At 44.0% G+C, this 66184-nt stretch overlaps 3 protein-coding genes across 4 annotated transcripts; 1 reads left to right on the forward strand and 2 right to left on the reverse strand.

Moving 5' to 3' along the window:
* Positions 1-13857: 13857 nt before the first annotated feature.
* Positions 13858-14681, forward strand: zgc:153044 (uncharacterized protein LOC751678 homolog). Its single transcript, XM_041937724.1, has one exon. The coding sequence runs from the start codon at positions 13908-13910 to the stop codon at positions 14451-14453; it is 546 nt and encodes a 181-aa protein (XP_041793658.1). The 5' UTR covers positions 13858-13907; the 3' UTR covers positions 14454-14681.
* Positions 14682-14813: 132 nt separating this feature from the next.
* On the reverse strand, positions 14814-22843 carry tgoln2 (trans-golgi network protein 2). Its single transcript, XM_041937130.1, has 4 exons — positions 22669-22843; positions 17573-18906; positions 16834-16917; positions 14814-16728 (listed from the first exon to the last, which is right to left on the reverse strand). Exons 1-4 carry the CDS (start codon positions 22793-22795, stop codon positions 16723-16725), a joined length of 1551 nt encoding a protein of 516 aa, XP_041793064.1. The 5' UTR covers positions 22796-22843; the 3' UTR covers positions 14814-16722.
* Positions 22844-27372: 4529 nt separating this feature from the next.
* On the reverse strand, positions 27373-58912 carry tcf7l1b (transcription factor 7 like 1b). Of its 2 annotated transcripts, none has more exons than XM_041936742.1 (12): positions 58011-58912; positions 57797-57869; positions 57578-57705; positions 39992-40075; positions 32831-32966; positions 32187-32289; positions 31637-31720; positions 29663-29806; positions 29383-29545; positions 29173-29280; positions 28971-29022; positions 27373-28415 (listed from the first exon to the last, which is right to left on the reverse strand). In XM_041936742.1, exons 1-12 carry the CDS (start codon positions 58185-58187, stop codon positions 27940-27942), a joined length of 1728 nt encoding a protein of 575 aa, XP_041792676.1. In that variant the 5' UTR covers positions 58188-58912; the 3' UTR covers positions 27373-27939. The 2 variants fall into 2 exon arrangements, with proteins under 2 accessions (XP_041792676.1, XP_041792677.1); XM_041936743.1 differs by having other exon boundaries at positions 27376-28415; positions 29383-29542.
* Between the last annotated feature and the right edge of the window lie 7272 nt (positions 58913-66184).

A 66184-nucleotide genomic window follows, 5' to 3' on the forward strand; every position in this document is an offset into this window, starting at 1 on the left:
TGTTTGCACTCTGGGCCCTCTCACTATGTCTGCGGTCCCCCATCGCTCGGCTTGCCAAAAGCATTGACTGGAGGAGGGTGGAATTCCTCCAGGCGAGCTGCAGATTTGAGAGGGAGATCGAATGAAATAAAAGAGAAGAAGAAGAGAAGAGAAAGAACTGTAATAAATGTAAATGATGTTACAGTCTGTATGGCAATCACGGCGTAGCTGTAGTATCTCATGTCAGCTGTGTGGTTAGAATTCTGAATTGAGTCACCGTCATGGCCATCAGGGAGTTATATAGATAAAGGGAAATGATGATACAGAAAGAGAGAAAGAAAGAAAGAAAGAAAGAAAGAAAGAAAGAAAGAAAGAAAGAAAGGAAGATATTTGACATCTGTTATGCAGCTGGGAGTATTTCTAAGGGACGCCAGGAGAAAAAGGAATTAAACACATGGAGGAGGAGCTGGAGAAGGCTGGGAGAGAAGAGAAACACGGGATCCAAAATGGCTGGACTGGATTAAAATGGCAGGAGTAAAGGAACACCTTTCTATTTATCACATTAGATCCACGCCAAACCTATCAGATTAACTCCGGATGTCTTGAGGTGACAACCAGACTTGCGCGTTGACCTTTATGGCAAAACCCCCTCTTCCCGATACAGGTGAGGCCATTCGCACCTTGAGTAAAGTTTCACCTAATAAGCAGTAAATTTACAGCACGTCAGGGTTCACGTAACACCGATCTGCATTCTCTGAGCGCAAAGTCCTCATCCGCTTCCTGATTACAGCTTCCAAACAGCTGTGAAGTGGCAGTGAAAGTAGGGCCACACACACACACACACACACACACACACACACACTCAGACCCGAGCTTGGCCGAGCTGCATCGCTCCTACAGGCCCTGACAGTAATCAGGAGGAGAAGTGAATGCTGAGGAAGTGTCAACAGAAACAAACCCTGTGCTTCGTTTAGGCCAGATTGAACTGATAGCTCATTGCCGGTGACATAATTTAGATGAATGGTGGGTGCAATCCATCAGAAGAGTATCAGCGGTGTGAGTGTGGGGAAGAGGAGGGGTGCGACCCTCTCTGTGCCTGGCTGCCAGTAGGGATCCCATTACCCTACACCTGTTAACAACACCAATCCCCTTGTATAAACAGTAAAGTGATCCTTTTATCGAAGGCAGGGGGACGGAAAGAGACAGACGGAGAGACAGAAAGAGAACGCGGAGAGGAAAGAGGAAAGAGATGAAGCAGACGAATAAAGAAATGTTTTCTTGTTTGGTTTTAGAGAGACTAGCACCCCTGGACATGATGGATGAACCCAGGGTCTGGAGAGACGAGTCATGGACAGATGGCTCAGATACACACTCCAATCACAACACAGCAGCCTCCAGACTAAAGCAAGAGGGACATCTAGTGGTGGAGAGTTGAACTGCACCGCATGTATGTGCCTGAACTGGTGGGATTTTAATCGAGCAAATGTTTTAAATGTCAAGTCACAAACCTGTAAAATGTAGAAACTGGTAGAAATTACCATGTGATGAAGAGATATCAATTAAACTCTTCAGATAAGAAAACATCTCACTTTTAAAGATGTTGGCACAATAACAAATGTCTGCTGAATTCAGACAATACACATAACACTGTAACACACTGTGTGACAACTATCACAACATCTGAATTATGGAGATCTTTGGCTGATTTTGCTCTTATCTTATATGAAGCTGACTGGAAAAAGTGTGGCTGGCTGTTGGAAGGGTGCAGTGTTTATGTAATTGTCTTTGGCTTAGGCACTTGTGAGCGATTATTCGCAGCAATGTGTTAACTCTTATAATTAGAGAGCCAAATATGCTCTATGTGATCGCTGTACAGTGGGCTTCGTTTGCTGGAATCAGTCCTCGGTGTTATCGACGCGAGAGGAGGACGTGAACCAACGACACTGAAAAACAGCAACATGTGAAACTTTTGTGTGGAGAGGATTTAAATGCACATTTCATTAAACGGCTCGGGGTGTTAAAGAGATATTTACATTTTTGGACAATGCCAAAATATTTTGAACTTGCCAAAATATATGCAACATCTTCAGTAATTATCTTCCATTCTTTTCTTCAAATTTGAATAATTTTATAGTGAAATGTGACACCAGCCAATCGCATTCCTCTAGACAGCTTATCTGCTTATACTCTCACTTCTATGCAGCAAAGATGACCAATCTGCAATGAGACATGCTGCTTTTCTGTGGGATTTAAAGGACAAGCGTTATAGCAAGTGGCCATTATTATCTGCCACTGGAAGGCAATTTTAATGTTTTTAGGTAGAGTTTTTTTTTTTTTTAGTTGTTGAGGGGGTGTACATTATTATCCCTTGATGAATGGCTCGTGCAGAAAAATGAAAAGAACAACTATTGGGTGAAAGCAATTGCATCAAGCAGTCGGCTAATTGCCCTCTTTCAGACAGTGAAAATAATAGGCCAAAATTCAAAAGCCGTCCAAAATGTGAGTAAATTACCCTCCTATAGCTGGAGAGAGGGTCTATCTTCATCTCTGAAGAATAAGAGGAGCGCAGAGCAGTGACCCGGCAGGTTTTAAGGCTTTAAGAAAGTAGCTATCTGGATGCTTTTGTCATCATTGTTCAGTTTTCACTGTCAGCTTGATTTATTTTTCAGGAAGCAAATAAGGCTGTTTTCATGGGGGATGGCTGTTTTTCAGCTTCTCCTCCAGCTACAGTTTTACACCACCTCCTGCTACAGGTGAGGAGAGTTGCAACAGCACATCAAGGCTTTGGGACTGAGGTGCAGACAGAGAGGAAGCCATGTCTACTTCCCATCTGTCGAACTCATCCTGTTGTGAGAGATTTCAATTCAAAGCCCCAATATTGTGTTCCACAAGCTGCAAATACATCTGGAAAAGCTTGCTAGAATTCTAACAACTTCCTATCAAACTCTGACCCCAGAGTGAGAAAAGACAACCCGAGAAATGACATCTATATAAAAATAATTTGCATTACGTTGCGCTGACAAACAGCCTGGATTATGTTCAGAGTTAACATACGAAGTGCAGCACTGTGGTTAAGATGAGGCAAAGATTGTGATTGCTGCTGGATTTTTCTGTATTAAAACAGACGTTAGCCAAGTTCTGCCAGTGCTGAAACATAGCCATAAAAAAGTTTTCAAAGTTTTCCCGACTTGCCGGCTACGTTGATTAACAACATTTACTCATTATGTTAATAGAAAGTATAATGCGGTTGGTATTACGTTTTCCTCAAAATACATTTGTTGTTGCAAAGTATATGAATGTAATTTCTAGGAGCTACCACCAGGAGATGTTAACTTTAGCTTAGCTTAGCATAAAAGGGGCGAAACAGCTAGCCTGCTTTGTAGCTCACTAAATAGCCTGGTGTATTTCTTTGCTTTAATACAAAACTTTCGGTGTAAAAACAAGAAGTCATGGTTTTATGTGAGGCTCTTGCTGGGCTATTTCTTGTCCAGGAGCGGCGACTTCCTGGACGCTGTTGTGACGATAAGACTCCTGTTTTTTGTGCGGACTGAACAGACAAGACTTTGGACGTCCTGTCAGGTGGATTTTGTTACGTTTTCGGCCAGCTGCTTATCCTTACTCCGGCTAAGCTAACCGGCTACTCGCTGTAGCATTCCTGTAGCAATCCAACTCTCTGCAAGAAAGCTAAAAGTGTTGGCTATTTCCCAAATGTCATACTGTTCCTTTAAGTATCAAATAAATGGACTTAAAGCCTTAATGGAAGTGCAGGATGACAGCAGTTCCCACAGGCCTGAGGAAGTGAGTAGTTCTGAAACTAAATATCACATTCATTAGCAAAGCCATCAGAAAATGTGAATGCTATGATGTGATGCATGTGTAATAGCCTATTAGCGTTAAATGCAAACCTGTGGGAACTATACAAGTGTTAAACTATGTGAACCTGTGTAGAAACTCATTCAGGAGTGTTTTAGTTCCTAAATGAAGTATTTCATATTTCCACAGTGCTAATGACAGTGCAACTAATTCTCTCCGTTTCCATCTCATCAGTTCACAGTATCACTTATCAATGAGTTTGTGTAAATTGCAGTGTGTGGGAGCAAAAGTGGTGCAGCCCAACGAACAGCATTCATCCTCAGTGGAGTTTCTCCCGCCCCCCCTCCTCTCTCCCCCTCTCCTTTCACTCTCATATTGTGTCTCTAACGAGTCACGTCCATCTAGCAATTATTATGAAATTAAAGCTATTTTCCATGGCCGATGTTTGCCCCGGTAATAACCACACCGAGATAGGCTTCATTCATTTAGCATTTTAGTTCAGCTCAATTCCTGTCGCATTAGCAAGAGGAGCAAAATCAGAGTGTCACTCAGATATTCTGCTTAATGGTTTGGCGATGGCCTGGCCTTTTTTTTCTCCGTTTCCTTTCGCGATCCTCCTAACCCTATCTCCCTGCCAATTACGCTGTTTAATCTATATGTAGATAATGGTGTCCAGGACCTCCCTGTTGAAATGTCAGGTGTGAAGAGGTTATTAGCTAACTTTTAATTACTGTCCATCATTCAGCAGCCAGCAGGACAGATTGGCCCTCTCCAACTGTCCACTTATCTAGTCTCTGAATGTTGGCTGCAGGCAGGGAAAAGAAAGACATTTAGGAAGCACCAGGTCTCCGACTTAATATCACCATTTTCACACTATTAACAGGACGTAGTGTTTGGAAGAAAGGAAGGGAGGGAGGAGGAAATGGTGTGACCATGCGGATCGTGTGTCAAATAGTTTAATGGAAGCAGATCATGTGTCCAATAGCTTAATGGAGGATGATTTAAAAGTTTAGAGGCGGAAAGAGGAGGACATGGAGCGAGAATCAGCACAGACGAAAGTGGTTGTGGGAGAAGAGCGCAGAAAACTCTGCTACAAGAATGCAAGTAATTTTGCATCAACATAAACCAGAACAAGAATCTGTGCTCTCAGATTTTCCAAAATACTCGAACCGCATTATGTTCTGTGGTTCTCAGTCATGTCAGTCCTTGGATGTTTTGTTGATCTGAAGAACCTGCAGCCACGTCCAAACAGAGATTGGCCTGTTCATAGAGATTAGCTGGATTTTCCTCTTCTTCAAATGTTTTAAAAGTCTGCAAACCATTTTCATGAACTCCCCCTGCCCTTGTGTTAAAGCCCCTATTGTACATTTAAAGACCCGCAACCCCTGACCCAAATTCTGCTGCTCTCCACTTCCATTCCTGCTCTCTAATACTTGTGTTGGGGCCCAAAATAATATGAGTGCCGGCCATGAGCTCTACTGTCTGTCTGTGTTTGCTATGTGGCAGATTGCAAGGGCTAACTTTATGATACATGAAGAAATATGCAACTGTCAGAAACAAGAAAAAAGCAAATAAAATTTTGCTTGTTTGCACATTTGGATTTTGGAAATGGAGCATAAAAACTTTATGTTTTGCATTGTCACCCCTGCAAAAGTCCACAAGAGAGGACTTAGAGCTTTTAGTAAAAAGCATGCTTTGTAAAATGCATCTCTGGCAATGAGACAAACCTACTTAAGCTCTTATTTAAGGGCTTTTTTCAACTGAGTTTGGTGCTGGCAGTTGACATTTTGCATAGAGGTGTTTGTATGATTTGTCTGTTGCTCACCATCTCCAGTAGAAATAAAGGATCTCACCACTAAATTGCACTGGTTCGTGCGCATTTGCAAACATACACCTGCATGGGCACGATGGGCCGTTCAAGCTTGTAAAACACATTTAACAACTGTAAATATAGAGCAGGCCTAAGCAAGACCCCCAAAAAAACATTCTAACCAGATTCGCATGTCTTCATTCGAACGACAAGCAGAGACACACATACATACAAACACACATACCTGCAGGGAGAGCAATCTATATTCAGCCCTTGAACTGTCTTTGAGCGGATTTACTATTTTAAACTCCGCAGGGCCGAGCGCTGCTGATTACCGCGCCACAGAGAGAAATATTTCCCAAGCACACTTTTTCTTCTTCTCCCTCGCCATCTTTTACAGCTCACAGACAAATTCCGTTGGAGGCAGTGAGCTGTTATTTCAGCAGACATCCTCCCTGTGATGGAGGCTCTGGTTACAGAGAGCCGCTTCTGGATCACACACATAAACACAGACACACACACACACATGCACACACACGCACTGTGCACAGACATTCCTCATTTTACTCAAGGAAACAGTCAAACGGAAATAGATAATCAGTAAAACCCTCAGAAATTCTGAAACGATGAGATAATTCAGGAATAATTTTTTACCAGCTGGCACCACTTCTTCTCCACGGCTGTCTCTGGGCCACAGATGCCTCTGTGGCATCCGAGTCCCTGTAAACTGGAGCATTAGTGCGTTTTCAAAGACTGGCAAAAGTAACCATTCGCTGGAGAACATCATTAAGCCGATTAATGTTTTTCATCCCAACGTACCTGCCTTTGAACTGGAGTTTGTGTGATATTTAAGACTTTAAGTGGAGCCTCACTGTTCTGTGAGGGGTTTTGTGTGTGTTAAGACTCTGCTCTCTGAGCTCTGTGGTGAATTACAGCTGACCCATGAAGACCCCGGGCCCCGCTGCTCCTACCTTTGGAAACCCCCGTCATCTGGATCACATCGGACTCAAATGGGGGGCAGCGCGCAGCCCCTTCTGTCTGACACAAGCAAAGGAGGAGGGCGATGGAAGGAAGGTCCACTGAGGTGTGTGTGCGTTTCAGTTTGTAACACAACCCCCCGTCGTTCTCTCCTGCCTGCATCACACACACGGGCCTGTGTGACATTTAGTTGTTGCAGAACATATCCAGAATAATGAGGGGTGTTTGTTGGGAATAGGTCAAGCTACATAAGTTCAGTATAGAGAGGGGCGACCTTTGACCTTTGCATCTTGATCAACAAGGGATGGAAATGAGCAGAATTTGACAATTTCTGACTTCCGCAGCATGCAGTGGAAAAGCAGTCTGCTAACAGTCACATTACAAACATCTACCATGTTCTCGACATGTTCCTTCAGTCCAGATGACACATTTATAAAACTGTGCATGTCCAGTCCAGACACCTGAAGAATTTATTGTGCATATTTTACAAGAAAAGACACTTTTACAATTAGAAATGTCGACGTTACCAATCTTACCATTGCCAAGCGAGTGCGTCTCACCTTAACATTGAAGCACAGCTATTGTAATTCTTATTAAATATGTTGTTTTAACCACAATAAGGTAATTATGCAGAGTGCATCATCCAAATAAATAGTAAAGATTGTGAAATCATTGCACCATTGCAAACACTTGTCCAGTAACATCCAATAAGCTGCTGGAGGGGCTGCTCACTGCACCAAAAAACACCAAATCCCCAAACCTGATGAGTTGCTGCCCCCTGCTGTAACACTGCAAACATGAAAATCTTGAAATCCTCCCACCAATGTGTGGCAGCATGCAGCAGGAAAGCAGTAGAGCTGATGATGATATGATTGTATCACCAATGAATATGAATAAGTCTTAATTACAGAAAAACCCAAACTCTTTCAGCTTTAAACCAAAAAAACTCAAATAACTTCTCTTTTATTGATGAGTTACACAGATTTTCTGGATTCTTAAATGAAGGATTTTTTTAATAAAATGGACACTGTGTGGCTCTGCATGTGTTGAACATGCTGCGACGGTAATTGTGCCTCAGCATGATTACAGCAGTCAAGGGAACAAAGATGTTATTTCGGATAATGGCACACCTGGAGCTGTCTCGCAATATCGCCACAGACATAAAAAATGTATAATAATTTCCAGGATGGGTGCAGAAAACATGCTCCCGGACTGGACTCTATAGCTTGAATGCTTGCCTGGAGGGTATCTTTTGTAAATGACTCCACAGGTTGATTTTTTAAAATAGTTGAGAAACGAGACAATGCATTAAAAAGAATTTATTTGTGTGCAAAAAATGTGTATTACAAAAGTATGTAGAAAAGACAGCTGATAAAATTGGTAATAAAGTACAAAAAGAGTTGCGTACATTAAATTTCCCTTTACATGCATGACACTTCCACGCAGTGCACTGTCTGAGAGGTTTGCGGCTGATAGCTGAGGTTTCTAAGTATGCTGGTGCTCCGCTAGGCTGAAAGAGTGATTATAGATACATTTGGCTATACCTGCTCCGATTAATATGATCTGCAGTGATGTTAAATTATTGTCTGAGAGAACAAAATCAGGCGCTCGCTCATCCAGTCTGGAATTTACTTATATTTGCACGCATATACACATTCTGCACACACACACACACACACACACACACATCAAATCTGTAACTCTTCACAACTTAATCCTGTTAGTACATTCAAAAACTGATGCAACTCCTCAAAAATCCGGGTGCTTCATTAACTCTGCCACTCAGCACAGTGTTAGTGATTTCAGTTAGTTTTTGTTAGATTATTAGTTTATTAGTAGGTTAGTTTGTTAGTTTGCAGAGAGCCAATGAAAGCTCTTCGGTTAGTTCCTGTTAATTTAACTTTAGGAGATGTTAGTAGCGTGCTGTGGGAACAAAACTGCTTATTTATAAGGACTCATGTTAGCTGGAGCGTATAAGAGCTTATGCTGAGCATGTTGCTGACACACTTACAGCTGGTAGGACTGCCCATTGTTTAAAAAGCATGTACGTACGGCACTAGAGGATGTTTAGGGTGAAAGCTTCCATGTAATGTCACTTAATAAGCATTACTAGTAGCACCAGGCATGCTTCGATTTACATAACGATTAACCAAGAGACGGAAATATTTGATTTCAGCCAGACCGGAGATGTTAGTAAGAGCAGCAGGTGGACCTTTGCAGCCTCACCACTGTTAGTATCAGCATCATAGTTAGTTAGTAGTGGAGTTGAGGTTTGCTTGGCTTGTGTGCATCACTTGCGGTGACAACAAGCCAGGCACTCACCTGCGAAGGTTGACCACACAGTACGCAGGCAGAGACAGACAGATGGTCTCAAGACGTGAATTTGGCCTGTGAAGCGAGACACAGTCTGGGAATATGATTTGGAATCAGATCATAATAGATTTTTTAAGGATTCTTCCAACGTATGTGGTCAACCCAGTTTGGTATCAGCAGCTGTTTTCTGCTCCTCTTTTCATCTAGTGGTTAATAACATTTCCCTTCCCCGGTCCTGAAACCCTTCTTGACTTGCTCACTTTAACGGTTTTCATTGACTTTCCTCTTTATTAATCAGTCCGAAGTTGGTCATTTCAAGAAGAAGGATTGCAGGATCATGAGAGAGGAGTGTGTGCATCAGACTGCGGGCATAAAGCAGAGGGTTAGTCAGTGGGTTAGAGAGAACAAGGCCAGCCATCAGCATTCAGAGTACAGGTTAGTAATCATCCGACTGTTAGCAAACATTAGTATTGTTAGATATTAGTGAGATACTGTTAGTAGAATCCAGACCTGGGTAAAAAGCTATTTGCACATAATTATTAGCATTTGCTGTAATTTGCTTAAGTATCAGATGGTGGGGCTGTAGGCACCACGACAGTTTAATTAATGCCAGCAGGCATCATTTAGAAAACTACACACCATTAATTTTCAGCGACATTCTTGTGATTATCTAAATCACAAGAATCCCCACCTAACTGGTACTTCAATGAAAGCTGAAACAAATGCTAAGAATCATTTGTAAATATCTCTCATCCCTCCTCTGGTACATCCAGTGGCTAAAAGAAGAGCTTCAGGCATTTTTTTTTTTTTTAAACTTTGCAGTTATGAGAAAATTGCTGTAAAGCGGCTAGCAGCCTCAGGACCACTACAAATGTCTGTGTTATGAGACAGACATGACACACGTGCACAAACACAGGAACAAACACACACACAAATAGAGCACATGCACACAAACACATGCACTCACACGGACACACGCGCGCGCACGCCCACACACTACAGTTAAAATACACGGGAAAAAATAGTAGGTATCACCTCCAAATGAGGAGGTTTCAAGACAAACAAAGAACATACTGTGTGAATTACACATCGTCACAATGTGAGAAAACTAGTCATTCTCACACCCTTTAAGCAGATTTTTTTTCACATTATGGGATTAAAATATCAGAGCTTTCCAGTTCTGGATCTGGCATAGATACCTGCAAGCTCTGGTGAGAAGCTACCTCACAGGACAGCATCGTTCGAACGCCACTTCTGCTGAATTTAAAGTGTCTTATACAGCGAAAAGTGACTAAATGATGAGATTAACCAAGGCAACAGAGAGAGGAGGTCACTGCACACAGCCGCTGAAATAAACAGGCGTGAGAGGTGTTCGATGGCTGCCGTGTCAGTGTTTTTGATCAGCCAAAAAAAAAAGAAAAAAAAAATGAGTGTGGGTGGATGAAGCTGTATTAATATTACTCACAGCCAGGAAAATAACACATTTAAGAAGACAGGAGAGAACACTGCAGCAAATTATTTAGGACTCAAAACAGCGCCCATGAAATACCTCCCTGCTAAATCTGATCATGCTGACAGTGACTGCACAGCTGTGGTGGCATTTTTAACTCTCCAAAGCCATTTTCACACAGAAGAAGCAGAAGAGGTCTCTCAGCGGGGAAACGCTCGGACGTGGGTCGTGTCCTCCTGGAGGCTGCAGCGACGACACCATGCGTCCATCGCTGCAGGAGGAATGACATGACAGAGAAAAAGTGAATGATTTTCTGCTTCCTGACACTTCCTCAACACCTTCCTGTTGGCCTACTTTGCATGGCATACTTTTAACGCACACATTTTTGTCCTGGTCTAACAATTTTTTTTTTTCAGGCTAATCCTGCATAATGTTGAATAATGAATCATGAATATATGCTAATCTGATTTGGTCCTGGTCTCCACTTTCAGGTCGGTTTATCTCCTCTCTTAACCATAATCCTGGAAAGGGTAGTAAGCATATAGCGAAAAATATGCCAGCGCTTTAACACATAACTAATCTCCCCATTCATCTGCACTCTCAGCCAGCACAGAGGCTTAGCACACATCCTGCATGTGGGCAGAAGCAAAACAGAAACATGGGCTCTGCAGTTTAGATGCAGCTGGACCTTTATAACAAGTCACAGTGAAAAGGATGGAAATGAAATTCACCGTGGTGTAGATCTACTGGCAGATCCTGTATCTGTCTGTGAGGCGGCACACTAGAGGGCAGTGGAGCGATGGCACTGGTGAGGTCTGGTGTGAGCCCCGATCTGGTTTCCCATCAGTGTAACTGGATAGGAGCACACAACACAAAGCAGCAGAAAAGTGGGACGGGACCAAATTGTCCACCCAAGACACCCCAGGGATTACATGTTCTTTGGTTTTATGGTTTCTCCTTACTGCTTTTAATTTAGACTCAAATGAGCATGAAACACACCCACTGGTAGATGACACAAGTCACTTGAGAGAGGAGTCACAGGTATCTGTGTTAAAATTAAATTCTCCATATTGTATCTCAGTGAAAATGATTTTAATAGAGATAATCCAGCCTGTACACATAACCTGTCCTGCTGCTGCCTCCTTTGTGGATCCTCCCAGTGTCCTGACTGGTCACATGTCAGCAGCTCTGTCCAGGACTCCAGTGCAAAGTCCAACGCAACACTGACCACAAGGTTACCTACAAAATAAAAGCATAGCCAATAAGGGTGTGGGAGACTTTGCAGCTGATCAGAAATGTGGTTGACGTTGCAGTAGAGGATTCACTGTGTTCAGTGCTCCATTTTGCCTTAAATTTACCTAAAAACGAATACAGTCAGAACTTTAGATTAGAGCTGAAAGGCTTGAGTTAGATTAGTTTGATATTTCTTTGGGCCCGGCAGTGCAAACACACGGTACAGTGGCTGCAGCTCATCACAGGAACACCATGCAGGCTCTGCTTTATAAACTGTGGCTACAGCAAGACCGAGATTATTCCAATCAGGCGTGTGTCCACCAGAAATAGGTTTTCTATAAATAATTCGATTTTAATATTCATAAACCCTGCAAGGATGTCAGCTTGAGGACAGTATCCACAGACTAGGCCCTCCTCTGCAGGAAATTAAATGTGTCAGTGTTTTTATCTAATGGCACAAAAAAACCCGATGTAACCAGTTTGATTAGCGCAATAAATACGCTGAATGTGAAAGAAGAGCGAAAAACGGGAGCTACAGGGTCGTTTTTCCTACCGTTGATCTCCAGGATCCACACGCACCTGTCCCGCAGCATCAAACGGTGCGCAAACATCACATCTTCCTCCTCCTCTTCTTCTTATTTCCATGCTGAGGGCAAGATACGAAACCTGCAAACACACGCCGTGTGCGCGCACTGATTACACCTGCAGTAAAAGCCTGGTCCTGGTCGGCTCCTGGACCTCCACGGTGCGCACGAACACGAGCCGCGGCGGAGCGGCGTTTATGGCTGCCGAGCTGAGACGAGCAGATGTGGGAGTGCCGACAACAGCTGCGCACTGACGGGAGTCCAGTCCAGCCAGAGACGGGATAAAGTGGAGACGGAAGCCCCGGGACAAAGGAAATGGATGGGAGGTATTCAAGAGAACAGCGTCGTCTTTGACCAGGCTGGACTGCACAGACCTGAATTAATCAGTGGTCTCGGTCTCCAGCTGCTGCCACAGGTTTATGGTCTTTAGTATGCGCGCCCTTCATCCACCATCTGTGTTTCCTGGGCAACCGAGGACTGCCTGCAGGCAACACACAGCAAACCACCTCAGACCAGAAACACTACAGTACTCTGCTTTACTGACACTTAAAGGGACATACTGTAACATCACTGAGGCTTTCTGTGAAGGTTCAGCTCAGTGATTAACAGAAATCTCCTCGTGCACACGGATAAACACACACTCAGCACACGAGAACAAACAATAAGACTGATGAGCACTTTGTCTGCTCTGATGATGAGATGCTGAGAAGCCTGATCATTCATATTGTAAAGTATGTTAATTAATTTTAGTATTTAAGGCTTTTTTATTGATATCCATGTGGTATTTCTGTGTGATTCCATGTCTGTTTTATGGGATTTTATGTGACTTAATTAACTTTATGTGAAGAAGCTGTTTTTCAAAGATATTTATACAAATAATACTTGAGAAAGACACAAGATAAAGTGATGCTAATAATTAGAAATCTGTTACCGGTACTTCTATCACACAGCATCTGATGAGGTTGCAATGATCATGTGAAAGCTAAAATGTTTAAAAGGGTTGTTTTTTTTTTGTTTGTTTGTTTTTTCCAGTGAGTTTGACGCTGTGCAGAGATTTGGATGGTGCACCTCTGGGCCTGAGGGTGGTGCTAGAGGAAGGGCCACTACAGTGACATACTCCTGATATTTTATTCAAAACTGGACTGAACAGCTGAATTGAAGCTGTTTGTGACACACACACAGCACCATGAACTGGAGCGTAATGAGCTGATTGTGGCATCGACATTTTACTTTCATTTCATTTCCCAAACACTGAAGCTGTTTGTTATTAAGCAAGTAAATGTTGGTGCTGTACTAATGTGACATGTCAGCATGTTTCTAATGAGCACTCATGACCCCCGTACTTATACCTATACTTATATAGGTAAATATAAATATTTGTGTACATATTTTCATTCCTATTTCATTTTATTGTTGAAATGATAATATTACCAATGTGTACTTTCAGTAAAGCTCTGAAACGCTTTTTGCTACAATTTGCTAAACATAACACAGAAATTAAGCAAAATGGCACATTAAACATGTAAAGATGGAAAGTAGGCTTAAATACAATATGAGGATTTTTGTATTTTTGTTTTTGTCTCTTTATAAATAAAAATAAATGAGAAATTAAAATAAAGTGTCAGTGAGAACTCCGTCCAGCTGGGGGCGACAGCGTGCGCGCTCGCACATATTTGGTCTTCCTGTCTGGTGCGTGAGCCAGGCTGCTGCTAACTTCTTGGTGGACCCGCTTTGTGCCGCGCTGTTCATGCATCGGTCGGGTCTTGCAGGTCTCTCAGGTCTTTGCCGAGTCACCGACCATCTGTATCTCAGTAACGGCAGAGCGGCCAATGATTCCTCTCAGCTGACTCGGTGTCAGATCACCTGCATCGTGAACGTTAGTGAGACCAAGAGACGCTGCCCTCCTCCGCCCGAGGTGGAATACATCCACATCCCGGTCCCTGACACCCCGGGGTCTCCCCTCAGCGACCACTTTGACGAGGTGGCAGATAAGATCCAGCTCGCTGCGGAGCGCGGCGGCCGCACTCTGGTGCACTGTAACGCCGGTGTGAGCCGCTCCGCCACCCTGTGCATGGCCTACCTGATGAAGCACTGCGGCGTCACGCTGCTGGAGGCCCACAGGTGGGTGAGGACCTGTCGCCCCGTGGTGAGGCCGAATGACGGCTTCTGGAAGCAGCTCGTCCGGTATGAGATGGAGCTTCGTGGGTGCAACTCTGTCCGAATGGTTCCCTCCTCCATGGGAGAGATACCGGACATTTATGAGGAGGAGGCCAGAAATATGATGCCGCTGTGAGGGGGCGAGGGGACATTTATACATTCTGTGTCACATTCACCCACAGTGTTAAAATACCATCATGTGAAGAAGCATAAAGGCTGAAGGTGAAAATGCTGCATAGAAATAGTTCCATCAGTATAAAGTATTGTATTATTAACTATTATGTAATGTCATATATGACAACTATATATGGTTGCCAATTTTCTACTTTTAATACTTTGATCCATTTTGATGATAATACTTTGATTAAAGGACTTTTTTTACCTTGTGGTTGTACTTTTACTGAAGGATTTAAGCACTTCTTCTACTACCGATCACAGAATATGAATTTGACCTGAATCACTGCAGCTGCGACAGTCAATCAAACTCATTTGAGACTAGAAAGTACAAAAAGCTTTTATTTTATAAGCAATACTCCTCTTGTTTCACTACACACACTTTTATGCAATCATACATTTCATGGGCAGCAGGATGTTTTTTTTTTTTCTCAACAGCCAAAAAGTGAAATAAATATCTAACAGTTATTTAGCAATATGGTCTCTAAATAGCTTGAAAACATGCTCATTAAATGCTAATTCCACTGTATGAATGATGTTTTCTGACTACTTCTGGTGCTGATATCACTCATGGAAGGAGCAATGTGGTGTAAACTAATTTGCTTATAAATGTGTTTTTTAAAACATAATATGGATTTTGATTCTGCCAAGAAAATTAGGATTATATTTCTTTTTACAGAAAGTGCTTTCCATATATTATGACCACCGCCCATTAGAAATATACTGTTAATTCAAGACACAGGCACAACACAAGAATCACACATTGCATCACAGTAATATCGTTCACAATTTGGCACAAGTTTGTCATGTCTGAACATAAACACACACACCAACTGTAGAGGAAAGATTTTATCTAATGTAGTGCAGCAGTGGTCAGTTTTCCAATAGTGCAGTCCCAACAGTCAAGACAATGCAGCTGTTGACCAGTTTCCTCTTACACAACAATCAACATTTCAGACCAGAGTTTCAATGCAAAGTGGCACAAGTTAGAAACGTTTAACTGCAAGAGGGTCACTGTCACTGGCCACAGAGGTGCTGGACAGCCACACAGTAACCAGACTGACAGCATCCAAATAACCAAACCAGTCACACCACACAAATTGTTTGTCATTGACATTCAATCTGGATCAATAAAGAGGCTTTTTCAACGTGAACCCAACTCCCTGACGGCAGCTACTCAGTTATTCAGTTGTATTTCGGGTTCAACATTTGGGAAATTTGCTTGCTCCTTTTGTTTGGCGAGAGTTAGATGAGATGATTGACGCCTCTCATGCTTGTACGCAAAATATGAAGCTACAGTCATCAGCCGGTTAGCTTAGCATAGCATAAAATGTTCCAACTCATAATATTGTGCCAAAAAGCAACATATCATTTTTACACTTGAATTGACAAGAGATATAAAGGTGCTGACCAGAGAGCCAGGCTAGCCATTTCTCTGTTTGTGGTCCTTATGCTAGGCTAGGCTAACCAGCAGCTTAATGTTACATTCACCAGGAATAAATGAAGGTGATCTTAAGCTTCTCATCTAACTCTCAGCAAGAAAGCAAATAATCATTTTCCCAAATATCAAACTATTGCTTTAAGAAGAAACTTCATCTGTTGAGCCTGTTGAAGTCTCAGTCTTTAACAAGTTTAGTGTGTGAGCACTGTGCTAACATCTCATTTGGATCATAAAGGTTGCCATTACATTCATCTGACCAGCGCCGCGTGGTTATGAACACAAGAAGAAATCCCACTGGGATAACTTTGTGCATATAAATGATCTTTTAATACGTTTGATCTATTAGACATTTAAAACCTCAAAGAAATTGTACACAAAGATTCAGATGGCTTTTTTTTTTTTTTAGGTACACAGTGCAATCACTAATGCACTGCAAGCAAGTCTGGAATCCAAACAGCTAATATTTTAATCTGCTACTGAAATATCCTGAGTCAGGACCTTAGTCAGGTCAAAGTACAAGATTGATTTAAAAGTGGAATAATGACACAAGTGCAAAAACAGCATGCTTATTTTACCTTCGCTGCATTTCACTAATTCCCTAAATAAGGCAACAGTGTCATCTGCATAGTCACACAATAAGCATCTCAAGGTAAATCGAAGACGAATGTCCATTTAACACAAGGTGAAATCAATGCAGAGTACACAGAAAAACATGTAACGCCAGTATCCTTTCGCCCACTTCTCACACAACCCCCAGTGTATTCAACTGCTCGAGGCAATGGCTTCAAGATCACATCTGAAAGGAAACAGACAGAATTCAAAACTCACTAAATATTTAAGGAGACTATTTTAATTAGAATAAAGGGAGGGTGTGTGTCACTTCTTGACATCAACAACTCACTTGCTGTTCCAGCTTCCGGTAGTCTGTGGATTTAGGTCGGCGTGTGGATCTGGATTTCTTTCCTTCCAAAACAAAGGCAATTATCTGTGGAAAAAAGACGAAGAATATTGGCATCTGACTTAGCCTGTTGCATGAAGCCTGAGCCACAAAAACACAAACCTTTTCCCACGTTTCTAGGCTGTGATAAGCAAAGGAAACCAGCTGCTGCTTTCTCCGTACAATCACCAAAGTGGTATCAATCTTCTCTTCTTACGGTTGCTAACAAACAAATCATTTCTTAAAATGCCGAACTGTTCCTTTACGACTGCTCCTTTCAGTTAGTCAGGTCATCTGCCTCTTTGGGCAAAGAAATGTATCAGCCATTCACAAGCTGGCCACAAGCACCAAATATTCAGCTGTAAGCAAATGATGTGGAGTGAGAATCGTTTTCAACACTGCCAAGAGTACCAGCAGCAAAGTGCACAACATATTTCTGCACTGTGTTAGTCTGATGCAAATTAGATCAAGGTGAGTTAAACTAAGGTGTAATTATTCCATTGCATATAGTGGGGACCTGACTAAATATAAAACAAAGGTCTGCAATGGAACTACCTGAGTAATTTCTGGGTTTCAAAATATTCCATTTACATCTTGATTTGTTGCAACATGAATGCGCAGACCACATTTGCGACTCAAATCTGGGTCAGTGGAAACACAGGTCATTTACTTCAGAGAGGTCTGAGAGGAAAAAAAAAGGTACCTTGCGCTTATTGTGGTAAGTGATGTAGAGCACCGCCACCAGCACCGCTGTAGAGACAAGGTAGGCAAAGAAATGACTGCTTTCTGCCTCATCCAAATTGGCCTCCTCCAGTTCTTTTTCTTCCTCATGGGCATCCTTTCCTCCTGACTTTTCCTCATGGGCATCCTTTCCTCCTGATTTTTCCTCATGGGCATCCTTTCCTCCTGACTTTTCCTCATGGGCATCCTTTCCTTCTGACTTTTCCTCATGGGCATCCTTTCCTCCTGACTTTTCCTCATGGGCATCCTTTCCTTCTGACTTTTCCCCATTGGCTTCCTTTCCTTCTGACTTTTCCCCATTGGCTTCCTTTCCTTCTGACTTTTCCCCTTTGCCTTCCTTTCCTTCTGACTTTTCCCCTTTGGCTCCCCTTCCTTCTGACTTTTCCCCATTGGCTTCCCTTCCTTCTGACTTCTCCCCATCGGCTTCCTTTCCTCCTGACTTTTCCCCATTGGCTTCCCTTCCTTCTGACTTTTCCCCATTGGCTTCCCTTCCTTCTGACTTTTCCCCATTGGCTTCCTTTCCTTCTGACTTTTCCTGATTGGCATTATTTCCTTCTGACTTTTCCCCATTGGCTTCCTTTCCTTCTGACTTTTCCTGATTGGCATTATTTCCTTCTGACTTTTCCTCATGGGCTTCCTTTCCTTCTGACTTTTCCTCATGGGCTTCCTTTCCTTCTGACTTTTCCCCATTGGCTTCCTTTCCTTGTGCCATTTCCTCATTGCCGTTCTTTACTTTTGGCGTTTCCTCATTGCCATTTATTCCAGCTGACTTGTCCTCATTGGCCTTCTTTTCCTCCTTGTCTTCCTCTCCTGACACTGCAGGTTTCCCTCCATTGTTATCTGGAGTCTGCGCTCCTGCATCTGGCTCTGCTGTGTCAGTTGTCAGTATGTTTGCGGGCGTCTGATCACTGGTTTTCTGATGTATGTCAGCCTCATCCTCCTGACCTTGCTGATTCACTCTGTTGCTGTTATCAACTGTATGCTTCTCTTCCTGCATATGTGTCTTATCTTGTTTGGGCTTACTGTCTTTCAATTCTTTGTTTGCTTTGCCTCCTTGTAATGTTTCATCCACTCCCACCTGAGTCCCCTTGGTCTTGAGCTGTTCATCATTAGTTTCATCAGTTCTCACTGGTTCTTGATTCTGTCCTGCTTTGTCAGTCACGTGTCTGGCTTCCTCAGCAACAGATACGTGTTGTGCACCTGGTGGTAACATTTCGGATGGATTGTCATTTCCATTTTGCTGATCTGTTGTACTTTGTTCTCCAGTCAGCCCCGGAGGATTTTGTACTGGAGCCCCTGTAAAAAGGAAAGAAACAACTGAAAATGTAGAGTTTTAACCAGCAGAACACAGGGTGCGGTGTAGGGATGCACCAATCTGATACTCGTAACAGATATCAGTCTGACACTGACCCAAAGAGCTGGATCAGGTATCGGTGACAATGGGGTCAATCTATGGGCCGGTCTATTGATTTCAGTTAAATGTTTACATCTAAGTGTGCACACTACATCATGCATCAGCAGTGCACTGTTAGTATTTTTTGCCAAAATACAGCTGGGGTAAAAAAAGACACCTCACTAATGGTTAAAACTGTAGATTAGCCCAACAATGACCACATAAACAACCATAAACCAGCTGTGTTTATGCCCCCTAACGATACTGTAGTGAGTCTGGTCTAACTATAATGCTGTGTTATATAGAAGAGAGCAACAACATCACACTGCGCTATGTTGGCTAAGTATTCTGGAGCTCCAGTGTTTATATTGAGGGATTGAACAGTTGCAGACTGGACAGTGTTCTGCTGTCATTTCAACAGCGTGGACATTCCAGCCTGAGGGGAAAACATCTTAGATTTGTGCTGTGGTAGCATTACTATAGCATTTTGTGCTTGCTCATACGAAATGGTGATCTCCATGGCTGAAAAATTAGGCCATGGAGGAATGGCCAAAAATTGTAGTTCCTTGAATGGCCAGTTGAGGCTGGCTCCAAGAGTGAGTGAAACCTCATAGACCCCCATATTAAAACGGCCAACTTTACAACAGAAATAAACATGTTTGCAGCCTGGTACAAAAAGCAGTTTTGGCCTCTATAGCCAATTTCCCCGTTTATGACAAATGCGACGGGGAAACTTGTATCTGCAAATATTCAAAGTAAGACATCGGGTGTGAACTAAGAAAAGTGGACTGTGCATCCCCAGTATGGTGACAACAGACACAGAGAATAAAATGCTACGTAATAATAAATGCTGCTATTGTGAATTCTGCATTGCTGACTTTGACACATCTGACTGCTTGTCTACATTACTTTTTCTGCAGATTTTTGGATACTAGTTTGCACTTATTGTCAGTTCTGTCCCACCTTGCTGGTTGAAATTAGCTGAGAACATTTCATTAGATGATTAGATTACTATGTTGTAAAAAGCACACCTTAAAGGCATAACATTAAGGGTGAGGAAGCAGCCTTCACACACTTGAAAACGACTTGGAAATATGAGATCTAATTTGGTGTACAGGATGTACAACAGCAAATTAAATAAAACTCATTGTAATTACTGTTATTTCTGATGTCTTTCATTAAAACCATATGAGTGATACACCTTATTTTGGAATCTTAAGTCACTAAATTATTTTATTTTGACAACATCTTGATTTTTTTAAATTCATGTGGCCAAACCTCTGGATATTAGATATTAGTGTACAATATAATGCAATTCAATACAACCATTCTGCCATAAAGTCTACCTTTCCAAAGCTTCTAATTATCATTTTTTGTGATGGTAGTGTTACATTGGACTGAATTATTTTGAGGTATTTTTTATGGCTTTAGTGTACAGCAACAGTAGAGCAATGACAGGTAATGAGACGAGAGAGAAAGAGATTGGTTGCATGTCATTCCCAAGGTCCTTGTCTGGACATGAACTGGAGACGTTGCAGTTCATGGCTGTTTCATGGTGCGTCTAATGTTCTGTGCACCCCATTTACATGCATGAGGAGGTCATAGCAGCACAGCACACGTGGAACTAAATGATGACTCCATTTAAGTGTCTTTGTAAGTGGGCATGAACAACACCTTGACCCTAGTTCAACCATGTGAACTAGCCCATCTAAATGGAATACAGCCATTATTAATGTTAATTTCCCCTGTGCTTTTCCTGATGTGTCAAATATCTGTTTTGAAAATGGCCTTCATTAGAAACTCCCTGAAAGAAAATTGAATCCAGTACAACAATGTCACTAACTGCAGTCTTTGTAAATATACATACAGTTAAATTATAATAACTAACAATTTTAACAAAAAACGAAAATGATCAGCTTCATATATGTGTTTCAGTTGAGGCAGAGCTGCTGTATTGGATTGCATTAGATTGCACATTTGTGGCCACTGAGAACATCCTGGGTCGCCCCATGTGACACACTGAGACCCATAACTAAGATTCATACACCTGCAACACCAGGCAAAGCAGGAAACTGCCACGTGGGCCTCAGAGGCCCCAGGTCACTGCATCGTGGCTGGTTTGTTGGGAAAGTAGAGTAGTAGTAGCAAAATTAAGGCGGTTCATGCATTACTAGCCAATCTTGTGGAGGGGCTCTGTGCCAAATTCTAGTTTTAAAAGATGTATAGTTTTAGTTCATATTGTGCTCACGTGGCCCATATTACTCACTAACATTGTTACAAACTGATTGACACATAAAAAAAAACTGAGGGAGAATTTCAGGATAAGAGTTCCGGTTGCCTGAGTGTTTAATTAAGCTGCTTTATAAAGTCTGCTGTGTACACTGTGACTTGGAGGCAGCAGTGTGTGTGTGTGTGTGTGTGTGTGTGTGTGCGTTGGGAGGCAATCTGTTTTGTTCTGTCGAATCTGCTTTTATGTCTCTATTTATTTCTCCTACATATTGTACCTCTGCCTTGCTCTACGATTTTATTAGTAATTTTTCTTCTATGTATTATTCCATCAACCTGCCCAGGGACTACAGGTGGAAATTAGCAAGTTGCTATAACCTGGCACAATGTATATTCTCTTGTTGTACAGGATTAATGTCTTATTGTGCGCTGTCCCTGTTGAAATAAATAAATTACATTATATTACATTACAGAGTTCATGAAGAACAGAAGCAGGGGATTTGGGGTGGGGTTGTGGCATCATTAGAGTCTCGAGTCCACTAATGATGCAATATACTGCAAGCTGAACTGTGATAGATCCAAGTCCGTATTCCTGACCTCCAGTCTAGATGCTTCCCAGTGAAGCTGCTCAGGAAACCGTGGACACCTGCAGCAAACTGGTGTTTGTATGTCAAGTCTCTGAACTTCACATGCATATCAGCATACTTGGAAGGACATGGAAGACTAGAACCACAGGCTAGCGAATACCTCGATCAGGCACAAATCAACTGAATAGGGATCAGTGTTTTGAGGCTTTGGGGCATGGATGGGCTGTGGGGCTTACTTTTAGAGTCATTTCTAACAATCGGTTGCAAAAATGACAAATAAATCCTGATTTATTCGTCTTAAAAACTATATTTAAAAAACACATGCATTCCATAATAAAAATATGAGGATAAATTGGCAGCAAACAGTGTGTAATGATGTCGGTATCATGGCGTGATGGCCCTTCCCTTGAGTTTTCTTGGTCAGAGGTCGTTTTTTTTCCGGTAAATACAGATAAATCCGAGCACTCCACAAACACATCAGCCAGCACAGGAGTCACTATTTGTTTCGTACTACCCGCTTTTAATGATGTTTAACATTATAATTCAATTTGTTTATGTATTTTTGTTACTAAACCTAATAAAACCTAAAAATAAATCTTTTTCACAAGGTGTATTTCTGCTCAGTTTAAACAGCCTGGACATGTGAAATGCACTGATTTGATCTGGTTTTCATTGAACCTGACACTGAAACAGACCTCTGTCATTACTGCTTCCTGTCTCGGTGAAGAGAAGAGGCACTCTAATATAAGAGCATCACTGTGTTAAATAGCTACCAGGGATTATGGAGGAGTCAAACATTTCTGTGAAGGAGGCATAACGTTACACAGCAAAACGACACAAAGCTGAACTCACCTCTGACCGAGCAGCAACACAGAAATACTGCGACTATCAGAGAGCTCGTCCTCATGGTGTCCACACGACAACGAAAACACGACGCAAATCTTTTTAATCTGACTCTCGTCACAATCCGCGTTGACATGTACAGGTCGACAGGTTGGAGGGTTTGATGGTAAATCCCGTTCCTGCTTCCGTGTACAAACCAACCTGCTCTTCTTCTGTGGTGGGAAACGCGTGGAGGGCGTGGGATTTACTGCCGCCTAAAGGCTGAAAGCTGACATGACGGGGTTGTTTCCCCACAACAGAGATGTGCGCTGGCTCAGGCTGAAAGATCATTCGGTTTGTTTGTATTTACCAGCAGTGCTGGAAAGTAACTAAGTACTTTTACTCAAGTACAGTACTTAAGTACAGCTTGGAGATATTTGTACTTTACTTGAATGTTTCCTTTTCGTGCTACTTTATACTTCAACTCCACCACATTTCAGATGGAAATAGTGTACTTTTTTACTCCATTAATGTTTTTACTGCAATAGTAAATAGTAATATAATAAGATTTTACATTAAAAAAACTTATGATGATTTTAATTAATGCACTTTGTTAGAGTACATTGTACATTGTATCAGACGTCTGTTAGTTGTTGATAGGACTTTACTGGATGGTTTCATTTAAATAAGTATTCACATCCCGAAGAGATCACATTATCTAATGTTTAACTGAAAATTAGTGAAGATTAGAGAAACGTCCTAAATATCAACATAAATTTGTTATTTCTGGCCTCATTAATCACCTCACGAGGCTTCAGATTTAGTTTGTGACCCTCTGGAGGGGCTTGACCCGTATGTTGGAAACCACTGAACTATACCAATTGTGTAAGGTAGTTAAAACTAGCTCCACTGACCACCACTTGTGCACTAATTCATCGGCATTAATAATCTAATAGTGTGAAATAGAATTTGCAGAACAGGTTCTATTAATTTTCATACTTGAATTACATTTTGATTATAATACCACTGTACTTTTACTTGTAATGGAGTACTTAGACAAGTGAAAGATCTGAGTACTTCTCCCACCGCTGTGCTTCTTCATGCTCCCCTCATCAAACTTCATTCACGACACATTTGGATTATCACCGTACCTTGCATGCATTCATACAGGCTTGTTCAAATCATGACAATCTATTGATTACTAATTTTTGTAATCAATATCAATATCAATCAATCAATCAATAATCAATCATTCTGTAAACACATGTGATGTTTCACTCAGATCAAGAGGATAAGAAGGTAGATGTAGAAAAAGGAAACTTCAAATTTTGTTGGTTAAACAGACATTTGGCCTTTAAACGGTCATTTTAAACTGATTTCCACTGAAGTTGAAATTAATTTTCACATAACTTCACTGTCAGTTATCACAACCACGGTTGAAGATACCTGCCTTTCCTGACTGTTTCAGAGTGCTCCAGTCAGCTCTAACAAGGTGAACTCCCTGATCCTGAAACCCTGGATCAACTATTTAGCAACAAACTCACTTTTTAATGCCCTACGGCCAATCGTTGAGGTGATTTGAACCGGGTCTACACGGCTTAAATCCATCCGTGTGTCGTCAAAATGCTGGTTACAGAGAACTGGAAGGTGGTAAAGGCTCCTCTTCCTCTTTTTTTTGGGGAGTTTTTTGAGTATCACAGAGTCAGACACAGAGTAGGTAAGACAATGCATGTTTGCACATTAGGCCAGTTGAGCTCTTTGTGTCTTGCTGAAACAGACATTCAGTGGGAGGATAGAACTTGACTGTCGCGGCTGCAGTATATAGTCTTATTCTAAAGGCACATGTGGAGGGAGGTTAGATTTTTAAGGCCAGAGTCACATTCAGATGCCCCTGTATGCAAATCTGACCTCCTCCACTTGTGCTTTCCCCGGCTGTACTCAACTGACCTGAACTAGTGAAGAATCAAATGTCATTTTTATTATTGTACATACTCCCAATGATCCACCACAGGAGGAGTGAAGGAGATAACAGTTGCGTTATTACTGCCACCTACAGGTGAGGTGCTGACATGACGAGGATATTCACCCCACATGAGGTGTCAGTGTTTGACCTTATCAGCAGATGGCAGTGTTGATATACAGTGGAAAAAAAAGTGTGTGTGCTTGTGTGAATGTCGGGATTTGCAGAAACTAACAACCCGTTAAATTATTACAGTTATGAAATAGCGTTTATCCCAGAGAATAAAATACCATTAGGAAAATAATTAATTTAAATTCAAATATTAAGATCTGAGCACCTCAAGTCCTTTTTAATAATGTTATAGGGATTACAAAAGAAGAAGTGCAGCAGCTTTGGAGAAGAGATAATGATCAAAATGTTAATTTTAGGTGTTTTACATGTCAGCTGGGTGTGGGGGGCCTGTGGGTTCTTGTAATGAATATGTCTTAATTGTGGCCGGCTGTTTGACATTTGAAAAGTCCAGTGATCCCTCTCATTCTTGACACTCGTTTGCATTTCCATCTTTAAGGTCAAATGGGTATGAATAATACATTAAGGAGGTTCTTAAGCTCACAGCCAGCCATACCTACCTTCACAAAGGCGCCAGCTGAGTCTTGCTAAGCTCAGTGAATGTTACAGAAACAATCAATTAATATCACTTTGGGAAACCACATGTGAAGCGAACACAGCATCCTGTTATTAATGGGAATTTAAGGTCATGAGTAACTGAAAGCTATAGGATCAACCTTCTCTGATTAGTTTCATGCAATCTACTTTCTTCATCTGACAATGATATGGAATGATCAGTCAGCCGTAGCTGCGATGTGTATTTAGACAACATCGTGCTGTCGGTTGTCTCTTTCTGTGCTTTTATTTCAGAAGTTGCCATTTTTTTATGATTTCTGTGACTTCTCAAACGACAGTTCTTGGTGCAATATTACACATGTGAACTATCAAAGGGTTAACCTGGAATAAATTCAAGATCAAAGGAAGGCCCAAAAAAGAACCTTGGCAAGAGATTGGAAGAATTTAATGAGCAAAAATTAACATGTATTAAATCTGACCTCGTGCTTACATGGCAGATGTTGAGTGGAGCAGCAACCAGATTCGTTATTAGAGATAAACAGTGGCGTGTTACATTTTGAGTGGAGCATGGGAATTTTAAAGCGATAACATACTGCTTATTCCATTTCAAATTAGATATTTTGCTTTAAACTGAGCAAAATACCTATACTTTAAAATTCCGCTTGCTCGTGTGTTTTGTGCTAAATGTCATCAATGTTTCAATTATCACGATTTCATGAGATTTCCTTCAACATAATCAAACTCGTGCAAGATAAAAATAAGCAGGTGTCGGTGGGGGAGTGCATGTAACAGGAGAACAACCTGGTATGAGCAGCATGTTTGAAGTCATTCACTTGGGGACTGAGTTTCATAATAAGGGTACTGTCTTAGGAGGATTGAGCATTACATTGGATGTATGGCCTTGAGGAGACAGATTCGCTGGCTGTTTTGACAACTCATTACCTGTAATTTCACTGACGGATTGGTGAAGTGGCTGAAATGAGTCGGTAGCCGTGGCACCAGAGAGCCGTGTGGTTTGTGCCCGGAATGATGTAAGATAGAACGGCAAGTAAGCAAAGACTTATTATGGCTAATGATTGCTTAAAACATGACAGTTTGGTGCCTCTACGGGGGGTGGGGCAAACGAAAATACATCCTCTGTCCACCTGTGTGAAGTTTTAGAAGCCTGTTTGAAAGAAAAATCTTTCTTGGGACTCAGTTTGATTCTGTCAGACAATTAAGACACATTGATGATAAATAATAGTCTCAGTAAAATCATATACATTATTCTGACAACATCAAGATAATTACTGTCATCATCTATCAAGCTTAAAATCAAGTCACCAGTACCTTTGTGGACCCTCCTCACATGAGGGCCCTGTGTACTCAGCCCCTCCCCATACTGGTGCTGTCTACTACCTTGAAACTCGTCATTGTATGTTAAATTCATGATTGAATGATCCAATCAGTTCAGAGTCTGTTAAAACAGCTCCACCGCTATAGGTAAGCTCTTGATTGAGCCTCGAAGCGAATATCAATAGGGGGGGATAGGGGGGTGAGGGGCAGGGGGCTCGTCCAGGCAAGCCCCCCCTGCAACTCCAACATAATTGGTCCATCCCTGGCACTACTCCTCATCTCCAAAGCCACCAAAAACTGTAACCTACCTTGTGTATTTTTCACTAATTGAAATGCCTAATGAGGTCCCAGGGGCTCCATCCCATTACCTCCGAGTTAATTAAAGCCTAAGCAGTGTGCCAAACGGTGAATAAAGATGCAGTAAAAGTGCAAGAGGAACAGGGAACCCGGGCAGGGTTCGGCGTGCTGGGATGAGGCTGACCTGCTTTCCTGTCATTGTTGTGGGACGCTGCACGCCGAGAAGGAGCAGATGTCTATTATTTTTTTAATTTGTATTTATTTTGTGCTTCAAATTTTGTTACCGCGGTTCAGGCGCTCATTTTCCAGTGTGGTTAGCCTAATTCTGTTTTATTAAACATTAAAATCCGTGCCACCATCAGCAAGGCTTTTATGAAGATGGTCCCTGTTTCGAGCTACAGCGTAACACAAGACTAAAAAAAAAATGACAGGTGTGTTATGGACTTTTATTCAATTTCTGTGTGGCTGTAATAAAATCACACTGCTCATTAAATCTCCACTCTCAACACCTACAGACGGCAGTTATCAGCTTGTTATGCACTGTGGTCACTATTATGACAATATTAATCGAAACCACATCACACTGTAAAAGAAACGTCTCCGTGTTAAATGACAAAAACACGGGCTGGTAGGACGTGAAAAGACAGAACGAGACCTTTCTTTTAAGAAACAATTTCAAATGTTTATTTAACATGTCAAAGAAGGGGCACACACTCGTGAATTGAAAAGGGGGCTGCAATTATTGGCCAGTACTATGACTTAAACTTAATACTAACATTAATCAGGTTTTGGCTAAAAAGAAAACATGTTTTTGTTCCTTTTTGTTTTTATAAAGAAACTTTATGTACATTGGTTCTTTTATACAAGAGGTTCATTGGATAAATGCAAAAAGAAACCAGTCCTGCGGTAAACTTTACAAAAAATACATTTTGTTTTCATTGAGAGATGTAGAAAAGGAGACAGTCAAATATTGACCAATAATATTTCTTCCTTTTCATTATTTAGAAAAAAAGTTGTTCTAATACCTATTTAAAAGAAAAAGCAATATACAGCACAATAAATGGGGGGAAATTGCCTTTGCGGATTCATTCAGTTGGTTTGGTGACCAGGGAGAGGGGCTGCGACTGGAACAGGGCATGATGGGAGTGAAGGGCTGCCTGATGGAAAGGGGAAGGGGGAGAGAGCATGGAGGGGTGCAGAGAGGTGAAGGGGATTGGCCGGGTGAGGATGGGTGTGGTCGGCTGGCTACCTGAGGAACCAACTGGGATGGAGATGGGTTGGGAGGAGGAGGAGGACGAAGAGGAGGAGGAGGAAGAAGAGGATCCAGAAGCCTTCCCGGGTAGAGAGAAGTGGTGGTGCATGCGTCCCTCCGGTTTGGTGGTGAGCGAGAGCGGCTGGGCCTGCTCGGAGTGGGTGGCGGCGGGAGCAGCCGGGGAGGCCAGGGCGGCGGAGGGAGTGGCGGGCGAGTCCAGCATGCTGCCGTGAGACGACGCGGGGCTGTCGCACATCTTCTCCGAGGGCAGGTACTGCACGCACTGCTTCTTGCTCCTTATCGAGAAGTCTGGGGAAAGCAAAGGAGGCGAGAGAGAAGCTGAATTATGGATCTGATGCTGGCTTCAAATCTGGTTCACGTCCCTCAATGCTGCCGGTGACAGAAGTGAACGAGCGGGTCTTAAAACAGAGACGATGAAGGCAGTGAGAGCTCGGAAACAACGTTCAAACCAACACGTTACAACAGGGAGAGGCAGGCGGGATGTTAAACAGATTCAGATGGTTGGAGTGTGTGACGCAAAAAGAAAGAACATGACACACTACATCAAAATGTGCACTGAAGTGTGGAAAGCGCTCACATTTTGGGCAAATTATAGTGATCACTTGGTTGCACAACAGCACACATACCTGCCACTATTAGCACTGAACCTCATAAGCTGCTTGTCAAAGTGCAGAAGCAGGGAAAGAAGTTAGTAAGTGTTAGTGAAGGAAAGAGAGCGTGCAGAAAAGGTAAACAAAAAAGAACCGAACAACGGAGCAGTGTCTGCAGCTTTCTTCTTTCTTATTCCATTTTGTGAAGAAAAAAAACAAATCAGGGCATTCAGGAAGAAAAAAGGCCTCTCACCTTCTGGTTTTGAGTCTGGTTTGTTGTCTCTCTTCCTCTTTTTCCGCTTTCCCTGCACAGATAAAAAGAAAGCCGTTAAAAACTGTTTTTCATTGCGAAAGTGCCGCTGCGACCACTTCGGTCAATCAGAACAAGAGTGTCATTACTGTAATGAAGTGAGAGAAATTCATATAAGGGCGGATAATGGAAACGTGCCACTCACATAGTTATCTCGAGCTGACCATCCTGGATAGAGCTGGGAGTGGAGTTGCCTCTCTTTTCTGGCCAGCTCGTAGTATTTGGCTTGTTCCTCTCTTGACAGGGAATGCCACTATGGACAAAGACACATGATATCAAAGGACTGCTAAACACACACACACACACACACACACACATATAAGATCACATGCACATCTGTGTCTGCGCTACTTACCCGTCTTCCAAGGATCTGGTTGATGGCAGCGCTCTCTTTCAGAGTGCACTCTGCCACTACTTTGGCTCTCATCTCCTTCATATACAGCATGAAAGCGTTCAGAGGTTTCTTGATATGAGGCCTCTTGTCCTCTTCTTTCTTGGGAGGAACGGGGGACTTCCTGCTAATCCGAAACATTAAAAAGATGCTGTTAATAGAGCGTGAATGCCGGAGAGGCGGCGGCACACAAGCGGAAAAGCAGGTTTTGACTCAGTTAAAAGTCTATTTGGATTGTGCTTACGCATGCATCGAGGGGCTGATGTTGTCACCGCTGGGCTCCTGTTTGATAGCCGGGGAGACGATGGCGGGATGGGGGATGCCGGTCTGGTGGAGGCTGTGCGGAGGCGGAGTCACCATGTGAGGGGAGAAACGGCTGGACACCAAGCTGAGAGGGCAAACGAGGGCAACGTTTTAACAGTCGGGTTTAACAGCGCTCCTCTGTTAACCTGACGAGAAAAGCCTGAGCTAACTTGGCACATTAAGTGCACCGCCTTACCCTCCGGGCGAAATTCTCCGTGCCTACTGCGTCTGTCTAGACTAAATTCATACACACAATGAGTGAAATGCTTGCTTTTTGTTCAAATAAAGACTTTTTCAAAAGCCCCTTTATTCAGCAATGGCTGGAGAAAAGTGGAGTGTGTTGTTACCATGGCGACAGCATGGCCGTGACACCTGAAACCACTTTCCTTACCACGTTCCAGACCACGGAGAGTGTTCTGACAGCCGTCCGCACAGAACACCTTTACAAAGTGTCTCTCTCAATTTCCAATTGTTAATACAATGGAGCATTGTAATGAAGAACGGGGGGAATTAAGCTCCATGTCCCTCTATCACACACTCACACACTCTGATTCATGTTAGATTGGAATATATAACTCTATTCTACCTCTTTTAACATGTCATGAGAGATAATGCACAGTTCAGCCGTGTGCTGTGCATGCACGAGGCGGCTCAGGAGACTTCAGCTTCACCTGATGGTAAACTTTGGCTGTTTGTAACCATCAGTCACAACGATACTGTGGTCCAGGTTACAAACGCTCACACAAAAAGCTTGTTTTGACTCCTCGATCAATACTCAATATAAAACATGAGCAAAAAAGTACAAAATATATGGAGCCTACTGAAATATCTGTGATCAAGAACTTACATTTTCCATTTTTTCCTTTCAAACACTTAATAATTTATACTGTGTAAACAAGGAGGTGCCATATCATTCCCTCGGTAATAAACCTATACCGACTATCTCTGTAAACATCCCACTTAGTCCCTGATGAATAACTCAATGCTGCTCCAAGCGATGGCATGCAGTCAAGCTCCACATTTTGAAAATAATGCTCCCATTAGCATTCATGTAATGCAGTCGTATTTATGTAACCTGGGTGGTTGCCACGAGTTTTTATTTTTACTTGAATTCTTGCTCGCTTAACTTTTAGCGTCAAGAATTTTGCACGTTCTGAACTTTTCTGCAGGGGGAGTTTAACCATGACGTCGCGTGGATGGGTGTGATATTTGGCATGCATTACACAGTTTTAAACCATCTGTGAGGTGTCTTCTGATTGTTGTGAGTACGTCTCAGGATGGAGCTACACATGCTATTGATCACAGAGACCCCTCTGAATATTTCCTCTCATACCAACACCGGAAGGCTCGCTACAAATCTGTCCAATTTTGAAAGAAGGTGAGCGAGTTAAGTCTGATGGGACGTGTAGGTTCAGATGAGCTTTGATTTGTCCTAATCGATTCACAGCCCTTTCATCTCTGCCGTGCGTGTGTGTGTGTGTGTGTGTGTGTTGTGGAGTGGCTCAGAACATTGGCCTGACCACAGAAATTTAGCTCTGAGAGAAAAGACAGGAGAGCGGCGCTGAATGCTAATAACGCGCTGACTCTATTTAAGAAGCTGAACTTGTCTGTGGTGGACTTAGACCTCACATCCCTTTGTAGTCCCGACACCGCTGCCTGTCTGTGATCTGACAATGTTTGTCAGGAGAAAGCATGTTAGTCAAAATAAGATTTCTGCTATTTCCGCCGTTGCCTAAACAGTTTAACAGTGCGAACAATGGAAGTTTAAAACTGCACACCGGCCATTTACTTTAGCCAGTGTTTAAAACCGCTGGCAACGAAAGCAGGAAAAATGTGATTACAGCATGTCATAGAAGCAGCAGATATTAGGTGTCCCCCTTTGGGAGGGGGGTGTCGCTGAACTCGATCCGCTCACCTGGACATGGATGCATTCATTGCGAGCGCCGGATAGGGGTGACGGAATCCCCCCGGAGGGATGGAGTACATGGGCTGGCCCTGCCTGAGAGACAGAGGGAGACAAAGTGAGCGAAAGCTCCAGAGTGAGGTGGATCAAACACAGCTGACAGCTAACCCACCAGCACTAATCCTCCACTCATCAACTCAAATCCCCTCCTCGTGGAACAGCACCGTTGTAATTGATTACGAGAGCCGTAGCGAAACCCATAAATGTTCATAAATTCCTCCCGGTGAACTGAAATGTTTAATTTATTGTTGTTCTGATATGGTGCACCTGCACAACAGAGCATTAAAATCAGACTTTAAACAAAGAAGGCAGAACTTTTCCCCTTCTGTTTTTCTTTTTTGCTTCTTGGTTTATCAAAAACAACGTCGTGCTTTCCTGAATCGTAACTCACCACAAGAATTTAGCCACCGAGCCGACAATGTTAATTTGCTGACATGAGTGCTTTGACTGTGGCGTGGTAACACGCAGGTGAAGCTGCGTGGGCAGCTGAAGTCAAACTTACTGTGGCATGAGCCAGCCCAGCGGGTGTGCGATCGAACCGACGGCCCCGGGAGACAGGGGGTAGTACGGAGAGAGCTCTGACGGGTGAGGTGTCCGAGGAATACCTGCAGGTCCCACAGACAGAAGACACAAGCTTTTAAAATAAAGTACATACCTGCTGAGGTGACATGGTATGATCATATGAGTTATTTAAAACTAAATTTAACATCTCCGCAAATATTTGCCATCATCTCTGCATACTCTTGATACTCCACCCAAAATCTACCTTCTGAGTGTCAGTTTGAAGGTGACTGTGAAGTCTGTATTAGCTGTGGTGAATTCACTTTGGTGATTACAAAACAAAACGTCCATAGAAACTTGCTCAGTTTGTTCTGAACAGAAACAGTTTCGCCGAGATGTTTCTAAACACACCGTTTCCTGTTCAGACTGCACGACCACGTCAGGCTCTTTAGCGTGCGTTCGTTTGTGCACCTGACAGCGCTTCCCTCCTGGTTTCTGTGGACGTTTCAATACTTTTTTCCAGTGTGTCTCAGTCTGTAACTGAGTGAAGCCTCTGAGCTCCAGAAAAGACAAAGCTACAACTTTCACAGCCACCTTTCAAGATGACTGACTGCAGTGAATCAATGTCCGTCCGCGAGACTTCACCTGTCTTTGGGTCGAGGATCTCTGGGGAGAGGTGTGACGGCGGCGTGCCGGGGGAGAAGTGTTCATTGCTGTAGGTGATGAGGGGCGTCAGCGGGTGGACATGGTGGGCGTGCTGCACCACTGGGACTTTATTGGACTGTTGATGAGGAAAAAAACAAGAGAAGAAGAGACACATGTCATTTGTGAGCAGAAGGTGACCGATAGTGTTTGACACTTCAGATTCAGAATAGAGTGAAACCATCAAAGCTTCTATGGCTGCAGTTGAAACGGGCATATTACTATCTCACACTGTACACATGCACGTGATTTCTGATGGCCACTGTTCAAAACAAGTAAACAGGCCATCACGTGTGAATGCCCTCCACGGTAAACATCTCAGTCTGTGCGTGTGACCGGCCCTGTGATGCAATCTGGACCGGCACCAAGAAACACTAAAAAGGCTTGCAGACACATGCCAAGACCATTACGGTCATTTAGCTGAGGAGAGAACTGTTTGTTCAGTCCGACAAGAAAAACAACGGTGCCACCGAGTCCAAAAGTCACACCAGCAGGCCACAAACAAACACAATCAGGCTAAGGTAAACTGAATACCCATAAACAAGTGGAGACATCATCTCTGTCTGACAGCAGTCACTTTGACTGGACTGAGCATACGCCCATGGGTGGATTACACCGCCACGTTATACCACAGACGGACCAAATGCGAGAAAAACACTTCACATTCTGTGCATCATCAGATAAGCGGTGAAGGACGGAGGTGAAACGTCTCATCCTGTGCAGCGTGGATGCTTTAGCTCTTTCAACGCATGCGGACAGGGCGCACACCCCCGCCGAGCTCCGACCGGCATCGCGCCCATGACGAGGATGAAGAAGACAATAATAATAACCAGCGTCTCTACTTTCATTAGGCATCGCTCAGCCTCGCAGTCATTTCCCCTGGCTGCCTGGCTGAATAGAGCACTTGTTGGCTCAACTTGTCACATGGGAGGGTCAAGGGGTGGGTGGAGGGGGAGTAGAGGGGGGGAGAAAGGAGTCTTGTTCCTCCAGGCTAACCTTTCTTCAATATCCCTCCCCACCCCCCTCCTCAACCTCTCGTCTCTCTCCAACGTGGTCTGCTAGGGAACAAGGTTTGCATTGAGACTCCTGTACACTCTCTTGCTTCAACGCCGCTTAGAATTGTTCCAAATCGTTTTTTTTTTTTTTCTGCCACTTTTATTTAAAGGAAAGTCCAACCTTTTCCTCCTTTTAAATCTTCAGCAAATTGGTTTCTCCCACGTCTGAAGCACGCTTTGATTCTGGTAATGCCAGATGGAGTGAGGAAAATATTTACTGGTGTTAAACATGGCTATATTAAGATCGCTTTGCTCAGGGTTGGTTTCTCCAGAGTTGGAGCATATAAGGTCAGTGCGTATGATGATGCACAGAGAACACGATTTGACACAACACAGAAAAGGCTTTGATAAAGCTTCATGGCAGAAATACTGTTGACTCTCTGGGTTGAAATCCCAGGTCCCACATGTCATGTATATTTGAGTTGTGCTTTGTTGTTCTACTTCATGTACAATATGCCTGAATTTTCCCTATATTGTGAGGGCTGTTCGAGACCTCTAGACCTGGGTGCCAACACATTTTGGGAAGCACTTCAGTGAGAATTTGAAATGATGCCTATTAATTATTCATATCCTGGAATACACCAATCGTGTGCTCTAAACATATTTCTAAGTTTGAAGGCACTAGTTTCAACTCCAGGGCTGCCTTTCGGTTCAGCAGCTGAATGTGGAGAGGAATGGAGTATGCAGGTTGCACACATGCAAAACTAGTCTGACCTGCATCCCGACTGCCAGAATGTCTCCGCTGGGAATAAAGATGGATACCTCATCGAGCAAATTCCTCTCTTCAAATCGGGATTAAATCGATCAAAATCAGCATCGTTTTCTAATCTAATTCTAATTAAACAAGCTCTTAAAAGCTCTGAGAGCATCACATGTGGTCCTGCAACATAAAAAAAACAGACTAATGGCTCAATCGTGAGTGAAAACTAAACATTAATGCGTCAATGGCTTCTTTCACTTGCTTGATGTGTAGAGGTAATATTCCTCTAGCTCACAGCTTCATATATCTGGCTTCATGGTCCACAAGCAGAGAGTAATAAGGAAACCACAAGGAACACGAGCTGTGTTTTAAATATAAACAACATCGACGTGATAGGACAGATAAAGAGCAACCTGGAAACAGATGGTATCTACATCGACAGACAGATATCGGGCTCTTTACATAGACGTGCTTGTTGCAGGTCTGAAGTGGTGCATGCCTCTCAGCCAGCAAGTAAAAACAAGGAACTGGTCTTAAGAGCGACTGGACATAGTAACAGGAAGGTTTAAAGGGAAAAAAAAACACAGCAAAAAGTTGCTGAGCCGGTGCAGAGAAAAGATGTCTGTCTCCAAAGAGGGTTTGAAACTAAAAAGGCCGAGGTGGCAGTACCTCGCTTGGCTGTCCAACTTGGAACGGCGCTAAGAAAAGCATAGTCCTTGGTCAATGTGGGTGGAGGGGTGGATTTCATTCAAGCAAACATGTTTTTGGATCCTGCACATCTGAATTGAATTACTAGGCAAACAGCCGATGGGGAAGAGAGCTTAGAACAAACTGAATAACCCCGCAGCTTTGTGTGTCTTTATGCTCGGTGATTCTGGGTGGGAGGCTCAGAGGCCTTTCAAAACTCCAGGAAAGACGGGGTGAAAAGAATGCCTGGCATGCTGAGAAATCCAAGCCTTGTTTGTCAACGCCAACAGGAAGCGGACGCGAGAGGGGACCGACCGTGTCGTATGTCCTTAAAATCAACCGCTCCGAAACTATGCCATTCATCACAGACAACGTGTGCTTTGCGTCTGGTCATCGCCTCTGAAAAGGTCAACGGCAGTAATATTCTTGCTTAAAATAATACAGCGCCCAGCGGCGTCATATTACTGGAGAGAATATCCCCAGCGGTCATTAAATAAATTGAGAGGGCTCGAACAAAATCAGCACACGACACCAACACCAGTGTGATGAGAAATGTTTGTAATCTGACAGAAATGCATCAACATCTTTTTTCTGGTAAATCCGAAACTCTCGTGCAATTTCACTCATTCTGCGATCCTAAACCTGAGTTTGACTGGAATCAAAGCACTGGTTCCTTATTCCATTTCTGAAGAGGATCTTGTCTCTGCAGTGGCCCAGCAGGACTGCAGACCCGAGATCAGTATTCAGTTCAGTCCTCCCAAAGCCTTTGATTTCATGATGGATCCCGGTGTTCACTGCCTAATGCAAAACGAGAAAATCTCACCGGACTCGCAGTCAAGGGTCTGTTGAAATAATATGGGCCGAAAGCAAGTGTACGTATCGCTCAGAGAGAGAAAAAAAACAGCATATTTTCAGCTAATATCTTCGCTTTTTACTGTCATCCATCCCCGAGGGCTGAAGATTGCACACGACACATGCGGGGAGACAAAAGCCGTCTCTGGAATGCTGCTCTGGACCTTGCCACTTCAATTCACTAAAACAATTCGGTGACTAAGTGACTTATGACACGCTGACGGGACCTGGTCCACTCTAGACGCTAATGCAATATTGACACAAAGAGGGTGATTCTCGTGTCCCTGTCGAGTGAAGATCAGCCCATATTTGAGCACAGAGTGCGCCGTGATCTGATAACTAACTGACGGACACGCACTCTGGTCAGTTCTACCTCATTTGAGAGTCACAGCTGCTTCTAATCCTGTAGAACAGAACTAGTCTGTGTAGTCAGTAATGTCATGGAGAATAGGCCTTATGGACAAATTACTGCAAATGGCTGAGTGACCTCAGAGGGAGAAGCGCGCGGCCTTGACATCATTATCAGCGCAGCGTTAATGACTGCGAATCGGTACGTCGTGAGTACGAGACGCACGCGAGTCGGACGGCGGTGCCGCCTCCACTTCTTTTCCTTTCCCTCTCCTCTCCTCCCTGGTCCAGCTCGGCCACTGCTGATGGGCTGACAAGTTCCCCGTGCTGCATCACCTGGCCCTGCAGCGCCTTTGATGTATTATTCATGAAGAGACAGCCCTCTGAACACAGGAGCTTATATGGGGGTTTTGGGGTGCTGCATGTATGTGTGTGTGTGTGTGAGTTGTGTGTGTGTGTGTGTGTGTATATATATATATGCATGGTGGGGTGCGGTATGTTCACAGGAAAGCTAGTTTCCTTCTTCCAAGTCCTCCTCCACCCCACCACCACCACCATCACCACCACCATTACTACCAAAAGCAATACCAACTGAATGCTAAACAAACCTGTCTGCTGAATAATTGAGGATCTCAGGCCAGAGCAGGCTCAGATTTGCATATAGGCCTTATGGACCCAATCTGCACAGTGACAGGATGGGCTTTCCCTGGACTTTCACATCCACTGAATGCTCTAATTTCTAGTCTACATCCTCTTATCTTGTTCCACGCTGCCAGAATTAGCAGAAAAGCAATTTCAGCTCGAGCAACAATTACTGCATTGATCTCTGCAGGCATACATGGGAATGCAGGACGATATCGTTGCCAAAAAATCTAAGTATCAACATAGTCGTCATGCGGTGTCTCAGCAGTGGATATTCATTTATCTCCACGAGGCGTTTCACTGAGCAGGCCTCTCGACTAATAGACTGTAAAATCCTTATCAGTAAGCTCACATTATGCATAGCTGACATGCATAGAAAACATAAGATATTCGTGCACCTACGGGCAGATCCTGACAGATATTCCAATTCATGCAAGTCCATCATCTAAACAAGGCGACAGTGTCAGATTTAACGCGTGCTTGCAGAAGGACTGAGGTACAGAGGTACAGGTCTGCTGCAGGAGTCCCTGCTGGTGTCTCCTCGCCTCCTCTCCTCGGGTCTCTTTCTCTGGCTCCTCTTGGCCCTGGGCAGTAATCCCTGGCCCCCCATGTGTGCCCATCCGCTCCCCCTGCTCTCATTAGTGCAGTGTTGGGGCCTGGGGAGCCTGCAGGCCTGGGGAGCCAGCCTGCTGCTCCCCTCCCACTCTCCCTCTCTCTCCTCGGCTGGAGTAATGAGCACATAATCAGCCTGGCTCCCTGTCAGCAGCAGCACACCAGAGGGGCATGTGGGCTCCTGGCCCAGAGTGGGGGGTAAGGCCACAGCGGGGTGTTTCACTTTCTACGCTCCATGCTCAGGGTACACCGTACCCAGTGCTAGAGCCTCCCACTACACATCAAATGACCCTCTGGTCGCAGGTCACCAGATCAAGCATGGTGGCTTCCTCTTTTAGTTCAAACTGAAAGCTGTTACACTTTCAATGAACTTCCCCACCTTTTATCTTATTTCAAAATGAAAGTGTTAAAAGAGTTCTAAGACAATAACGCTATCTCATACTCTTTTTCTGACCATTTAAGCGTTTTACTTCAGGTGTTTGGCCTTGGACTGCCCATCCGTTAACACGTAATACATAGCATGTCTTGTGCCATTTAAATAACTCAAGATACAAAGAATCTAAGAATCTGTGCAATAATGTAGAACCTATATACGCATTTGCAAGCTCCTTTCAAAAGACATAGAAGTATTTAAATGACGTTTCAATGAAACTGGCAAACAACAAACTTTGCAAACTTAAGGAAAGAACATATTTCAGTACACAAAAGTCAAGGTTTTATTACTCGAACAATGTGCGAAACATTTCTGACAGAAAACAGTTTGATGGATCACATTCTCCGTCTTCTACAATGTTTCTTTCTGTGTTGACTTTCCTGGATGAGTGACATTCAAAGAGACGAAGGCCAAACAAAAGCCGAGCAGCATTAACACTGGGCCACGTGAAAAGTAGCAGCAACCACTGAAGGATAGAGGAGAAACAATCCGAGCAGAGAGCTCGACCTCAGCCAGCGTGCTTTCATTTCCTTTCAATTGCTATAATCGTAGTCATTGTTTCTGGCTTATTGTCTTCATTCCCTCTCCCTACAACGCCGATTCATTCATTTCATAGTGTTGCACATTAGCTGCTAAATTGCTTTAAAACAATTTTCTGCAACAAAACGTCACACAGTGGCTGCTGTGTTCCAAAGAAAAATCAACAGGGTCACTGATGGGGCAGCATTTATTCTAATAAAATATCTTAATTGGTTTCCATTGAGACTTAAGTCAGTCCTGGATTCCCATGAGCAAACTCAGCCCCTTCACAACAATTTGCCATTGACTGCTCTCAATGAGGACTTTGTCATGGGCATCACTGTGATTATGGGATCCAGCAAATCAACCACAAACTCTGCAAGCACGTCTAGCCAGGATATGTAAGGTCAAGGGGCTGAGTCACAACAGCTCTTTTTACTTTAAGTGTTGTGACAGTGGTTTTCGGCTCCACGCGCCACTTAGCCTGACTTCCCGAACCAGAAAACGCCCAGATACAATCAAACAGGTGAGACTCATGTTATCTAATGTTTTCAGTCCCAAACACGCATCCCTCAGCGAAGCCACAAAGCAAACAGGTCTGCTGAGGCCCCGCATTGTCTAACCACAGTGAGACACCGTGATGACTAGTTCACACCTGTGTGAGAAAGTTCAGGAATGGCAAGGAGGCTCAGACTTGAGAGATTTATGATGGAGGCCGAGATATTGTGGTGAGGACGGAGTGCTCAGCCTGCGGGTGCTGTAAGGCCAAGGGTGGATGGGAACAAGGACATTTACGTGCACACAATAATTTCATTATTGTGAATAACCACATTATGGTGATCGTTTGCTTAAATTATTTATATGGTTTGCAATAAACGGATTCACCCAATAAGTTTACATGATTTGTTTGATAATTAAGTTTACGTCCTGTAGGATGTAGCCTGGAGGAAACATCTTATTAGTGCCACAAAGTAAGGGGGGGGGGGCTGGTGGGACTCTGCAGTCATGGATTCAATGAGGAACACAGTTCACTTATTTGAAATTTAACTGTGGAAAATGTGATTTTTTTCCCTCCTCCAACGAACCAAGTAGTCTGAAATATTGATGACTATAATATATTGATGAATCCTGACTTCAAATGTGATCTTTGCTCCTATACAAAATCCTGCTGAAGGTGTTTACACCGTAGCTGCAGTTTTTGGTTTGATCTTGTTAAAAAAAAAAAAAAAGTAGTTTTACTTTGAGTGTCTACTTACTAAATGCCCTGGTGTTGGAGAACGGGAGTCTTTTAGTCCTGCAGATCCAGGGACGTCCAACAGAGGCCATTTCATCTGCAGGTACTGCGGGTGAGAGAAAAGGAGCAGGATTATAGACCAGAACCAGACACACACATATAGAGTCAGAAAACACTGAATGTACAGGGTTTAACAAACTGCAGACCAACTGGAGGGACTGAATCTTTTCCTCCAGCGTGCTAAAGTGGTATGAACGGTGTCAAGCCCGCCGAGATCTCCAGCACCTGTACGGGACCCTCATTGCTGCTGGAGTCAGACAGTGAGTTCTGGCACGGGGGAGAGCGGGGAGAGCGATGTGAACACAACGGACTAGTGGAGGACTGTGAAATTGCCGTTTGTCAAGGAAAAACAAGAGGCCAGCTGTGGGCGCCCATCGCCGAGCGGGTGGGAAGAGACAGCTGGAAGGAAGCCCCATTTACAGAGCAGCGAAAGGTTGAGCTGCGCCCTCGAAGCTAACTCCTGTCTATTCGTCTCAATTAGTTTGGCCTTTTGACCCAAACACGGCCCCTCCTCCTTTCGGTATCACTATATTTCACACATGTATCAAACTTATCATAAAGGCTTGTGCAAGTGTTTGCTCTCCCTCTTCTTTCCCCTCACATGTCACAAAGATTTCCACCGCAGCATTACTGCTGCCCGGTGCCATGAGGAAAGAGCTGTGTACTCCAAGAGAGGTTTTTGTGATTTACTGCTTGATACAACAAGCTGAACTTTTTCTCTTTTTTTTTTTTTTTTGTTCCTCCAGCAATGGAGATAGCATGAAGCCAGAGCTCCGAAAGCACGGCTCAACCATCTGGTTTATGAATCAGTTTAAATACCGGACACAGCAGCTTGTCATGCATGTGGATTTTCTCCCTGGTGCAATTTCAAATTAATTAAAAAGGTTTTATATTATAGGTTGTGTTCGGCTCATCCCGTCCCATGTAGCGCAGAGACATAAAGGTATCGCACAGCTCATTATTCAAGATCGGGCATGGAAGTGCATTATGGGTTATAAATTCTGTCCGTTGTCCAATTGTGCAATCTCACCATGCGTCATCATTCTCCAATGTATACTGTCGTTGCTATTTATATAGCATGAATTCCTATGCACAAACAATTTGACGTCCACCCACGGCAAACATCTGATGAATGACGAAGACAAGAAAAAGTATCTGCCACTTAAAAAAAAAGGGCTGACAAAACCAGCTAAAGAATATATGCAATGCTTTGTCTACTTCTCAAAAGTCGGTGCAGGATAAATGATGACAAACAAGCAAACTGGAGGAGTCATGCATTCAGGTTTTGATTTTTAAAACTTCATTCATCACTCAGGGTTTGTAAGGAGGAAGGAAGCTTGGATGGCTGTGGGTTAAAAATGGAAAAGACATTATAGCAGGAGGGGGAAAAGGGAGAGGAGGGAAAAAAAACATTTTCAGGAATGAGTTTGTCGGAGCAGGCAGAGGGTATTGTTTCCTGACAGCTGGGGTCCAACAGAGCACCGAGGCAGGGGGAAGGGGACCCTTTTTCCCTTCGAAAAGGGGGGAAATTCTTGGAGTTGACATCAGCCCTCTTCATTTTCACTATACTGCTCAGGGCTGAATCGTAGGTTCCAACTAATGGGCCCAAGTCCATACAACTGTCAGGAGGCAGTTGCTTTTAGAGGCTGCTAGCTCCCTATTGAAACTTTACTCTGCTGTGTGCACGGTGCCTAATGAATGCTGCTCTCTGGAGAGAAAATCCAAAACAATGCAGTTTTCTCTGTCTAATCTATGTCAATCATGAGTCCTTCCACAAATGAAACAAGCGCTATTGTGAGCGTTTGGTCTTGCCCGGCCGTGCCCACCCCGGCTCTCCCACCCAATCCATCCCCTATTTGACAGCTTCTGCCAGGGCCGAGGAACATGCCCCCGGGCCCTTTTTTCTGAGCGCCTACTTTTCTTTTAATTGCCAGCGTGCCCTATGGGGCCAACTGTTCACACACTCCCTGAAACATCCAGCCAGGTAACGCCAGCCGCACACTGTCACATTAGCTCCAGTCGGCACCACAGCAGCGCGCCGCTCGCTAACACGTGAGAGGCGGAAGAGGGAGGGCGCTCGGGTCTACGAGCTGTTTCAGGAAACAAAAGGCGAGGAATTGCGGGCCATGCTGCTCAGCAAAAACTTTCTCAGTGTTACGGTGAAAAAAAAAAACAACGGTGTAAAAAAAAAAAAAAAGGTAGGACGGCCCAACGAGAGCCAGCCCTAAAAATGGATGATTCAGATAGTTGTGACATAGTTTAAGTGATATTAAATGTCAGTGAGAGATTGAAACAGGAAGTAGACTGATATCAATGTAACTGCAAGACATTTAGTAATGCTTTACACGTGCCCTTATTTTATTGGAAACACATACAGACATATGGTCAGGGCCCATAGCAATGTCTGTGTCAGCATGGGAGCTGGAAGCTCTGGTAAATAGACTCGGACAGAGTACTGAAAGAAATGTGTAACTAAAGTGAAGCTTAGCTGGTCCATTTTCACTGCTCTCTAATTGTCTTCCAGCCTTCCCTGCAGCCTCCAACACTCAGAATAGACATCAGTAGAATGTGCTACTTTTACAGGACCCAGATGCGACAAAGGTGGCAGTGATGCCGCTGAAATTTTCCAAAAGAGCTACACTGGAGCCCTTTGGTTTTTCGAACAGAGAGAATGCAACATATGCTCTGGGGCATGTGGCCTGCCAGAGCTGGGTTCTAATTGTTACACTGCTCTCACAGAGCGGCGGAAAACACAGCCAAGAGTCTTTGTCATCTCTGAAGTGTGTGGTGCCATACTGCAGGCCAACATCAGAGCACGGAGAAGAGACAGATGTCTGGACATTTGCTGTCAAACTAAGTCAGACTCTCTGCCAAAAAAAAAAAAAATCCCAAACTTTGCTCGCAACTATCTGTCCACTGCAGGGCTGCGGCGAGAAGTCATAATGGCTGTCAATCGGACGAGAAATGAAGTCAAACATAATAATAATATAGAATAATACTTATTCTCATAAAATGTGGAAAACTACAATAATTATGCGCAGAACGTATCTTGACTCTGGAAAACAGCAGACATGCCCTAATAACTGTTATATGATACTATCTAAATCGAATGATATCATATATATAGTTATTGCATTTTATGCTGAATTACATTAGCTCAATCGTTCAAAGTCAAAGTGAATTATGTATAGAGAGGCAGCTCGGACGAGGCCTGCATGGCGCTTGTGAAACGGCTTCACCCAACTTGTGGTGAATAGCGGAGCAGCAGGAATGCCTCCTCGGATCGCTCCAGCAGATAATGTCAATCACCTACTGTGTGGAGAACCCCTCCCCATTGTTTTCTTTTACCCCCCAACAGAAAACAAATGGGCCGCACAGCTTGCTGTTTGGCTGAGGTGTTAATTACCGTCCCCTGCCCATATGAACAGCAACTTCAGACAATAGCCCTGTCAGGCCCCCCGCACGCCGGTCCCTCCCCGGTTTGCTCTGCTGGTATCACCTGCTCATGCCGGGCCATTGACACCTCAACCTGATCTATGCATGAAACACAATTAAAGCTTCTAGGACAAAGACAATGTGATAAGCGGCCCCCGCCTCGTCTCAGAGTTTGCATTAAGGCTCATTGTTTGCCAACATTACAGGCAATTACATTGACAATTCTTAAGCAAACCTCGGCAGTCATTGTGCTAATTAGTGTGTAATTGATGGGGAAACGACAAGCAGCTCAGCTGGTCAGACCCACAATGCACTATTGGGCCACTGCAAATTCTTCTGAATGGGGACCATGTCCTATTATCCGGTCCACTATGAAGTAAGTAGATTAGTCAGGGAGGAAGTTATTAATTAAAGCTATCTTACAGGAGGGGGCAAAGAGAGAGAAACAAACATATTTTGGTGAGAGTGTAAAATTAGTGGTAGAGAAATGAGTCTTTTTCAAACACAGAGTGGATTTCTCACACTGCTGAGTACAAAGAACTACCATCATATTACCCACGAAGAAGAAGCCTGTGCTGGAGATAGCATCCTGCTAATGGCTACCACATTTGAAGTGTCCATTAGCCCATAGAGGAATGAAGTTAAGTGACTATGACAGGGGCACTCCCTCAGTTTGCCGGGCCTCTATTGTGACCTGGTTGGTCGTCCTGCACTCTTATTCACAGCCAGTAAAAAAAACTGGGTCAAAGGTCAGACATCCAGAGTGCTGTGGTTTCTATGGCAACGTGGCCTATTAAGGCCAGGCTCATTGGCCTCTTAACATGCTCTTGTACACAAAAGAACTATTAGTGCAAAGAGGGAGAGAGGAGAGTGAAGAGGGGAGGCAGCGCGAGGGAGGTCCAAACAACACAGCGGCAAGGTTTTTCCAAGATTTTCAAGACGGCCGCAGCTCCGTCCACGTCTGTATGCGGCATCCGGCGGATTTCAGCAACACGCAGCACACACGACTCGCTTTGCCTCCTAACAGCGTGTGCTGGCTGAGAAGTGAAAAAGTCCACGTTTTGTGCACAGAATTTCCACGACTCAACTTGAAAAAAATCAATGAGCGCTGGCGTCATGTGACCGCCTCATGCATAATCTGCACAAGGCCAAACTGGCGAGCAAACTGGGTTCATTTGAAAAGTCCTGGGAGTGAATTTACTGCTGTTTCAGTAATAAAACAGCATTAACAGAATACAAGGCCAAAACAAACCCCCTAAAAAGCTTCTTTAACATTCTGTCCCAGTGAGTGAGGCTGCGACTTCAGCAGGAGTTTGCATTTTTGCAACTCCAGCAACTATTTGTATCGGGGGTTTATTTTTTTTCTTCCTTTTGCATGACACAATCCTGAGTTAGTGCTTCCTGTATCCACAGCTTTGGAGCGTCGGAGCTCACGCGAGCCTTTAAATGAAGCCGCCGTTGTTCTTATTCTGACTCACTGACTCTCAGGTACTTTTAATCAGGTGTAGCTAAAGGAAAAAGTTCTTCAGTCGCACTGAGGTTTAATTAGGAATAAGTGAGTAATTCTGTTACACAGCGCAACAGCAGGTCATATAAAACTCACTGTATAATTAGACACACAAGAAAATAATTATGCATCTGGTAAGAGCAAGGCCATCTCATAAAGACAGAGGTGGGTGCGAAGCGATTCAAGTCAATTATGTGAAGTCAGTTATGTGGTTTCCCGTACCTGGGAGCTGCTTTCAATTGTCACAGACCGCTCCGCTTAATGTCAGTGTGATCTGATGTCAGGCTACACCTCAAATGTCAAAGACGTCGTCCTTTTGCATGTCCTGTGGCATTGTTTGTCCAGTCGCACTGGAACACAGCTTTTTATTGTTTGGGGAGTAGCCTCGTTTCATTGAAATTCAGAGCCGTAAACGTCTGTATAATTAACTCCAGAACACGAGGTGGTTACCAGCGGTCGGCTGGATGTTTACAGTAAAGCTCGACTTAGAAATCAAATGCGCGTGCGTCCGAGCGGAGGTGTGTGCGCGTCCCAGTCTACGCCAATGACACACAAGTGAGACCTGAATTTTTCATTTATGACCAAACACAAATTGACTGGAGACAGCATGGGTTACCAATATAATACAGCGTTTCCTGCCAAGGCATTTAGGAGGCAATAATAAGTCCAGCATGCACCCCTCACACTGAACAGGGCAAATACCACAGCACGGTAATCACTCCAAACTCTCAGCGAGGACATAAAAATAATCCCTTTCTCTTCTTTTTCCAGATAAATATTTACCCCCACCCTCTAAGAGTCAATTTGAGTACGTCTGCTAAAAGTGTGCCTTTTTCTTCTGACGGGGTACAGTGGGTGATTGTTTCTTTGCCTTTTTAAAGCTTTTCTTGGCTCTTTTTTTTTTAACTTCCTAAAAGCAGCTGAGAGTGGCAGGAGAGGCATCCTGAAGGGAAAGCGTCAGTTTTGAAAAACTGAGGTGGGCATAAGAGGGTGTAGTGGAGAAGGCAAGAGAGAGAGAGAGAGAGAGAGGGAAAAAAAGGGCCTAAATTAAACACATTTGTTTCTGCTCTCACATACCACAAGTCTTATGAAAACAGAGGGCTGATTGTGTTCACTCTGCAAGTCCACCCCCCCTCCCCTCCCCTCTCTCTTCACCACCACCCAACACCACCACCCAGCTCCACACCCCCACCCCCCCTTGTCCTAAGCAGCAGCAGCCCCTCCCCCCCTCACACACACACACACACAGCTGCCTGCAGATGCCTCCTGTGTTTGCTCTCGGAGTGCAGGCGCAAATCTCCAGGCCCCCGCAGACTTCTGGGCCCTGCCTCATCTCAGATTTTACTACCTGACATCCCTATCACCCCACTGCTAACCCCGCTCACTCCACTCTCCCGTCTCCTCTCCGCCCAAACGCTCCTCCAGCTCCGCTCAAACACACGGTCACATTCACAGGCCACAGGTATGCTTCCACGCTCAGGCCCGTCGCACAGGGACACAGAGGCTGACTGTTAGAAATGAAGCCCATATCATTTATGAGCACTTTAAATAAGACAGGAGGGGAAAAAACTGTGTCATCTGCATATCAGGAAAATGTTCACATTGATCAAAAAGGCTAGAAGCAAAAAGTTTCACCCAAACTATGACCAAAAAAAACAACAATTTTAGGAACAGAAAATCTAATTTGACATAGAATTCTTGGTATGTTGCACAGGATCTAATTGAAAAAGAAAATATTCTCAAAAGTAGCTTCAAGCACCCAGTGCACAACTTACTACCATGACATTCCCCAGGATTAGTTATGCGTATTGTCAGCAGACTGCGGGGAGGTCTGGAACGTCGCCAAAGCATTTTTATACCTGAAACATTCGTAAAAGTCATTCCGCTGCAATCTACAGGCTTCATTTTCATCACGCTGCGCGTAGTGATATTAAGCGCTAAATCATGACCTAGTGAAAGGTTTGGCTATAAATTCAATTCCCGTTCACATCCAGGGATCCTCTTACATGTCTGAAACTTTGTAAAGAATAAATTTTCCAGTACGAACGTATGGGTTTTCGGGGTTGGAGAAACAGCCTTTAGAGGAGTCACAAGGCGGGATGAGGTGGGGTCATGAGGTCCCCTACCTCTTCAAGGTTCATCAGGTCTCTTGAAAGCAAAGCAATGGAGTAGAAAAATAAGCAAAGGGCTGCCTATCTCCTGACAATGTCATCTTTTTTGTTCTGTCAATATTGAATAAATTACTTTTTGCACATTTTGAGAAGAAAGGAGGCAACATTGATTTATATAAAGATGTTGCGGTATGCTGAAAAATGTCTTCCCAACATTAACCAGGACACTGAGAACTCAAGGCTGGACATGCTATTTAAAACAATATACAGCTGTTGCTCTCTTTCAGTTTCAATACAATCTAACGAGTACGGCAAGGTGATTACGATCAGGGGCTGCTGTAAATATCAAATTCCCAGGGACAGAGTTTAGGAGAGGCCCCGTACAATTACACAGTATTCAGGAATGCAGAGCATGAACCACAGCAACATGGAGCTGAAGACAAAACGCTCGCATCCCAGTTTGGACGTCCAGCTCGCGCCATGTGACAGAAAAGGTTTACGAACGGCATTAAAGAAGTAGGAAAGTTTATCTTTCATGAAGGGCTGTTTTCTGCGAGCCCCAAATCTGCACCACAATGCAACAAACTTCTACTCAATCCAAACTGCGCACTTCTGCAAACAATTAGTGTTAACCCCAGAACTGTAAGCTGCTCAGAGAGAGAGACACTGAGAGAGACTGAGGGAAAAAGAGAAGGAGAGAGAGAACGAAGGGGGAGTGACTGGAGAAAGAGAGGGGTGCTTGTGCACAATTACAGCAGGGATTTATGGCCTGAGAAACAATTTATAAATCACAGCGCCTGAGCTAATGTGCTCCAGATTGTTCTCCATGCAGCTGCAATTTTGGTCTGCGTGAAACGGCATAATAAACCTGGCTGGAGGACATGTTTGGGTGGTGGTGGTGGTGGAGCAGGGAGAAAAGTTGAGGTTGTGGGTGGTGGCTGATGTGGGTGAGCTTGTGGGCTTGCAAAGTTTCTGAGGTGTTACGAACAAAGAAACTGAACTTTTCTCTCTCTTTTTTTTGGCCAAACAGGCCGATTTTGCTGAGGTGCAGTTCTGGACTGTTAACGAACGACAGATAAAGAGAGAAGAAGAAGAAGGTCGCTGCAGAAATCTCAGAAATCTAAACTCTCAGTTCACTCAAATAATACCAATTAAAGGATGTTTGCGATGGCAGCGGTGAGCTTCCACAGTAGCTGGACAACGAATGCAGAAACAAAGAACAAGCTGAAACTGAATAATTACACAAGTTTCCACTGAGAAACTATTAAAGTTTCGAGCCGTAAACCGGAGCCAGTTTTACAGCCTCATTGTGAGACTGTGAACTATACCCTTACAATTCTTGACACGAGTGAAAATTAATTTTAGGTTATAATAAGAAAAGACAAATGTTGCAAACTGATCCGTTCATTGTGGCTGCAGGCTGGTGTGGAAGAAGGGATCGGATGTGCTGAGGGGAAGCCTGGGCTTTTGTGGCCACTCAGCCAACTGGCCCTGAACCTTGACCTCTAACCCTTCACCCTGGGGGGCAAACAAAGCTCTGAGTGACATCTGAAACTAGACACTCTGTGGGGAGAGAGTGTCTGGACAGGACTCAAATAACCCCATTAACTCTGCAGAAAAGATTTATGGCTTTTTATTCTGCCCCTGCAAATCTCCAAGCCGAAGAGTCGCGCAGATCTGTCAAAAATAATCAAGCAATTAGAGGTGTGCACCAAGTTTCGTCTTGTTTACTTGCCAACATCTCCATCTTGCACGAAGATAAGCAAAAATGCTCCATAATTAACGGCTCCGAGTAGAGTTGTGATTAGCAGCCGTACACACATATGCCAGCAGTTAGTCTGTATCCAAATAAATTCTGCTTAATACGAACAACATGAAGCTAATCTTCAGGCGGTTTTAAGGGAGTCACTGATGCATATTCACCAGCACCTCTGATGGATTCTATGCAATGGATTACGTAAAAGAGCTCTGGCATTAGTCTACTGTAAACAAAAACAGAGAGAAAAGTTGATGGTAAATGTGCTGCGGTGAATGCAAGCCTCCCTCCGTCGCCAGAATGCTGAAAGCCACTGTAGTATTTAAATCAGGCAAGGAGGGAGGAAGACTCGGCCAAGCATTCTGTAGCTCAGCTGTGAGGCTCTAAGCCGTTGCCCTAGGGTCTTTGTCCTGCCTTTCAGGGCAAGTCTGAGGTAGTCAAAGACCCTATTCATGACCGGCGCTCCCCCTGCCAACACACCCATACAGCCCCAGTCAAGTCAGCCGAGAGCTATAGAGCCTTCCCATTTCACACGAGAATCAGACCTGCCCCTAAAGCCTGCTTCAGGGATTTCCAATAGCCAGCCCCTCCAACCCATGTACAAATCAAACAAAAGGACTCCTTGGCCTACTCCATGTCATATAGGGCTGATTAGATCTTTTTTTTTTCTAATGTAGCTACTCTAAATTTGCAGCAAATAAGTCAGTCACATTTGTCGGGATTTGGTATCGAGCCACGCAAATGGACGAGGGATTATGTCAGCAGAGGTGCGGAGCCGCCGTCCAGCTCACCTACGCCCATCATTGTCGCCCAATCCAGGATTCACCACGTGAAAAACATGCACATTTCATCGAAAGAGCGCGGCCAAAAGACAAACCTGGGTATATCAGATGCTGAAATCTCCTGACAAAGAAGCCTAATGATGCTGATCATCTGAGGCGGGCACAAGGGGAATCCCCCGCTATCACTGAAGAGGGCCTCATGTCTGAGGAGCACAAGGCCCTCTGCAGCAGCAGCAGCCATTACTCATAACTAATCAAGACCGTTAGTCTTAATTTTCAATTTTGCAGACAAGGTCGGGAAAGAGTGAGAATCTGTGGCCGAGGTCAACGTCAAAATATCTGCCCATCGGACTTTTCTGCGGTTTATTCTAACTGGATCCACAAGTCTGCCTCCAGATAAGGAGGCCACACATTTTAGATGACTTGCGCCTTTGCTCGGCTTTAATCAGATTTGTTGCTCTGCAGAACATTGTGACTTCTTAACCAGTGCAATTGGTTTATGAGGGTAAAGGAGGGAAGCGAGGGGCACCCAAAGGTTAAGTTATTATCAATATTAGGACAATATTAGGACGTCAGGCAGCCTGACCTCATGGGAACGCTGACAGTGGGAACAAACTGATATTTACACAAACAAATTCAGACCATATGAACTCATCCAGGCATCATCCATCAAAAACGAGTCTATCCTATCACCAGCTTTAACCCCGACAGTTTTACCAAGTAATTCCACGGTCATTTGACAAATAAACAAATTTAATTTAAGTAATGTTACGAAAATATGGCTGTTTTGTACAATATAAAATGAAAGTGTGCACTTTTTGTACGATATCATGCAAACCACTATGGGAATACATTGACACTGACAAGAACAGCTCAAACAACTGAGTTTAAAATAATGCTGTCACTGATTTTGCTTCATTAACTACTTGTGCGATAAAGCAGTTGTGTAGTGTAACACATTATACAAACTCTATTTCAACCCCCTTCTCTTAAAGCTTATCTTGCCCCCTTGTATTTAAGACAAGCTCAGTAAAAGTAACTGTATAGTAACATGTATCCTGCTCATATAAACGTATTAAACATGGAAAATTCCCCGCAGCCCCCTTCAAGATTTATGTAGTCAAACATATGATCCATTGCATACACACTAGTGTTTTTAAAGGCAGAGCTAAATTCAGATTACAGATGGCACGTCAGTCTTATCAGTTACCTCATCGGTTACATCTCTAAGTTTATAGAATATGTTTTTATCTGTGGCTTTTTAACTATAACAAATCCACATAAAATATATGAAAGACAGAGGGGAATAATGGACTTTAATCAGTGAAGCAATAACTTATGAAAGTTACAGCTAATCCAGTCACCCATACGCAGGTTAATGCCTGTGTGCAGCAGGTCGCACATGTACGCAGGTGCAACGTGCTGACGTGACATGTGTCCGTCAGGGGACGTGAGCTGCACCAGCGGCTCCACCATTACAGGACAAACTCAGGGGGAAGCAGCCGCGCTGATTTATAACTTCTACAAGAAGAACAGCTGCTCCGCTCGCTGTCAGCTAACCTCATCCTGGACGGATATCCATCCACTTCTTAATTTAGTATGACCACTACAACCTCACTGATACTACACACATACTTGTATGACATGGCCTTTCACAGGCCGGGAGCAGGGAGAGCGCATTTCCACGGCCCGCATGTGAACTGAAGCGAAGCCGGAGACAAATCTCAGTAGTACTGATGCAACTTGTGCACGATCTGATAGCCTCCCGCTGCGTGCTGATTGGGCCGCGACTGTAAGGGAATGGCAAAGCATTGTGGTCGTCGGCGGGGAAAACGGCGCTCTGTGGGAGACAGAATCCCTCAGATAAGTGAGTGCCTCAAGGTCTGGAAGCCGGCCCACCTCGGGATAACAGGCGAAGGAATAGCGGGACCCGTATCTGCCCCAGTTTAAGCTCCCACCACCACATCTCATCAACAATCTCTCCTCCTGCCTGCTCGCTCTCTCTCTCCTGCTGCCTGCAGTGCTTAAACTGAAAACAGCTGCTTGGAATACCAGACTGATGAAATCCTGTTTAGAGCTTTTGCTTTTTCTTCCTGCTGTACAATCACGTTTTATTAGCATGGAGTGAAGCGTTTAAGGTACAATTATGGAGGGAAAACATTTCTTTATGTGAGCTAAACAGTAGTGGTTATGGCTATGAAAGGTCCACATGTACTTATATGGGACAGTCCAATTTACTGTTTACTGTCAACCCACGCCCCCCCCTCACTTGGCTGCGAGTAAGGACTATTTTCATTATCAGCTGATCTGAAAGGTAAATGAATCAGCTACTATTTCAATGATCTGTTAAGCAGAGATTCACCTAAACTCACTGCTTCCAGCTTCTCGACTGCGAGAATTTGCTGTTTTCTTCGTCAGATTTGCCAGTGAACTGAATATCTTCAGGTTTTGGACCGTTTCTCACGCAAACAAGCAACGCGAATATGTCGCTTTGGGCTCTGGGGAAAAATAATGCACATTTTTCACTATTTTCTGAAATGTTTTAGCCAAAACAATTAATCAACAGGTAACCGTATCATGAAAATAATCACCGGTTGCAGCTGTAGCGTCTTGCATTGCTGAGATGACAGAAAAAGGAGAAAAGAAGCAGCTCACGTTTGGATTTAAAGGATTTTTACTGGATGAACAAGTTTGACGATTAATCCACGGTCAGAAACTGTTTCAGGACAAACAGTTTCAGGACTGTGGTCACCTGGCAGTCTGACTACCCCCCTGATAAATCCAGGAGGTGGGCCCACCCTCCCCCTCCTGCACCAGGACTCCAGGTTAATACCACAGAACAGACATGACTAAGTCGGTATTCACATGACACATGAGACATGTCTCCACCTCCCACATCTCCATCTCCAGGAACGCTTCTTTTACTTTTTTTGAGCACGTGCAGCTGTGGAGGAGTGCAGCTTTGGATGTTCACTGCTTCAACCTCAACTGCTGTCTTTGAGTCTCATAATGGCTCAATCCTACACTGACCATCTACTGCATGAGGACAGCGACTGTTTGATGGTAGAGACGAACGTGTGTAGACATGAACAGAAGTTTCCTCTGCAAATTGGTTTGTTGAAACGCTTTAATACTGAACTCTACAGCAGGATTGTTCTGGTGTTTGGGATATTGAACAGATGTGGCCAACAACGCATGTTTAAACTGCTTCAGAGACCTCGGAGTGAACTCAGGTGTTAGAGGTGTCCACCTCTGGCTAAACGTTTCTCAACTCAGACACAAGTTCACCCAGATTTTCACAGGGAGAAGCGATGTTCCAAACTGTGCAGCAGCTCTGGCCAAACATAGCAAATGAGAAAAACACATTAATTGATAAAAACACATTTGCACACATATTCAGCTTGGCACATCAAAGGGATTCATTGATGTCACTGAACATGGGGAGTCTGCGGCTGGAGAGGGGAGATGTTGGTTATCCTTTCCTCAAAGGGTGCTGAGATGCTCCTGATGGGCCCCGCGCTCGAGAAGCCAGAGAGCGCTATAAACAGAATTTCTAATGTCAGGCGGGCGAGTGGGTGGGTTAGGTAGCGAACTAGCAGGCTATGGGGTAGCGGGAGGAATTGACGCCAACTCGTGCTTTCCACAGAGACCAAAGAGGGAAGGATACAGACCAGGACTGACACCATTTCACACAGTTCTATACAAGCGCTGTTAGGAAGTGAGCATGCAGGATCCTGCAAAACTCCATAAGTAAAGTTGTGTGTGAAGCTTCTAACGCCACAGAAAACAAAAACTGTCTCCAGACATTTAATGATTTAGACGAGTGAGTGATTTATACATGTTAAGGCGCGTAAAATGGAACATTTGCAGAACGTTACGGGTGTATAATCACCTCAATAAACTGCTTTGGTTTCTGTTGCACTAATTAGACCTGACTTGATTACCCCTATGTAATAAAAAAGTAATTGCTGAGACTTACAACTGTTGAAACGTGTAACAAATTTATACTTAAATCAATTGAAACGCTTCTATTTTAAAGCGTCAGAGCGCAAACACGAGTCCAAATATCTCCCCCTCGTTTCTCAAACGAGATCATGATTCATTTCATATTTCAAAACAATATTTTTATTTGCCAATTTTAATTTAATTTCGAGGCCCAGCAATGAGTTCATTATCAAAATTAATCACTCCAGGCAAAGAGCCCCGAGCCAGAGATGGCATTTCTGCGGCTGCTGGCAATCTGCTTTTAATTGAACAGGGCCACTAAATTGATGTAGATGTGTTTGCCTTTGAAGAAAAAATCTTTTAAAAACCATCAACCTAGTCAAAAATGTTAGCTCTGTTGACACAGTGCTTGGCTGAAAAAATATTTGTGCGCTAACATTCAGGAATACAACACTGAGGGCTGTCAGAATGTGAGCTCCTTACACTGTTCCCTCTGTTGCAAAGCATCCACACAGCCTCACCTGAACAGCCCCTCCTCCCACCCCCCTGACGCTCACAGCCTACACACACACACACACAATCGTGCAGCACGCATGGACGCACGTGCGCACACTCGCGCACACGCGCACCCGGCAAGGTGAGTGAAATGCCAAGTGAGCCACCTGATGAAAAGACACCTCCATGCAAACAGCGCTTGCTTATGCAGGGAGAGGCCCTTTTATTCAGCGGGACAATGTCTGTGTTGACTTTTCTTTGTCTGCACATTTTTAAGCACCAAAAGCAACAGAAAGGACGGGAAAAAAAGGAGTCAGACAGGCATGCAATCGCAGCCCCTGACATGTTCAGACTTATCCGAGCTCTCCGCTCGTATCTCAATCTCAAACAATCTTCTATTCAACAATCATGCCCGCGTATTTGATGAAGATATATCCGAGTGGCCAACCTCACTCTCGCTCGCTCGCCACCTCTCACACACAAGAGGCATTTCACACTTTGGCGACGACGATGATGTACTAGCAGAGTTATCTGAAAGTGCTGATGAAGCTGACAAGTGGTGGCGTCAAGCAGAGTGCGTGTTCACCAATTAAATGTGGCGTGAGTCCGTCACTACGGGAACAATGCGGCGATAATCACATCAATGAATCGACAAGCAATAAGCTGGATTCGTCTGGATGACTCTGTGAGGGAGAGGAAAAGGCATCTCTGGCCCCGCACCCCACAGCGGGCTGCAGAAGTCTGGTGGAACATCTCTGCAAACATAAAACCTCCTCCTCAGCTCTCAGTGGATTACAGCAGAATGTCAGCTCTGAGCAGGCTTTAAATCAGTTATGCTTGGCCCTCGGGGGAACTCTGTGCTGATCCCATGTCAGCCTGTCTCTCATTGCTCATGATAGGGTTGCCACATCCAAATTTAAAAGTTTGGGACTCAAATCCTCCACCGTGTCGCACATAGCTGAGTGAAATCAGTGCACGACAACTGGAGCAACATCTCATATCTATTACTGAAAAGTACTGAATATCTTGCATTTCACTGCTTTGCTATGGCACCAAAATACTGAGATGTCACACCAGTGGGGAGACCTGTAAATAGATACATGCAGGAAATGTACAAGCGCTTCACACATGTGCACGTGTTGTCCCATCTGTAATTACAAAAATATTTACAATGTGCTCAAAGCCATGAAACTGCAGCTCTACATGTGGATTCTGTTGTCTGGTATTAATCACGTGATCCGTTTAAGAGACGCAACTTTACCGCGCCTCATGCAGCACAAGTACAACCACATACCACACCACGCTTATAAAACAAATCTGTCAGTCCCAGCAGAGCCGTCCAACACACACTGTAATAAACTGCTCGCAGGCGCAGGGGACTGTTTGTATCCTGACAGCAGAGAGGTGACAACACGGTGCGGGCAAATGTTATCTCAGGAGCTGATCAGAGCGCTACACCAACGATTCTGCATGAAAACTAACTGCAGAGCTCTTTAGTTAAACGAACTTGTCGGCCAGGAGCAGGCGTAGACCACTTGTGAATACCATCCAGTAGATGCGACTGATTTCTTCCACCGGTGTAAACAAGACAAACGGCCTAAAAAGGCACCAAGTCCAACCTCTCATCAATCAAATCCACTGCATTCACACTGAGCCGAGCGCAATATGGAGACCTCAAGACGTCTGCTAAGTATGCCAGCTATTGTCTGGCTCTGTGTTTTCTGCCACGCTGATGATTGACAGTGTCAGCTCACTCTGTCCCATTGACCTCATTCTTTTTTTTTTTTTTCCTCTAATATGGAGGATTACACCTCTGAATTTTAAATCCTCTCCAATTATTTGCTACTTTGCCCCAAGCAACAGGAAGAGCCGTTTTAATTTTCAACTTTGTTTTGCCGGACAAAAACACAAGGAAGTGAGAGGATTTCATACCAGAGGCACAAAGCAAAGCCGGGGATAGACAATAGCTAAAATCAGACTTTTGTCACCACTACTACTGCTTAAGTTTCCTTCAGGGAAAGAACAAAATATCATGATGCATTTATATTCCAGCGTTTTTATCTCCTGCGAAACTCTGGTGGCCAAAAGCAAGCAGAGAGACGACGTACACAGTGGTATGTATCACCTAATGTGAGCAGAGTAGCCATTTAGTTAATGAGCCCCAATGGAGACCTCCAATGAAGCCATCAAGACTGCTCAGAATAACAATGGTCAACTAACGCCTTTCTAATTGAATGGAAGGTAGAGGGAGGCGAGGGGAGTGGGCCTGGAACAGTGAAAAGGAGACAGAAAAGGGGGAGGGGGGGTGTCTTTTCAGTCAGATGCCTGCCAGGCCTTAACGAAAGTACTTGTTTTTTGGGGGGATGTGACATGGATTGGGGGATGGACGAGCTCGGAAGAACACAGCTCTCCAGCAGGGATTATTTCAAGGAAGTTTGCATAGTCCTGTTCAAACTGCATTTAATGTTCTAAACAGTCCTGCTGTTTGGAATCAGTATGGAATCGTCGTACGACGCGTTATTCGATCTTAGTGTCGATTTTTCTCGTGAACTTTCTCTCTAGTCTTGTTTGCATAACTGCTGTGAAGTGACTATGAGGTGTCCATGCTTAATTCACCTGTTGTATGTGCGATATTTATGGCTCATATTGGAAAAAACACAAAAACAGCAAACAAACCAATGCGACAGTCTCTAACAACGACAGCAGTGCTGCTTAAAAGCGCCTCTGCAGCTTCGTGGACAACTGATGTGATGCAACAAGTAAAGGAATCATTGCAAACTCTGCATCAACAACACTTACTTAAGGCTGTCAAGCTTATCTAGACTTTAAAAGTCTCTCTGCTGCGGACGCTGCAGAGAAATACCTCCCGTATATGTCAGAGCGACGCATTACATTGTTGTTTCTGTAGGACGTGACTTCAGGAACAGCTCCTCTTTTTATTTTCTGCAGAGAATGTGAGCAAAAAGCCTGCAGAGGCTAAAACACACCGAGTTGATGGCTGCTAGCCTGCATGCTAAGGAAAGATCTCCACGAAAACACCAAAACACAAAAAGGAAAAGCCCAGTGGGGGTGTGCCAGGTTAAAATACTTACACTATGGAAGAGTACATTATAGAAAAACTACGCTGCATGATACAAGTCCATATGGGAAACTAATAATGAAAGCACATAATGAGCTTTAGTGAGGTGACTATAAAGAATACAACTGAAGGAGAGCTGCTGCCAGAAAACACTCAAAATAAATAAGAATGACTAATATGTCTGAACTTTGAGCCGAATGAGAAGTTGTCAGACGCGAGCCCTGTGGAGGGTGGGTGGCAGGGAGAAACGTATATCCCCCCCCAAAAAAGAACAAAGAAGTAGTTAGTACTCCTTGAGAGGCCACTCGGAGGGAATATGGCGGTCTGGCAGCGCACAGGGAACTTTTACGCACGGCCAAAGTTTTTTTCTTTTTTCTGCAGAGTGCGATAAAATGAAGAGAAGAATAAAGAGTGGGGTCTTCCACAAGGGACACTTACTGTTCTTGCACTCGGAGACAGCGAACCGTTGGATAGGTACGGGTTGGTGAGGTCCGGGATCATGAGAAACGGGTAGCCAGGATAGTGAGGACTCTTAAAAAAGCCACCATCTTGCTGCCTCCTCAGTGCTGCGGGGATAAAGAAAAGTCAGGGTTAACAAACGCGACATGATCGGAGGCTAAAGCACACGAAGCAGGCTGGTTTCTGCCTTTCCTTTACCTTCACTGAAGTAGTCTCTTGCTTTCTCGTAACTTTCTGAGTCGGGTCTGGTTTGGGGGCGCCTCTCTGCTTGCTGACAGGGGGAGAACACACACACACACAAACACGGAGGGGAAGAAACTATTGAAACTTTCAACACCATCAAATCTTATTTGTGGCCGTGTTCGGCAGTGCGTTCCCGGGGTGGGACGTGCTGTGCGCGCCGCGTCCTTACCTCTGAGTCCGACGAGCTTTCCGACTCGTTCACCAAGGAGGACTTCACATCATCCAGATCCCTTTCCGCCGACACGTTCTCGGATATCTTTTCCTCCTGCTCCCCTTCGTCTTTGAAGGATATCATTTCATCATTGGCCCCCAAATCATCCCCGCCACCTCCGTTCAGCTGTGGCATGTTTGCAGAACAGCGTGTTTGCAGTATCGAGAGCAGAAAAACAATCGCAACAACAATTGACTTTTTTTTTCTTATCAGATCGGTGTAGTCCAAACGTGTCGCTGAAGTGGTGAACTAACTACAAGAAGCTGTTCATGTTTCAAAACTCCCTTCTCATCCTCTGAACGGGATCCCGCGGTCCATGACGGGCTTTGCGGTTATAATCCAGTTTAAAGTCGGTAGAAAACAGCGATGGATGTTTGGCGTCAGCGGCCGGATGCGCAGCAACTTGGCAAAGTTTCGCCTCCCTCGCAGCCTGCGGACAACTTGTGGCCCCTGTGTGCCTCTCCTTGTTGTGCTGCTGAGGAATGGGACTCTCTCTCCTCCTCCTACAGAGCCCGGGGACCACATAAACTACCAGTCCGAGCGGCCGAGAGCTTACTCAACGACGAGAAACACGTCCGATTTCATCTCCTCGTATCCATGCATAAGGAAACAATGGCTCGAGTCAAAAAAAAAAGAAAAAAGGCAGAAAAAAACACGAGACGGTCTGCGTGCAGTTTTCCTCACTTCTAACTCGGAGCCGACGAGTCGCTGCGACGCGCGCACAAACGCAAAGTTTAGAAACTATAAAAGAGAAATAATATAAAATAAAATAAACGCCGATGCAAAAGTAGAAAAATTTCAGCTGGACGTGGTCGCCCTTTCCCTCCACATCGCTGCCGGGGAATGCGCCCTGAAAAACTACTTGCTTGTTCAAGTGGAAGAAAAGCGCAGCCCGTCTGTAGGGGAGGAGTTTGCGCTGAAAACCGACACTTCATTCACCGCCATGTAGATCAGCCATTCTTCACCCTGCAGCCACCAACGCACAGCCGCCACCGAGGGCATTTCAGCAGAAGTACACGGGAAGCACAGCAACCAAGTGCATCCAGTGCGTTATTATTATTATTATTATTATTATTATTATTATTATTATTATTATTATCATAAGAGGAAAAAGTAAAACCAGAAGTAAATCCTCCCATGAGCCGCTGGTGCCTGTGTGGGCCTGCTGTAAATGAGAATAAGCACAACTGATGTCTTTCCCTCATTAAGCTCCATTAGAGCTGAAGTAAACCTGAGCAGCAGTGGATCATGTGGCGTGAGCAGCTGATGTCTCCAGCACCGTCAGAGACCACACTGCCTCCATGTGTGTGAAAATGACAGGCTCAGGCCTCGGCGAGAAAGTCATAATTACACACTGCCATGTAAATTGCATGTCTGCGTGCCCTGAAACAATAGGGAGAGACAATAACACCTGGGATAAGCGTGGCCCATTATGGCACAACTGTAGGCATGACAGAGTGAGGCAACAAGCCTCCGAACAGCCAGGCCTCCTACGACAGGACGAGCCTGGCTCACTTCTCTCTGTCTCTCTCCAGACTCAAAGACATGCCCCCTTTGTTGATTTGAGGAACAGGATTGGAGGCCTGGTTTTGCAAGCAGTCCTGGAAGAACAAGGGAAGTGGTTACAGCTTCTTTTTTTTTTTCTTTGTTCCTGCACATAAATCATAATCGTGACCGTCTTAAATGCACGCTAAAGAAGTGTAGGGTTTGCTCACGAAGCGTCAAGAGTTGCAAAGTTTTCCAAGGTGTAGCGGGCACAAGTTAGCTGTTAAATTCTCCATCTTATCTCCAGCTCTCTTGGCCCGAGTCCAGTGGACCTCAGACTTCTCTTTGCTTCTGATGCAATCCGACAGGCTTCCCCTGTTTGAGAAAAGAAGTCATTGATGTTGTCGACCGCGTGTCAGCAAGCTGAGGGTTGACTGACAAATTCAGCAGTGTCTCCACGGGCCTCATTAGATCCTCACTCCTCCTGGGTGTTTGTGTGCGTGTGCACCTCACTGTGTGTATTTGTATTCAGTTAAAAGCAACATATACGGTTGCATACTGCATCTTCTATGAATTGCACGCAGGGTCGTTATGGATAGTGGGTTTCTTGTACACAGAAACACACAGGTTTGCACTTGCTTGCACACACAGGTGAATATTTGCCCTCAGGGTACATATCATTGTTTTTCTGAGCAACAGTATGCAGAGACTGAGAGAGAATACATTTTCCAAATGATGCTCAGAGAAGATGTTCATTTTGCTCATCCAGATTTATGATGCAACCCTTTAGTTTGACTCTAGCCTAATATATTTTTCTATACTAAAAAAAAAAAACAGTACAAAACAGAGAAAATGCAGATTTTTTTTTCTACATGTATCACATGTCAGAGATGTAATGGACTGTGCATGTCCCAGCAGGTGTAATTACAAATATTCAGTGCTCATGCACCATAGCCTCATGAATGATTAATAAAGAAATCAAATATTAAAACAAGTCAACACGGAAAAATAATAATGACATGCATAAGCAGTTGAACAGGAATATCTCTTAAATGCTGACACTTCGCACACACACATAAGTTTCAGCAGGGTGTTATTAAGCACCGTTGGCATGCAGTAAGTAGACTGTTGTTCGCAGTGAGCTGTAGCAGCACAGTGAGATGTAACACTAATGTGATAAATAAAATAAAAAAATACAGTGTCTGAAATGCTTGATTCCAAAGTGAGAAAGCCACCGTTTCAAAAGCAAAAGGAAGCTTATTGTTGCAAGATGGTTGCAGGTGTGTAAATAAAGCACATTCATTGATTTGCTTGACAACAATTCTTTTGTGGACGGAGTCATAAATGTACAAAATTACTGAATGCTGCATTTCAGGTATGGTCTATGTGTTGGTGCGGAGCCCCTCGCATTTTGCTCATCGCCGCGTGCCTTTCTACAAAACCGGACACTCCGGCATTCAAAGTGGATTTCCTCATAGCTGCAACACCTGACGGGATTTTATCTCCTTTATATTTACCCGTGTCTCCTTCCCTCCTCTCTGTGACTGCCTTGTTAGAGCGGGATTGGTTTTAACTGGGAGTTGATGAGGGGTCAGGAGAGATGCGAACAGCCACAATCTTAGCCTGGGGGCAGATCGACTGGTGGCCAGAAAATTTATTCAGAGGGTGCTGTCCCTGCATCTGCCTTACTTTGAAGTTGCTCTCTCAACTCTGGCTTGTCGTACGTGACTGTGTGTGCACCCCCCCCTCCCTTCGCTAAAGAGAGTGCGAAAAAGCAGAGATGGAGCACTCATGTGTGTCGATACCCATGTATGTGTTTCTCCCTGTGATGTGTGTTCCTATCAGAGTGTGTGTGTGTATGTCAGTGAGACAGTGAGAGTGGATGGGAGAAAGCAGGAGAGGGAGGAGAGAGAGAGATGCTGTGTGCCAATCCATACTCGCTTTGGAGAATTCAAGGTCATTCTTTCATGTTTTGCCAACCATCGGTCAATCAGTTTCCAATCAAAGCGGCGCTTAATTCAGCAGTAATTCCCATCCCCGCATCGCATTTTCGCCTCACTGTTTCAGAGGTGTTAAAGCATTTCCCTTGTCTTCCCTCTGATCTGCTGCAGTGTGTCCAACATGTCTTGCCAGGCCAATCCCGCCCTGTCAAGCTCTGTAATGATGGCAGTTAAAGTGCGCGGCGGACATGTGAGATCACACAATGTGCTACATCTATCTCACTTCAGGAGATTTAGGTCTCACTTGATCGCCTTTGAAGCCTACCCAAGTTATGTTCTTTTATTAATCCGACGAGCCCTCCAGAACGTCTCCGTCCGTTTTTGTAGTGCTTGAATTTTGCAAAATGGAGCAAAAGAAAAAAAAAAAGGCGACATAAATGTAGAATTGTTATAATAGATGTGGTCTCGTGATGCATTTCTGTGCAATGTGCAAAACACATTAGAGTGATTCAGGGTCAATTAATCCATGACATCAATATATTTTTAAACATCCTGAAGTCCCTATTCCCTCATATGACCCCATTATGCAAACATCAAGTGTGTACCAACTTTCTTTCAGACATTACATAAGGATCAACAGATTTAAAAGACCAAACATTTGTCTTTTCAACCAAAGGGCAGGATCCACTGCAGATGAACTTACACAACTCGTTTGCCTCACCGCTCTGCCATATTAGCTCACCTCCTCAGTCATCACACTAAGTCTGGATGGGAGTGCCTCATGCAATCATGGATCTCACAAAAATAACCTCATATCCGTTTTAATCCACAGAAAGGTCCCCTTTCCAGCCTGGTATGGGCGTATATGGCATTTAAGACTGTGAGGATATGATTAGATGACAGTTTTTACTGCCTAAAGGGTGTAACTGAAACACTAAACTGTGCAGAGAAGGGAAAAGAAAAGAAAAAAGAAAGTTTTATTCCTGCCTTTCTCCTTCTCTCTGGTGTTTTGTTGCATCTGTAGTATCCCTTTCCAGAAGAGTCCTGTTTGCCAGACAAGAGGGTGTTTGTGTGCAGAAACACACTGAATGAAGGCGTCTTATTTTAATGAAATGAGCGTTGCCTGTTTATTTCTATATGATCAAATTAGAGCATGTGACTCAGTGAGAAGCAGACTGAATCAACACATTTCTGGCCAGTGCCTCAGACAGACTCCAGTAAACATAATGAATGAATGAATGTTGCCCTAGCAAAGGCTAATCAATGCTGCTCGTGCAAAGGGTGTAACATGAAAAGACTTGAAAGACATCAAACATGTCAGAGTCCTCCAGCGCGGATTTACATGGCTGCTGAGAAGAGCCCGCTCACGCCTCTTTACTGAAATACATGTTCATGTTTTTCTGTGTTGCAGAGGATGCTTTTAAGGAGCATTATTTCTGAGAACTTCAAAGCCTGCCAAAAGCACTCTCCTTTTGGAGCGTGCAGCAGCTTGAAAAAGTACTTATGTTTTCCAAATGGACAGGAAGAGGCCCTCGCTGGTATTGAGGTGATGCTAATGCAGGGTAACACTAGTTTTTCAGTGTAACTCACTTTACAGCACAAAAATACAGCCTGTGTTAAATACTATTAATCTTTTACAGGCATGATTATATATATCACCTTTAATTTCCTGTGATTTTAATTACAAGAAGACTAATGTACTCTTTGTTTTGCTGAGTCTACATGGAAATCTTTGTTTTATGGTTTAAGGGAAAAAAACAAGCACAGCCAACAATGCCAACAGGTCCTCATGGACATTTACTATGCACAGCTCAGTGTGTGCCACAAAGCCAGAGTCAGGCTCTCTCCAGATGTTGCATCCAGGCTTTCTGCTATCGCCTGGTTTTATTGATCCAGTTAACATTATCGCTCACAAGGTCACAGTCTTCAACTGTCTGTGTTTTCTCAGCTGAGGACGCACTGCGCCGCTCCTCGGAGGATTGGAGATTCTTTCCTGTGATGTGAACCCTGCCCAAGTGAGAGGCTGTTGACTTTATTTAATATGTCCGCCAGATTTTTATGAGCATTACGCAAATGAAATGGTTTGCATTATGCGTGAACCATACATTCCGCAGAGGCATGCATGGCTGCAGACAGCTGGAAGTAACTTGAGCCTCCCGGTCACTTATCGGCCCTGGCATCCCTGCCATTTCCCATAGCCATCTTCAAGCCAGAAGAATCCAGCCATTGTTTTCATCTCTGTGGGGCCCTGTGTTAACTCAGCAGTGCCTCGCTGATTGTTGCAGAGATATTAAAGAAAATGGTAGATTTGTCTTTGTCCGTATAACCCTGTCTTGTGACATCCAAGCTCTGTGTGTGTGTGTGTGTGTGTGTGTGTGTATTCAACTGTGTGTGTGTATTTGTGTGTGTTGGGGGGGTTCTACTTGATGCAGTTGTAGAGAGCAGCTGCACCTGCCCTGTATGTCAACACCAGGCTCTGGAGCAGACACTCAAGAAGAGAGGTGGCTTTCACACCACTGCCCTCACTGAAGCTGCTTACTTTCCAAAGACAACAATGACCACGCTGCTGTGCTGCGCCACGGAGCTTTCAGGCTCTATAGGCTTGGCGCCTGGTGTGTGTGGCCTCGAGATTATCTCCCGACTGAGCCCTCTACATGCAAGCTTATTGGACTTCCTCATGTCCCCTTGTTTTCGTGGCTCTAAAGTTTCCAGGATGCTTTTTGACTGTCTGTTTTACACATAGAGACAGGATCCCCCGTGGGGGTTGTTAGGAGGTTACAGGGGGGTAGTAAAGGGGTCAGGGAGAAACTGTCAGTCTATTTCCTTTCTCTGGCCTTGGGAAACTGCACCACAAGTCTTCTGCATATTTTTAGCGTCCTTGCTGGCTGTTGTGTGTGTGTATGCACAGGAGATGATAAAGTTATTCCCAGTCCGTGAGGGCTTTTGTTTTTCACATGGATTACTTATTATTAGTGTTGTGTTTTTGGTTTTACCCTCGCTCACTATAGAATGACCATGTCCAGCACACTGTCAGAATAACGCACAGGGTCTGGAAACCATCATCTTTATGCGCTGGTGCGTAAATCTTTCTTCCTTAGAGTTACTGCACAAGCCTCCGCCGGTGGAAGCCTCATACTTGAACGTCTACAGCTGGTAGTGTGTGCACGGGAGGCGGAGCTGCAGCGGAGAAAAAGATGTGGATGTGTTATATTTCTTGTGTCTACCAAAGACTTCACACTTTAACTTGAATTTTTGGACGTAATCAGAAACGAGGAGCTTTAGGTCTGCCATGTCCAGCAAAAAAGATGTTTCGACCTACATTGATTTGTGTTCAAATTATGTGCTAAATACCAGATAAATTAGGTCATTTATAAGGCCTGTGGTGATTTTGGCTAAAAAGTGTTCTTGTGTCTCGGCTGTGAGAGAGTAGATACTCTCTTGGAAAGTGAAAACCTATTTTTCCTGGTCCTTTGAATGCTGTTATTAATTCAGGGGGTAGATGTTTTGCTGTTAGTAAATTGATGTGCTGGCGGTGCACTCTTCTCAGGGAACTGCGTCATACAGATCAGACGCAGCCAAACTCAAAGAACTGAAAATGGACATAATTGTTAAAAAAAAAAAAAATGAGTAGGATAATTGAGCAAAGCACAAAACCCAGTTTCCTCTATTCTTCGGCGAACTTTGTTCCAAGGTTAGGGCGGGGATTGAGTGATCGCTTTCAGCCGAGAGTTTCCAGAAACCTGCTGGGCAGTCATGCTCCTTAACGTTCAGACATTATTTACAGAGAATCACCTGAACGGTGCTGCAGCTCAGATAATATTGCTCACAGACGTGTCTTACCTGCTGCACCACATTTCTCCCTGCATTATCTCCAGCTCCATCAACGCCTCTCTCTGCAGCTCATTCCTTCATGTGTGAATGAGCCGTTCACGTGGGGTCGTTAAAAAAGCTGCTGTAGAAAAAATGATTGCAACCTTTTTTAAATACCTGTGCATGTTGTTCTGTGTAGAGTTTACATCTTTTGGCAATCTTGGTTATGATCATTCTTTGAGTTCTGGTGACGCTCTCTGTCTGTTTCTCAGTGTTCCTTTAAATTAGACTTTGCTGAGAAAAGAGAAATTAACCTGTGAGAAAAAGAGCTACTGTAAAAATCCTCCAAGTGAAGAAAACTACCTTAAATACGTAAACAGAAAGCACGTTTGACCACATTAAAATGAGCCGACCCAGGCTGTTGTTCTTACTTAATTCCACAATACAATTATCACTCAGTGAATGGGAAGGTACGTGCCAATAAAAATAAGTCATTTCTGTTTTGCTCTGGCCCTCCTCTGCATAATGCTCGATTCTGCAGCTGCACCGTGCTGTGGAAAACAAACAGTGCAGTGCAGCTGGGCTCCTCAAGACAGCGATGAGGGAATTTTAATCCCATTTTTTTTTTCCTTTGGCACCAGTCAGATTTATTTGGTCATAAAGAAGGAAAAGCACCCCACCATCTGAGAAGGATTGGGAAGTGAGAACGCAAATTATGCCAGAACCCCACTCGCAGACTTAGAAACACAACAGGCCAGGAAATGAATCCCCAATAGGTCAAAGTGCTCAAAGCACAGAGGAGTCTAATTAACTCAGATAGTGACACATTTCTGGGATACCTGGAGCGCTCCGATCAGCCCGTCACACTTAGAGGGAACACTAAGAGCAGACTAAATA

The sequence above is a fragment of the Chelmon rostratus genome, chromosome 5, assembly GCF_017976325.1.
Source record: "Chelmon rostratus isolate fCheRos1 chromosome 5, fCheRos1.pri, whole genome shotgun sequence".
Lineage (NCBI taxonomy): Eukaryota > Metazoa > Chordata > Actinopteri > Chaetodontiformes > Chaetodontidae > Chelmon > Chelmon rostratus.

Coding starts and splice junctions, on each gene's coding strand:
- zgc:153044 (XM_041937724.1), top strand. CDS start 13,908: ATGCATCGGTCGGGTCTTGCAGGTCTCTCAGGTCTTTGCCGAGTCACC.
- tgoln2 (XM_041937130.1), bottom strand. CDS start 22,795: ATGTCAACGCGGATTGTGACGAGAGTCAGATTAAAAAGATTTGCGTCG. Junction 18,907..22,668: donor GTGTTGCTGCTCGGTCAGAG/GTGAGTTCAGCT, acceptor TCCTTTTTACAG/GGGCTCCAGTACAAAATCCT. Junction 16,918..17,572: donor CTTACCACAATAAGCGCAAG/GTACCTTTTTTT, acceptor TTTTTTCCACAG/ATAATTGCCTTTGTTTTGGA.
- tcf7l1b (XM_041936742.1), bottom strand. CDS start 58,187: ATGCCACAGCTGAACGGAGGTGGCGGGGATGATTTGGGGGCCAATGAT. Junction 57,870..58,010: donor AAAGCTCGTCGGACTCAGAG/GTAAGGACGCGG, acceptor TCCCCCTGTCAG/CAAGCAGAGAGGCGCCCCCA. Junction 57,706..57,796: donor AAGAGACTACTTCAGTGAAG/GTAAAGGAAAGG, acceptor TTATCCCCGCAG/CACTGAGGAGGCAGCAAGAT.